The 72,089-nt window shown below is 39.6% G+C and overlaps 1 protein-coding gene across 6 annotated transcripts; it reads right to left on the reverse strand.

Annotated features, from left to right (window-relative positions):
• Positions 1-8,055: 8,055 nt before the first annotated feature.
• LOC143029155 (gem-associated protein 8-like) lies at positions 8,056-53,007 on the reverse strand. 6 transcript variants are annotated; one of them, XM_076191631.1, is made up of 5 exons: positions 51,604-51,772; positions 40,382-40,578; positions 24,863-25,018; positions 20,592-20,885; positions 8,056-8,495 (listed from the first exon to the last, which is right to left on the reverse strand). In XM_076191631.1, the coding sequence occupies exons 3-5, from the start codon at positions 25,016-25,018 to the stop codon at positions 8,331-8,333; spliced, it is 615 nt and encodes a 204-aa protein (XP_076047746.1). In that variant the 5' UTR covers positions 40,382-40,578; positions 51,604-51,772; the 3' UTR covers positions 8,056-8,330. The 6 variants fall into 6 exon arrangements, with proteins under 6 accessions (XP_076047746.1, XP_076047747.1, XP_076047744.1 ...); XM_076191632.1 differs by having other exon boundaries at positions 40,370-40,578; XM_076191629.1 differs by lacking the exons at positions 40,382-40,578; positions 51,604-51,772 and adding exons at positions 37,640-37,709; positions 38,383-38,411.
• Positions 53,008-72,089: the final 19,082 nt, after the last annotated feature.

Genomic DNA, 72,089 nt, shown 5'->3' on the forward strand with positions numbered 1-72,089 from the left:
TCGGAACCCAAAACCGGCGAAGATTCGGGTTCGGATTCGGAACCCAGAAAAAGGCTCGCGCGCCCACCTCTGTCCAAAACTAGTATCACTAGAATAAAATGTAAATTATTTGTGAAAGTGCCAATTCCTCAAGATGCCCTGTCAGCATTTTTACCATACGAAAACAGGGAGCACCAGGGAGCTGGCAGTCATTAGGTGGAATGCAGACCGGGAAGGTCTGCTGTTGTAATCGAGGGTTAATAGACTTTATTATGAGATACTCTTTGATTTCACTCACCTTAAGAAGAGACAGATTCGAGGAAGTACATAACACATTTCCAAAGAGGGACTGATATTTGTGCTGCAGCTATGCGCGCTTGTGTAAGAGTTACTGAAATGGGATTTTGAGTAATGCTATTGATATGGCAACTGGGCGCGTCTGCTACTAGATTCGCTTTACCCCGAACAAAATGAAAGGTGGGCATGAACAAGCAAGTTTTCCTGGTAGATTCTTTCCTTTGAAGAGGTGTAAGATTGGTTGATGGTCCGTGTATGTGTGTACGTCGTAACCAAGGGTGATCTCTTTAAAGTGTTTCAGGGCGTATATTACAGCTAATGCTTCTATGTCTATAACTGAGTCATTTTGTTCGTGTTTGTTGAGTGTACGGCTAGCATAGGCAATTGACCTGAGTTTTGAGTCGTGTTGTTACATGAGGACTGGGCCAAGTCCGATGTAGGGTGCATCTGTGTATATTTTGAAAGGAAGCTTGAGGTTTGGGAAGGTAAGGACAGGTGCCGTGGTTAAGGCTCTATTTAAGTCATTAGGGACCTTCTCATCGGTGGGGGGGGGGGTGATTTTGGGTCCAGAACTCGAATTTGGGATTTTTATGAAAATGAGTCAATAATCTTACTATGTTGCCAGACGTAAAAGATTTCACCTCTACAAGCATTATAAATGGTGAAAAAACACCCTTTTTCACATGTAGGTATGGGTAAAAAATCTCCTACACGTATGCCTATGCATACATTGATGTCTATAATGTGAAGAATATTATATTTCTTGTTTATGTGGATCACACATGTGCACGACAACATCTGATAATAAGATGCCATCAAACACTGTTACCATGTGTCACTAGAAAAAAATCCTCAGAAAACAAAAGTAGAAAGTACAATGAATACAATTATTTTTACGTAACTGACTTACAGTATATATAATTTTTTAGGTAAACCAGTTCATCTGAAAGAAAAACAAAGACTTAGATCAAGCCATAGAAGCTCAAAAAAGAAGAGAAAAATATATGAAATAACAAAAGATCCTGGATACGAAGTTGGGGCTTTCTAAAGATTCAGTTTAAAACCCGGCGACAAAGAATGAGTTCGTCACTCATGATACCCCCCCCCCACACACACACACCTTTGAGGGGCTAATATTGCTCAAAAATGCAAGGGGACTAGGAGCCATAAAAGAATCTATCAGGAAATCACAGAAGTAATAACTGAAAATGACTTTCAAGTTGCTATTTTAAAGAAAATGTCTTTGCAAACTTTAACTCCAGTTTTGGATAAATTCTGCTTAAATCTATCTGTGCATTTTTTTGATAAAGTTGAAATTTTAATTTTATCAAATATTTTATTTAGGTTATAGTGATTTTTTTCCGATTTTTCACCTTTGTTTTTACTTGGTCTAAATGTAAAGTTATTTACATTTTTTGGGAATTTGGCACAGACAATTCAAAAGAGTATAACTTGAGAAATAAATTCATGTCTGGTTTTTTAAATTTGATTGAAAAATATGAGCCTTATATTTTCCAAATCGGCCAATTTTCCGGCCCTCGGAAAATATACTTATAAAAAAAAAACGAATGAACCAAATATTATGAAAATTGGTGTGTAATCGTTTCTAATAGTCTTCTATAACTGGTAAAAGATTGATAGAGGTAGCAGCAAAAATAGAAAAAAATTGGTCTCAAATGAGAAGGTCCCCTTAAAGGCTTTTTCTTGGTCAGGTGTCCAAATGAAGGTGGTGTTCTTCTTAAGTAGCGAAGTTAATGGTGTTGCTATACCAGTGTAACCTTGAATGTATCACCTGTAAAATCATGATAGACCAAGGAATGAACATATATGGTCAACAGAAGTAGGGCGTGGAAAATCAATGACTACCTCGACCTTGTCCTGTGAGGTTAAAATTTCTTGTGATTTAATTAAGGACATGCCCAAAAAGCGTATTACTTTCTGAAGGAACACTTCTTAATCTTGAGTTTGAGGCCTGTTTTTGCTAGTCGTGAGAAGACATTGTTAAGAGTTAGTGTTCGCTAACCAACTTCGAAACGATGATCATATCATTGAGGTATATAAACACAAAATTACCTATGAGCACCATTGCTGCATCTAGCTTCGTGCCACCGCCGATAATACTCCATCCACCCCTCCGCATTCATCGCCTAGTACTACACGAGAGCGGCTTTCGCTGTCCACTCTAAAGTCGGAGTACACACATATTCATCCATTTTCTGTTCCTATTCTTCTTTTAATTTTCATGCATATATCTCCATTCATTTTTGCAAAAAAAAATATATATTTTTCACCAGCTCTAATCCCACCATAAGAATATATTTACACCTCCCTCTGTTTACGGCAGTGAATCTTTACACCGAATCTTTCCCACTGCATCCTCAGCTCAAGAACCAAACTATTACATTATCCCTGATAAGTAGATACGATTTCTGTTCTAAATATAACCTAGGAGGCAATTGCTCTCTGTGTGTTTTTTATTTTGTTTCGTGAAGTTGTCCTAACCTTTTTCTGACACGACATACGGACCTTGTACACGGAGCCGCTCGGCTCTGAATTGCAAAAATCCGGAAATCCACCCTCCTTCTACTAACAGCTCCCCGGATAATTCACCTGCCACACAAAACACCATGACAACACAGAATCTTATCACCGTAGTCAAAGTGCATTACCCAGATATAACGAGAAGAACGTTCATGTACACTTTTTCCTCTCCAAGGTTGAATCAGAAATATCACAGACGACAAAGACAAATCATCCATTCTAACATCCAGAATGATAAAAAATAACACATGAGCTGGTGATGTAATTCAGTCTGATCTTTTCATAGAGCACTTTAAAAGATCCTTTGCATCATTTGAGCCACTTGGATCACTTTCCCCCTACACTCATTGGGTATAACATACAATCATGGTCCACACCACACCAAAGAGAAAGCTGAAATTGCTTCAACATTTAAAAGCAGATTGCGAGCCTAAAAAATTCTGACTAGGTCTCAGACGACAAAGTTTCATTAGCACACGTAGTCTCACTCATGGCGTACTTTCAACTATCTCAATAACACCCAAACACACTTCAGAAAGCTGCTACTATCCTATTCACGACAGGTATCACATTAGGCGAATTCTCGGGCAAATTCTCGGATACCGAAATAACTATCACCCAGATCCTCAGTACCCATTGCACCCAACCGCACAATAGCCCGAGTCACAGTCCACACCACATAACACGAAGTCAAGACATATAACTAGCACTCGCCATCGCTCACGCCAACGCTCTCCATCAAGAACACAACTGGTTTGTACATACTGTCACAAACCAGGACACCTTGCAAACACATGTTACCACAGACAACCTTCACAACCAAACCGACACTGCGATTATCACGGAACATGTTTCCACACGAGTGATCGTTGCCGTGTGCTGTTAGCACGGAGGCAACACAGACCAAACTCCCCAGATCACTCTCCCGCAAGACATTCACGTAACACATCTCCTTTATGACTACCGAACACCAAGATTCAGTGCACACCAAGACTAGTCACTCCATACCTGGAAGTTCCCTTATCAACCCTATCTGTATGTACCCTGGATATTCCAGACGTGTCTTTCCCTTCCTTAAAATTCAATGCAACTTCTAGTAACACCAAAATGACAGTTTTTCTCAACACGAATTCCCCAGTCAACATAATGTCAATTCAGTTTCCATAAATTACGCACTGCAAGAAAACGTGTCACCATTTTGGAACCCCCGACGTCAACCTTTGCAATGCAGATGTACCATTTCCGATAGTCAGTATTTCCGAGACATTAGCTTCAAAGATCAGTGCCCATCCATTCCAGTTACCGCCTACGTAGCCGCCATTCACTTTCCTGCTGATATCCTCATAGGTTTTAAACTGATGAAGCAACATAGTTATTTACCCTGCTCAGAATGGTTTAATTAATGCAAAACATTTCCTCCCTGTATTGCTATCAGCAACTCCTCATAACGTAAATAACATTCACGTGGCCAAGCAGGCAAAGGGCAGACCATGACTCCTCATCAATTGTATGTACTCCCTTCAAATTCACTCAGATTCATCACACGAGGATCCACCAGCTACTAGTACAAATTATTCCACCACCTTCATACAACAGTTCCCATTGCTCAACCACTCCAAACCCTCCCTAGGACTCTACCTCTTCCACTTTACTAACAGCTACAGATATGCATTCCAAACATAACAGATGTACTACTTCCTCCCACATGTCCAAATCAGCTAAACTTAGAACTAAATGCCCATTTAATACCATTGGTTTATCGACTGGGGAAACTCTAACCCCTCACTGAGGAATTCAACATCAAATCCGCCCGTCTCAGAAGTGTTATCTACATTTAAATTCACTCACGCAGTGCTCATCAGCCCAAAGACACTGTCCCCCCGTATGTATATGAAGATACATCTACAAGTTTTCAAGCACAAGACACCAATGTACTCTGCCAGAAACTTGACGTGTCAATGGCATTTCCCTCCTTTCAGCCACCAGCTCAACGTCAAAGGTCGCACTTGCAATCTGATTGCAATGGCACTAACACACCCTTCCATCTCACAGTTGGCACAAACATTTGAGATTTTGAAGTATATCGTTCACACATCAAAGTCATGGGTGACCAATTTCCTACTTCTCAAGTTTGTACCACAACTTCCGTTCCCATAGCACAGGAACCCATTGATGCATCACATTTTAACCCCATAGACTTCCCTCATGCACAAGCCGACTTTATAACAAAATCAGGCAAACTATTGTCACTCCAGTTGAACCCCTCAGTTACTAATCTCATTCAACATCATATACCTCTTCGTAAGAACTCAAAACCACATTACATTGCCACACAGTAAATATATGATTGTAGATAACTTTATCCAAGGCATGGTTGCTCAAGACATCATTGAAGTATCAATCAGTGGATGGAATTCCTCCCTCTTTGTTGTCCCGAAATGCAATGGTTCCTTTCGTCCAGTAGTAGACTTCAGGGAATTAGATAAGCTAACTATACCAGATAGGCACCCCATCCCTGTATTACAAGTCCCCTTACATTCTCTCAGTAAAAACAACATAGTGTTTGTGACCTTGGGCCTTATGTCGGAATATTTCCAGATTCCTCTTGCTCCAGTGTCTAGACCCCTGACAGCCTTCAGCACCCTCACAGTCCACTGTCACTTCAAACAACTAGCCAGCTCCTTCAGTTTTCACATGACTTAGACACACAGTCCTTGCAGATCTCATAGGTCAATGTTAATGTATTGATACCTCGATATGATCACTGCTTCAAAATTGGTTAGAAATACTAACACATTCTTCTCATGACTAGCAAAAGCAGGCCACAAACTGAAACTTAAAAAGTGTTCCTTTCTTCAAAAAGAAATACACTTCTTAGGGCATGTCCTTAAATCACAAGGAATTTTAACCTCACAGGACAAGGTTGAAGTAGTCATTGATTTTCCACAACCTACCTCTGTTGACCACATATGTTCATTCCTTGGCCTATCAGGATTTTACAGGTGATACATTCAAGGTTACACTGGTATAGCAGCACCATTAAATTTGCTACTTAAGGACACCCCCTTCATTTGGACACCTGATCAAGAGAAAGCCTTTGACTTAAAGAGTGCCTTAACCATGGTACCTGTCCTTGCTTTCCCAAACCACAAACTTCCTTTCAAAATACACACAGAATCCTACATCGGACTTGGTGCGATCCTCATGCAACAACATGACTTAACACTCAGGTCAATTGCCTATGCTAGCCACACACTCAACAAATACAAACAAAATTACTCACATAGTAGCATTAGCTATAATATACACCCTCAAACACTTCAGAGATCATCCTTGGTTACAACATACACTTCTACATGGACCATCAACCAATCTTACACCTCTTCAAAGGAAAGAATCTATCAGGAAAACTTGCTCACTGGTTCCTCATAATACAGGAGTTCATGCCCACCTTTCATTTTGTTCAGGGAAAAGCAAACCTAGTAGCAGACACTCTCAATTGCCATATTAAGACCATTACTCAAAATCCCATTTCAGTATCTCTTACGCAAGCACACATAGCTGCAGTGCAAAGATCAGACCCTCTTTGGAAACATGTTATATACTTCCTTGAATCTGCATACACAACTTCCCTCCCAATCTCAACAATTACATGTTAGTTGATGACATACTCTATAACAAAACAACACTAACAAACATAAATCCAAGCAGTCAGTGTTTCACTTCTTACACAACTCCCCCATTGTCACACACTCTAGCAAGGAGAAATGTGTTACACAAGCCAGATTGTACTACTTCTAGTTAACCATGAAGAAGGATATACATTCCCACATTGATACTTGTCATTTTTGTGTGTCACACAAAGGTCATATCAGCAGTCATGTTCCCATCTTCACTTATTCTACCCCTTGCAAACCATTCAACACAGTAGCTATTGACCTCTTAAAGTTAACACTTACACCTAGCGGAAACCAATACCTCTTTGTGTCAACCATTTTTCCTGATTCTGTACTTTCTTCCCTACCAGACAAGACAGCACAACACATGGCAAAGACCCTTATTAACAAACTTATATGCCCCTTCACTATACCCAAAACTCTGATTTCTGACACAATGGGACCGAGTTCAACAATGAGATTCTTTCAGATATTTGTAAATCCTTTCAGATCACAAAATGTAATACTACTGCTTGCCACCCTAGTTCAAATGGCTTAATTGAATGCCAGAACCTAAAGATTTTCAATGTTCTTCAACACTTTGTTTCTGATCTCAACCCTTCTTGGGATGAACATGTCTCCATGATTCAAGCTTGCATTAACAATGCCATAGACAGATCAATATTGGAATCACCTCAGTTTGTTCTCTTAGGCTCTGACAAAAGGCTCCCATATGACATCTTGTTTAAGAATTACCTCCCATTTACAATTTCAATGATTATGTTAAGGTCAAACTAGCAAATTCCAATAGTATTTTCAAAAGAATCCATAATACTCCTAATCTGGCTAAGGACAATAAGGCCTATCTGTATAACAAATAAGCCAGAGATTTTTCATTTGAACTTGGGAGACATTGTTTACACCCTGAACCACACCCCCACCTCAAAGCTCTCCCTTAAATTCACTGGACCTTTTCATATCATTGGACAGGAATCAAATAATAAAGTCAAAGCACTCAGGTTGCACGATCTACATAGACCATATTGCACAAAGACCATATCAAAAGAGTTCAACATGGCCTCACTATAATGTTCCATCATCAGTTAGTACTACCCCTACTACAGAGGACCCTCACCAACCCTCTCAGTTTCTCCCATCTACTCCTCTCCCCTGTTACAACCTTTGCAGTTGAGCCACCCCTTCATAAGACTGCATTTTGCCTAAGTGAATGGAATTAATATCTACTTCCACATGTTCTTAAGCTGAAGACAAATTCATTTTAGACCATAGTATTTTCCTACAATGAAATTGCTCAAATCCATGTACATTTATATATCAAATTCTTCTTCTTATTATTATTATTTTTTTTTTTTGAGCATTAACTTCACTATGGTCAGCGAATGGTAGCCATGCCAAGCATCTGTTGCAAGAAATGCCAGTATGCTTTTGTACTTGCCCTTGAGAATTATTCTATACTAGTATGCATATGTGCACACATTAGCTACTCGACGTCAGATCCTGGAAGTAGTTTGGTGTGGGTCACCATGATTATGTGTCAGGATAGAGTAAATAAAAGTCAAGGTTAAGTGGTATTTTGTATTATTAAGTAAATTACGAGCAACCAATGCAAGCAGTTTACTCCCTGAAAAATCCTAAAACCAAAAGTGTCTGGTTACAAGGGTTTTGGATAAAAAATGTCTGATGTGCACAAAAGACTGTGAAAGATAGAGAGTGGTGGGAGATTGTTAAAGGAAGAATGATATGGTCCAAAGGGATGCCCTTCTCGTCTACTTCATAAATTATTCACAGCTTCAGAGTCCTATTCATTTTGGAGGCTTGAAGTGATACTTTCCTCGGTCAGAACATGATATTAATTGGTATGTTGGGCCACAATGCTGGGGTTTCATTCACTGATATTCTTTCAAAAGAAAGCTGCATTGCTGTTTCCATTGCATGGATCTGTGGTGAAGCTACACCATAGATTTTTCCCATTTCCTCTCTCCTAACAATGTCTGGATGTACCTGAAGAACCAAGGCAAGAAAATTAGAATAAAATAGATGAGCATGACTACATATTAACAAATAAAAGGAACTGGAAGGATTTCAAGCAATCTCATTATAAATGCCACAATAAGAATCTAAGTTCTTCAACTTTGCTACTTTAGAGAGAAGAGGGAGGGTGTAAGGATTCAGGTACAATAGTTCCGAAACTAGGTGCGGACCACACTGCCTGCTTTAGAGCTTTCAGTTCATGTTTGATACTCTTGGGAGAAGTAAGGAAAACACAACTTGCACTGGAAGTTTATAATTTTGCCCTTCCAGAAAAAATTATAATGATGACAAATAAATAAATAATGATAAATAATAAATAATGATAAATAAATCAATAAACAATCCTTCCTCACCAATACCTTAACCCCACACAGCAACCTACAACACATACAGAACACACAACATCTTACAACATAACATTGATGACATCAACACAAAAAACATGAACTCAAACACTTCCTCAAACAACACAGCATACATATTGCCATCATACAAGATACATAACTACAACACTCCCCCCCCCCCAAAAAAAAAAAAAAAAAAAATCATAATTTCACCACCCCCAGACAGGACTGGACCAACAACAATGGTGGTGGACTCCTCACCCTGATCCACCAGCCCATTTGCTTCATGGACATAAGTGCCACTACCAAAACCCTCCTTACTACAGACAACACCACAGAAATCTAATCAATACAAATCCAAACAAGTAACAAATCCACCATGACAATAGTTAACATGTATATCCTTCCCCCCAATCATCCCCCACAATTCCAAACTCCTTTAAGCCTAACCCTAACCAAACTGCCATCTTCCCTAATCTTATCCTGGATGGTGACTTCAACACCCCAACATGGTAAGAAGGTTTGATCTACAAACACAACTCATTGATAATCTTGAACAACACTCATAATCATACACACATTCCCATAAAGCCCTCTATACCCCCTCCTCTCCTAACATCATCTTCTGTTCCCCCTGCCCCTAACAACTTCATAGAAAGTGGCTGGAGCCCTGATATCCATCTGATCACCTGCCAATTATTTTCACCAAAACATGATGCACCCCAGTTAGCCATAGACACACACACCAATTACAAGAGAGCAAACTAGGAAGCTTTCACTGAAGAGACAGAAAAACAATTTGAGACACAAAAGGTACACTAATCATAGACATCGATGCTGCTGTGCATGCTTTCAATACAGTCATACAAAACACATACAAGAAGTCGCCAGAGGCAACAGAAAATCACACAATATGTTTTCATGGGACTGGCAGGGTATGTATCCAGTCCAGTTCTTGGGTAAATAGTTTAGCATAAAATGGAAAGTAACAAAGAACTAAGAATTAACAAATCAACCAAGAGGACTGGATGAATCCAGAATTGAGTCCTTGTGAGGAGTGATATGGAAAAAATAAAAAATAAAAACATGTCTAAATGATACTCCAAAGACAACTAACAGGTACATCAGGGAAATAATGGAGCAAACCGTGGACACTGATTGAGATTTTAGGATTAGCAGAGCAATAAGGAATAGATAAATTAACAACTTAGCAGATGAATTGATTCATTTAAAATTAGACTATAAAGCTTTGCAACTAGAGGTATCCAACCTACGCACAACTAATGAGATGATACTAAGAGAATTAAAGAGCTAAAAAGTGAACTGTGATAGAAAGAGAAAATGAAAGAAAAAAGAGGTTAGAAATACAAATGAAGAACTGAAGAGGTCAAAAATCAATTGCAAGTAGTAACTGAAATGATGGAAGAATCAATCAAAGAGACTGATCTGAACGAAATAAAAAAATCAGTGGAAAAGGGAATGTGAAAATAAAAAACTCTCATTCAAAGAAATAGTACAGCAGCAGGTAGAAGAGAATGCAAAAGAAACAGTGATCAAGGTGATCAAAGAAAAGGAAAACTGGGTGAGAGGCACAGTGGACAAAAAGAAGTGCATTGTGGTTTACGGTATCAATGAAAAACACAATGTACACAAATACCAAAGAGAAAAGGAAGGGAAAGAAATTGCGAAGGAGATACTAAAAGCAGTTCAAGATGAAGGACAGAAACTGGATACAGAAATCGATGACATACACAGGATGGGTACATACTCAAAAGAAAAAAAAAAAAAAAACACATACATACATACATACATATACCAAGGCTTTTCCCCCCTTACAAGCGAGGTAGCCAAAAAGGAAAAGGCATAAAATCATTCCCACCCATTCCATCCCTGAATACACTCCACACCCCTCCACCCTCCCTCTCACCTTGGCACCTCCTGGATGACGGGTCATCCCTGCACCTTGTCCACTGCCCTGGGTCAGAAGCAGTGTCGCAAGACACAGCACATCCACAGCAAGGCCACTTCATTAAATCAGTGACCCCCCCTCTCCATCCCCCCCATGCATAAAGGAGATGGGGAGAAATCCCTTTGGGCTGCGTCAAAATTTGCTCACACATACTACCTTACCCCCCATCCCCCCGCCCATTCCACCTCATGCATCACAACATCATCCATATACAACCATTCTCCATTCACCCGTCTTCTGTCTTCTCCTGTCCTTCCTCAACAGACATTCCCCTCTTCCCCAGAGCCCCCTTCACCCATCCATTCACCTGATCCTAGGACATCCCTTCATGTTCACTCCCCCCACATCTGCCTTCCATACCTCTTTTACTAGTCCTTTTTAATTCATTCTTTCCATTTGTCCAAACCGTCCCAATACTCTTTCATCAACCCTATCTCCCAACCCCCTTTCCACCCCTGTTCTCCTCCTCACCTCCTCATTCTCACTCTATCCCACCTAGTAACCCCTCTCATACTTCACACCAATGAAAATCAAACTAAGAATGCAAATGATAGCAGAAGAAATACTATCAAAAGCAGCAAAACTGGCAAACAGTAAATACAAAAATATGTGGATAAAAAAGGAAATGAATGAAGAGGAAATAGAGAAAGAGCACTGAGAAGTGAAGCCAAAGAAAAAAAAAATGAGAAAAGAATGGAGACGGAAAAAAAACAAGTTTTTTTGGAGAACGCTGGATCTGAAACTGAGAAAATGGTACATCAGGAAAATGGAAACTTAAACAAAACAAAAAATAAAAGAAAAATTAAAAGTGGCATATACAAATATGGACGGTATGATTTCAGAATTAAATTAATTAAATGACTATTTGTCAGAGAAACCTGACATAATGGGAATTGTGGAGACAAAACTGAAAGGTCCTGTACAATCAAGTATGGTGGGACAAGGTTTATACAACCTTTGGTCAAAAAATAGGATGGACAAACAGGGTGGAGGAGTCGTGCTATTGACTAGAAAGGACCTAAATGTAATAAAGGCAACATAAGAAAAAGACAATTTGGAATTAATCACAATTAAAGTTAAAAATAGAAGTATGAAAAGTAGAAAGTTGATAGTTGTATATGTGCCACCAAAAACTAAGACAAGGACTGATAGCGAACACTCAAAATGATGAGGAAGCTACAAAGAATGAATTAACCAAGACACTGAAATATGGAGAAAATATAGTAATTATGGGTGACTTTAATGCAAAGGAAATAAATTGGGAAGAATTGACAATAGGAGGTGGAGAGGAACTGTGGGGCAATGTCCTACTGGATATAACCATCAATTACACATTGACTCAATGGGTTAAATGAAATAGTAGATTTAGACAAAACGAAGAACTATCGAGACTAGATTTGATATTCACCTCTGAACCTGAAATTGTGGAAGAAATAAACTATAAAACACCAATTGGAAAGAGTGACCACATACTAACAGAGATCAAGCTTAAGGAACAAAATGTTGTAAGAAGGAACGAGAAACATAGAAGGAAGATTAATGTACAACAAAACTGACTTTGTAAAGCTTAGATTTTTTCAAAATGCCTGTCGGGAAAAATTTGCAAATGATGAAACAAAGACAGAAGAGAAATGGAGCATTTTTAAAGAAATATATAAGGAGGGAACAAACATGTGCCTAAACAGAAACAGAAAAGGGAGTACATAGAGTGCTGGTATAATAAAAAGTGTAGCGATGCTAAAGATAGAAGAGACAAAGCTTGGAAAAGATGGAAAAGAGAAAAAACTAAAAACTAAATGGCAAACATACATCAAAATGAGAAATGAATACATAGACATACAAAGAGGAAAAAAGAAACTATGAAAAAGATATAATAGCAACATGCAAAGATCAACCTAAACTATTTTACAGATATGTAAATGACAAACTAAAAGACAAACATGAAATAATGAAACTGCGTGAAGGAAATCAAGAATACACAGATGTAGAAATGGCATAAGTAATGACCAGACACTCTAAGTTTGTATTTACAATTGAAAGCTCACAATTGTGGGATGATAGTCACCAAAAAGGATCCCATAAAATGAAAGAAATATGGTGACACAGAGGGAAATAAGGGACCAAATAAAGAAACTCGATGTCAGAAATCACATGGGCCAGATGGAATAGCAAACTGGATATTAAAAGAATGTATGAATGAACTCACAGATAAAATACACAAGATAATTGACTTCTAACTCAAAGAAGGAAAAGTACCACAAGACTGGAAAAATGCTAATATTGTACCAATATATAAGGGAGGAAATAAAGAAAATTCAACAAATTATAGACTGGTATCCCTTACAAGCACAATTGCAAAAATAAGCAAAAGACTTACCAAAAATAAATGGACTAAACACTTGGAAGAGAACAACATACTAAATAGCAACCAATTTGGATTTAGAAGTGGAAGATCATGTACTACAAACTTAATATGCTTTTACTCAAGATTAGATATGATACAAGAAAGAGGTGGCTGGGCAGACTGTGCCTTCCTGGACCTACAAAAGGCTTTTGACAAAGTACCACACAAAAAGCTACTAAGAAAAATTAAAACAATAGGTGGAATACAAGGAAAATTACTGGAATGGATGAAAGACTTCTTGGAAGAAAAATGAGAGTGATACTTTGAGAAAAGAACTCAAACTGGGTAAACATGATAAGTGGAGTCTCCCAAGGCTGTGTTGGCTCCAATAATGTTTGCTGTTTATATAAACGACATGGATGAAGGAATTGAATGTTATATAAACTTCTTTGCAGATGATGCAAAACTTTTGAAGAGAGTGAGTAACAAAGAAGATTGCAAATCTTTTCAGGAAGACCTGGACAAAGTCTGGAATTGGAGTAAGAAGAATAAAGTGAATTTCAACATTAAAAAATGTAGTACAATGGAATTTGGAAAAAGTAAAAATAGAATATCCGGTCAATACAAAATTGGAACAAAGGAAGTTACAAAAGTAAATTCAGAAAGAGACCTAGGAGTAATTATCTCAAATGACATGACACTAGACAAACATGTAAACAAAACAGTTGGAGAAACCTACAATTTAATAATATCAATGAAAGTGGCCTTTCACTACATGGACGAGGAAATGGTAAAGAGAATACTAGTTACACTGATAAGACAAAAATTGGAATATGCAGCATCACTATGGACACCCAGTACAATAAAAAACATAAAGAAACTAGAAAGAATTCAAAGAGCATTAACAAAGATGGCACCAACACTTAGCAAATTGACATATGAACAAAGATTGGACAAACTAAACTTATTAACTCTGGAGCAAAGACGAGAAAGATGCAATTTGATAACCATCTATAGAATTATGAAAGGGATGGAAATCCTTGATAGGGATGATCTACTTAAAAATTTATGCTGAAAGGTACAAAGACAGGTCACCATGAGCATAGCTCCCTTCCTGTATAATACAACTATATAAATACAACTAGGTAAATATGATCTCTTAGTCTTACCTGCTCTCATCTTAACTGCCTTCACCTCATCTTTCGTTATTTCTCTATTTTCCTCGCTCATCACTGTCCTTTTCTTAGCGCTTCCCTTTGTAACTACTTTTCCCTCCCTATCTTCCTTCACACTTAGCAACTCCCTAAAATACTCTATCCACCTTCCTCTTACTGCCTTCTCTTCCATTATCATTTCTCCATCTGCACATTTAACATTTTCTTCTCTACTTGATTTGCCTCCTCTTCCTCTCTTAATTTCCTAAAAAACATATTTTTATTACTTTCAAAATTTTCTGTCACACTCTTACCCCATTTCGTATCTGCTCTCTTCTTTGCCTCCTTTATCTTATGCTTTACTTCTCTTTTCTTTGTACCTCTCATATGACTCTCTTGTCCTATTTTGTAACCAACCTGTAAAAGCTCACTTCTTCTCTTCAACCTTCTTTGCTTCATCATCCCACCACTCACTACCCTTCCTACTATTTCCTCCCATCCTTCTTGTTCCACACACCATCTTTGCACACCTTTTTGACTCCCTCCTTGAACTATCCCCATTCTTCCTCCACTCCTAGTTCTACTCTATCCTTCACTTCCTTCTATTCCTCTCCCAGCTGCTTCTTGTACTCCCCCATTTCTTTTTCATTTAAGCATTTCACTTCAAGCACCTCCCTATTTTTTGTCCTTTTCCTCTTTCGCCATCTATCCTCCATTTTCAAATTACCTTCCACCAAAAAATAATCTGATATTTCCCCACTCTCTCCCCTTAGAACATGTACCTCCTTAACTCTTCCTACTATACCCCTGGTTACCACTGTATAGTCATTAATGCTCTAACTACCACCCTTCCATCCACCAATTTCTACCATGCGTACTTATGCTTGAGTTTCTTCCTAAAGACTGTATTTGCTATCATTATCTCTCTAGACACATCTCCATCAACTCTCCACTATGATTACTTCCTGGAACTCCACACTTTCCAACCATTCCATCTATTGGTTCATTTCCAACCCTAGAATTAAGGTCTCCCAATACCACTACATTTCTCCCTAAATACTCTATGCACTCATTTAAATCTATCCAAAATGCTTCCCTTCCCTCTACACTCTTCTCACTACCAGGGCCACATGCATTTACAAAAACCCACATCTCCCTTTTTAGTTTCACCTTCATCCACATTAACCTTGAAGAAACCTCCTTCCACTCCACTACATGCTTACCTATCTTTTCACTTACTAGTATGGCCACCCATTCTCTCCCTTGTCCTCTCTTCACTCCCGAGATCCTCCAAACTACACTACCAAACTCAAACTAACCCCTCCCTTTCAATTTAGTTTCACTCAATGGCAACACATCCATCTTTCTTTTCACATACTGCCTAACTCTTCCCTTTTACTCTCATCTGTACCACATCCACACACATTAAAAGACCCAAACCTTAGGGTACTGGTTGGAAAACTCCTCCTAGACCCTCTTATGCCTTTACTTTTTTTAGGAATGTCCCCTTTGGGACTACAGGGAGATGGACGCTTACTCCTATTCCTGTCCCATTTTTGTTGCCTCATATGACTCAAGTGGAAAGACTTGGTGGAAGTATTCTTTTCCCCCACCACAGGGTTAGGCAAAGAAAGGAAATGATATTCAGAGAAATGGTACAGGACAGTAACAAGAAAGGGGGACAGCATAATGGAGGGACAGTCACAGTATAATAAAGTATCATCATTTCTCTATGAACAGAGATTTCCTCTACCACAGACAAAATGTGTGGCTCTGGTCCATAGGGGTGCTCCATATGGATCAGAAAGTACCAGCTGCATGCTACTTAGCAGCTACCCCCCAATAACATGAAGCCGATACCCCAGAGTAAGACAATAAATGATACAGCAGTGAATCTATATTTTATAATACGAGTAGTATGATGCAAATTACATATGGCAGCCGATGCTACATGCGATAATTTAAGTCATACTGAATGATACACCAACACCCAACACCTCAGAAATACAAATCTCTTCTTATACAGACAATATAACAATTACATTCATGCACCATAATGCAGACTAAGCTGTAGAAATACTACAACCATACCTCTATACACTCAATACCTGGTTCACTACAAATAGACTCAAAATAGCCCCAACCAAATCTACAGCCACACTTCTCACCAATTGGACAGTGGAGCATAAATACATACCATGCCTCTATATCGGTGGTTCTTAACCTGGGGCACCTGTACCCCAAAGGGGTACGAAATCTTAATCCTGGAGGTACGAGATATGATAGCCAGTGGTACTGTATATTTACCATGAGAAAGCATAATGTGCATTCATTGTATCCTACTAACTGACATTTCTAATTTGAAATAAAAAAGTACCTTTCTTCAGTAATTGAATATATCTAATCATAATACTGATGACCCACTTTCGGAGAAGAATAAGCGAAAGTATAAAGATCTGTATATTTCGGTCACTAACTGTGATCCTCTTCAGCAGATATGAATTACAGAGTAGAGAACAATGTGTATTTATACAAAAGTAGTGAGGTAAGCGGGAAGGGATGGGGGCTCAGGTCACGTGTCCAGCGTTGCGTGGACCTTGGTGGCTTTTGTCCACCGCTAATGTAGATGGTAACATTTTATCTATTGCAAATGATGAAATACAATCAGGTGACCATTGACCATAAGAAATGTTATAATTTGAAGAAAAAAAATTATCAAAGAGGATTCTACCATTTTTCTTCTGAAACTACATTTGGATTTGTAAATTATTTCAGCATCGTCCCAATTTATCCGATGGTTTTTGTTGGCGACATGCTGAAATACCGCAGAATTTTCCTGCCCATATTTTATAGAGTTCTTGTGTTCCTTGACCCTGGTGGTGAGGTCTCTACCCGTTTGTCCCCAATATACATCCTTGCAATCTAAACAAGGTAACTTATAAACTCCACGAGTTGTATTACTCTTGGATCTATGATGTATATTGACAACTTTACTGAACAAGTTGTTGGGATAATTGAAGATAAAATTTACTTTTTCCTTTGGTAACAAATGAGATAAGTCATTAATTGATTTATTATAAGGTAATTTTATGCATCTATTATCCCACTTGTGATTCATGGCAGAATGGGTCATCAGTAATATTTTACAAATGTGCTACGACATTACTTTGTTGTGATATCTAATCATTTTTCAGCAGGGTCTGTATCACCAATCCTTTTCATATGTTTGCATTGTATTTATATTGAATGGGGGTACAAGAATTTTTTTTTGGATAATCAAGGGATATAGGCACTGAAAAAGGTTAATAACCACTGTTCTGTATCAACAACACTCTCATACCACACATACATACACCCAAGATTCCATAACTTATGATACATCCATGTCATTCAAATAACACATCACAAACATAAGGAATAAATGCACATCTAGACTTACCATACTGTACTTAAAACAATTACAGCAACAACATTTGGACAAAACAAAGAAATTAATACTACAGTATACAAACAATGCATACTCTCATTGATGAATCATGCGAGCCCCATATGGACCCCTAATCTCACTAAGACACACCACAACACCCTTCAGACCATATATTACAAAGCCCTAAAAACAATGACCAGCTGTACAAATACAACACCTGCAAACCATTTACACCATGAAACAAGTCCTCAAAGTCAAGGATCATCTTGACATGAGAGGAACACAAACACTTGCCACAGCCTCCACAAACACAGCACACCCACTACACTACATAGCTACACCATGAAGCAAAAGTCCTCAAAGTCATGGATCATCTTGACATGAGAGGCACACAAACACTTGCCACAGCCTCCACAAACACAGCACACCCACTACACTACATAGCAGAACACTCACACATGCCAACAAACATCAAAACAACACCTACATACCTACATCACACACAAATACTCTTTTCTCTTCCTACACAAAAACCAGACACCAGCCTACAGAAGCATATCCATAACCATATCATTCACTACTCTATCAACAAACAACAATATGTTGGTGCATGCCAGACCCCTGATATCCATCCCTCTGAATCCTCTCTCCCCTGAAAGTACAGAGTATCTGGCCATGCTGCAATACAACCACCATCCAGCCCTTCTAAGCTATCATAAGAGGTTGGATGACAGCACTGCATACAACTGTCCAGGATGTAACACTTCAGCCCATACTAAACAATGGATTATGAAAGACTGTACACAATCATGTATGCCAACAACACAATATACACTATAACACTTTTTTGGGAAAACCATGTTTCAGCAATGGCATTCCTCAGAGTGACTGCTCAGCTAGACAGTCTAAGGAACAACAATATCAACAACAATCTTTTTCTCCAGGTCTCTCTTGCAAAGAACCACAGTTTTCAGGTAAATAACAAAAGCCACCAGATTGGCCCATAAGTTACTTAAGGAAGAAATGTGTTGTTACTTGGGTAGGGCTAGGACAGGGCAGTGTAGGTCAAAGTGTTCCATGTCTTCTGTGTGATGGTTGTATCAGGGGCAATTTGTTTCTATGACCAAACATATTCTGTGTTGGTACTGTTTTAGGGCTGGATGGTGACCTGAACACCATCTTATTAGTGTGGTAGTTGCTTCTAGGACTTAGGAAAGAACTTTCTTTAGGGCTAATGCATGGATGCATGTCCACCACACCAAGACCCCATATTTCTTGTGCTAATGTATAATAGGCAAGTATTGTATACTGGACTTTGATAAGCCTCATTATACCTCCTAACATGTAGTCCAACACAGATACAACTGGAGAAAAATTCACGAAGATTTTTGATATCCAATGAGCTGAAGATGCAAACTACAGGTACTCCTCGTTTAACGACGACAATTGGGACCAGCGCACCGTCGTTAACCGAATTGGTCGTTAAGCGAAAGTGTATACATATACGTACATGTACTGTATGTACAATGTCCAGCAATACATGTATCTTTATTTTCATGTATTTTCCCTCTTTTATACAGTACATTAAAGCTTTATTTACTGTTTATTTACGGTGGTTAGGTTCCTAAAATTACCGTATATGACCAAATCCGCGTATGCTGACATTCCATATTGAATACCGGGGTATTTTTTTAGTTTCGACCATGGACGCAATATAGCAATAGAAAATTGATTATTAATTTTGTAAATTAAAATGTATCAACGTAATATGCAATTTTGTGGGCGGAAATGAAAGTAAAAAATACCTTGCTACAAGAAAATATGCTAATGAACGAAGTCGGTAGCATAGGCTCAGGACGCCATCTTGTCGTCTGCTAACGTCTCTCACGACGACGAGCCGGATGACATTTAATTTGCAGGTAATGATTTATCAAACACAGGTTAGGTTAGTTTAGTTTAGGTTAGACGAATTAATTTATCATCCTTTCATTTCTTCGACATCGGCATCTATCATAACAAACATGGTGTACCATTCGTCCGACATGACTTCGTTACTTACGAAATCTGTTTTAGCATTTTTTTTTTCATTTCCGCTCACAAAATTGCATATTACGTTGATACATTATAATTTACAAAATTAATAATTAATTTTCTATTGTTATATTGCGCCCATGGTCGAAACTAAAATTTTACCACTACCAGTATACACTGTACCCCAGGTAGTTTTTGCAGCTTGCAGGATGGTAATGTAGACCTAAGCTTCAGAACACTTTACCTCACAGCTAATATCCACCATACAAGTTCATTTATAACATCATACAAATTTGCCTCAGCCAACTTAATTATCATACACGACGTCGTAACTTCGGAGATTTACGTTAAACGACGTCATAAAGCCCGTCGTTACTCCAAGTTGTCATTAACCGAGTAGGTCGTTAAACGAGGAGTACCTGTACATTAAAATTAGGAAATTAACAGGAAATACAATGTGCAAAAATCAAGCTATCCAAAAAAAAGGTAGCAAATGCTCAGTGTGACAGTAAAATAAACTAAATTGTGAAAAATACATTCAAAATCAAGGGGAGCAGTTACCTTGTGGTACTGAGAGCATGATATTAGTAAACACCTGTCCAATTCGCTCTCAAATCCAATGAGGTGCTTATTACTTTTTGTCAGAACAGTTAACAATCTATGATATAATCAAACACTATGGGAGCTGTGAGTCTTCTACAAGAAAGACCTAAAAAACAATGGACTGATTGGCTGACTGACTGCAAACACCCTAAAACTGATTGAATTTCTCACAATGACAGTCAAATAATTTTTACCTTGTCTACTTTTGAACCAGATGATGGTTTAACCTCAAAAACACTGTTTCCCATCTGTTGAGCTTTATATTCTTTCCACTCTTCACGATGCTCTTGTCCTTTTGCAATAAAGGCTAAAAAGTCATCATCAATATCTTCATCATCTTCAATCACCATGGAACTGCAAATCTGAGCTTGCAAGGACTCAGAATCACTCATCTGTTCTTTAGCCTTCTTCCTTTTCTTTTTCCTTCTCCTCTTCTGATGGATTCGATTTCTGAGTCTGCTACGAGGTCTCTTCGGCCATGGTGAAATCTAACAAAGATAAATGACAAAAAAATTATAATAAAAGGCTGAAGGGACAAAACTTTACGAGGCTATCTATCTATATACAAAGGGCTTCTCCCCCTCTCCCCCTTATTAGGGAGGTAGCCAAGCCAAAGGTACACACCCACTCCCACCCATCCACCATTTCTGTTTCCCTCACATCTCAGCTTCTTGTGGATGAAATGTCATCCCTGTCTACTGCCCACTGCCAGTTGACTTACATGGCAACCCCCCAAACCTCTCCATTATGCAAAAAATAGAGAAGATGAGGAGACATCCCTTTGGGCTGCATCAAAATATCCACACAAAACCACTCCCACTCCTCCCTATTCCCCCCTCACTCCCTTCCTTGCTTGACAGACATATAAAAGATAGAAGATGGGGAGAAAATCCTTTTGGGCTGTGTCAAAATATATATCATCTATACACAGCCATTCTCCACTCACTTCTATCCCCTGCCTTCTCCATTTCTTGCTCAAAGCCCCTTTCACCCCATCCATCCATACATCTCCTTCTTGATCATCCCCTCAAGTTCACTCCATCCACCTGCCTTCCACACCTCTTTTGCTAATCTTTTTTCACTTTACAATGCTAACATGCTAACACATGGTACTATAACATTCCACATGATATGTCTATGTAAGGGATGAGGTTGAGAGCATTATGTATTACTGTACATAAAAAATATTAATGAATAGGCAAAGTATAGGAATTCATGATATGTAAGGAAGAGTAATGAAGTTAACAAACTTAAGACATTAATGATTTCATTTACTTAAATAGGAAAAGTAACAACAAAGTCAGTTTATTAACAGGTCAGTACTGAGTTCATCCCCAACAGTACAACAGTTTTCAGACACAAAATGGTCATGATGAACAACTACTTGGGACTAAAGCATGAATCTAATAATGATCTCCATATTCAATATTCATGGATATGGCACACAATACAGATGACCAATAATGGTTAAAGTTAAATATGTATGCTGGAGAAGTTACAATTGTATTAACCCTATCAACCCAGAGCCACATTTAATATATACCGTATTTTCCGGCGTATAGTGCACGACTTTTTTCCGTTGGAAGGGCCTAAAAATGGGGGGTGCGCGTTGTCCGGCGGTGCGCATTATCTACGGCCTACGATAAAAAATTCTGCAGCTGTGTGTGTAATTTTTTTCACAACAACGTGACGATGTTGGCCGTCACAAAGACGGGACGGCACACTTCTCCGTGACGTTCCGTGAGAACAAGAACAGCCATGGTGACATGAAAGAATACGCCAGCATGGGCTATATAAATATTTGGTATAGGTAGGTATCTATCGAATCTTATTTTTCATGTTTAAATAGGCCTAAACACCATGAAACATGATCAATATTCATGATATTTGCCCATGTTCACAGCATCCTAGTTTGAATTTTTATGTTGGCTTTGTTGCTTCTCTTTAGGTATTGTTGCGGCCGTTCATAAACTCGTGTCAAACACCTGACTACAACACCCTCTTTCGGGAGTTATATTAACTAAACGTCACCTCGATGAGAGACTGTCCTATTTCACCACTGTTATTGCAGGTTCAAAGCTAAAACGAAAGTCTGTAGTTTGTTTCAGTATTAAAATAAAAAATGGTAAAGACGAATTATTTCCTCAGGATATAAAATGAACATTTTCTATTAAAATCCCGAAATTTTTCTGTATATTACTTTCAATAAACTTTTTTTAGATCATATTTCCTACAAACTATTTAAGCTACAAAGTAATAAGGGACCAACGCACAACATGAGTCATATACCGGTACATGTGGTTCCGACTTTTTCTTAGTTGTGTCCTGAATGATGTCTAAACTGATACTTAATTTAGTGACAAATCAACAGATTTCCTAGCGGTGGCTCTAGCCAATGAAAAATACTTCTCCATGTAACCTTGTTCACATGATACTAAGTAATTAATCGCCGTTATTTCATTGGTTTATTTTTACTAACATTGATTATCTAGTCTATGCAAATATTTGGGATCCGTAAAACAGCACTGATACCAACATCATGAACGTTGGCCGTTTTAGCTCACCCGGAATATACTAGATCAGGGCTGAGATTGACAGTTCTATTGCCAATCTAGCCTACACTAAACACCCTCTTGCGAGAGTTTGTTAAACTAAACGTCACTTCAGTAAAGACACTTATGAACCGAACCACAGTTTGTTGCTGCATGGCGGTAAAAACTTGTACACGGTGATAAAAACTTGTAAGATGAATTATTCCCTCAGGATAGTAAATTACAATTTTTCTGTAAAAATCCAAAAATTTTCATGTACATTTTGTATTCAATAAACTTTTCATGGCTCAAATTTCCCACAAAACAATGGACCAACGCAAGCAGGAGTCACATACATGCAGTTCATGAGCTTTAGCCACCAGTGACTTTTCCTGGCATGCGCGTTATACGTCGGTGCGCGCTATCTGTGTACTGAGATAACGAAGTGCATGGGTGCGCATTATAACCCGATGCGCATTTTAAGCCGGAAAATACAGTATATACCTTTTTTTAGGTAAATTCCATACAATACTATCTGAAGGAAAGACATCAAAATGAAAGATTGGAATCAATCCCTCTGTTTCAGTGACATTCTCTAAACTAAATTATCAGGCATTACCCAGAATAAAATCAGTAAAATTCATTATCAAAGGAAAGGGATTAACCAACATATTCTTCACATTTAATAAGCTGAATATATTACTCGGACATGGCACCATAGAGCTCTGGAGTTCTCATTCAAGGAGGGTAATAGGTGTCAATCACTAGTCCAGCATGTATTTACCTAGTTGTACCTAGTTCTACCTACCAATGACCCAGCCACCTTCATACTTCTGCCTAGCATCCTCACCTTTACCTCCTTTACCACTCCATCCATATATTCACTTAACAACCAGGGCAACCTTACAATCCTGACACAATAAGACCCAACTGAATAAAATTGTAATTGGTACCACTGCTGTGAAATATCTAATTCCTTAATAATTAATTGTTACACTAAGTTTCCCTCACAAGAAATCCACAGCCTTGAACACCAGATAAAGGAAGTTGACTGCTGAGGTGGTCATCCATGAGCAACAGATTAAAGTAAATAAATGAAAAATAAATAAATAAAGGGACTACACCCTTCCATGCCTGACACAAGTTGCCCATCAGTTGTTCAGACCATGCTCACCTGGGTCACAGAACGAATTATGTATTAATCGAAATAACTTTTACAGATAATGAATAGCTTAATTCTATTAATATGCATGGTGAATGCCATGGACTGGAATCCAGTACGTCTGGGAGCCCTGGTACAGCATCAAGAAAACCTGATAATGGTAAACCATATCCTTAGTATTGTTTTAGATTATAAAATTATAGCAATAATAAAAGATAATGTTGACTTCATGACAGTAAATTTAAATTTATTAAACAAGAATATCTCCAATAAAAATGTTGTTCAAAGGAAACTTGAAAGATAAGGGAGATAGAAAATAAACTTGATCTCATAGATTCAAATTTCAAAAGAAATGGTAGACAAAAGAGAAGTTTGGTGGTTATAGCTTTAGGAGCTCTTGCTGGATTAGGAATATCCAATTTTGCCTTCCTTGCTGACTTAAGATTTTTATGAATAGATTGAATGAGAAAGTAGCAAAAATTGATAATATACAAACAAACATGAGAGGACGTCCTAGGATCAGGTGGATGGATGGGGTGAAGGGGGCTTTGGGGAAGAGGGGAATGTCTGTTGAGGAAGGACCAGAGAGGACAGAAGACAGAGGTGAATGGAGAATGGTTGTATATGGATGATGTTGTGATGCATGAGGTGGAATGGGCAGGGGGATGGGGGGTGAGGTAGTATGTGTGAGCAAATCTTGACGCAGCCCGAAGGAATCAAGAGTAACTACTTACTTTTACAGGTAGTGGTGGAATAAAGAGTAACTACTTACTTTTACAGGTAGTGGTGGAATAAACATGTTGGTGCTTTTTGGATCTTTGACCATGGGCATCATAGCACGGTAATATGCCCAAAATCTTTGGTACTTTGGATGTTCATACCATTGCCTGACTTTAGAATGTGTGGTCTCTTTCCCATTCACCTCCATCTGTGAAAAATTACAATTTGCATAAAAAAAATGCAACCATAATAATAAATAGGGGCACATAAAAAAATTTCACCCCAGAATGCCCACATGAAGAATTGTCACCCCATGAGATCCCACCTGAAGAACTGTCACCCCATACGCCAAATATCAACAATGGAATAAAGATTAGGTTAGGTTACAACTATCACGAAGAGTAGGATAAACTTTTACTTTCATGCATCCAAGGATTTTTTCTTTAAGAGATCTAGTTTTACTTAAAGAAATATCTTCAATAAAAGAGTGCCTGAAATAATAATGACATTAATAACAATATCAATAACTGCCTCAGAGGGAGGAATTGGTGAGGAACAGTGTGGTTTTAGGACAGGTAGGAGTTGTGTAGATCAGATTTTTGTGGTAAGACAGATTTGTGAGAAAGCTATAGGAAAAGGTAAGGTTGTTTGTTGGGATTTTATAGATTTGGAAAAGGCTTATGACAGGGTAAACAGGAAGGCATTGTTGGAGGTACTGCAGATATATGGGAGAGGAGGAAAGTTGTTAAGAATAGTCAAGAGTTTTTACGAGAGTAGTAGAGCTTGTGTTAGGATTAGAAATGGAGAGTGAATGGTTTGAGATAAAGGTGAGACTTCGTCAGGGATGTGTTATGTCACCCTGGCTGTTCAATCTATAGGTGGATGGGGTGGTGCGAGAGGTGAATGGAAGGGTAGTGGGTCAGGGGTTGGAGATGGTTAAAGAAAATGGAGAAAAGTGGGAAATAAGCCAGCTGTTGTTTGCTGATGACACTGCACTTATAGCAGCATCAGAGGAGGGATTGAGAAAATTAGTAACAGAGTTTGAGGTGTGTAAAAGAAGGAAGCTGAAGATAAATGTGGGCAAAATTAAGGTGATGAGATGTACAAGGGGAGAGAGTGACAGCAGGCTGGAAGTGAGCATTAAGGGAGAGAGACTGGAAGAAGTGGATAGTTTTAGATACTTGGGTGTGAATGTGACAGGAAAGGGAGGAGTGGGGGGTGGAGGTAGAATGTAGATTGAGAGATGTGAGTAAATGCCTTGGTGAATTAAAAACTGTAATGAGAAATAGACATCTGGGAATGGATGCTAAGAGGAGGTTATATGAAGGAGTGATTGTGCCAACAGCAATGTACGGGGCAGAAACATGGAACATAAGAGAGGAAGAAAGGAGTTTGAAGGTGTTCAAGATGAAATGTCTGAGAAGTATGATAGGGGTTACTAAGCTAGATCGAGTGAGAAATGAGGAGGTGAGGAGGAGAACAGGGGTGGAAAGGGAGTTGGGAGATAGGGTTGATGAAAGAGTATTAGGATGGTTTGGACACATGGAAAGAATGAGTGAAGAAAGATTAGTAAAAGAGGTGTGGAAGGCAGAGGTGGAAGGAGTGAATATGAGGGGGGCCGAATTCATGAAGCGGCCTTGCTGTGGATGTGCTGGGTCTTGCGACACTGCTTCTGACCCAGGGCAGTGGACAGGATGCAGGGATGACCCGTCATCCAGGAGGTGCCGAGATAGGAGGGAGGCAGGAAGGTGGAGGGGAGTGGAATGTGTAGGAGATGGAATGGGTGAGAGTGGTTTCTATGCCCTTTTTCTTTTTTGGCTACCCCCCGTGTAAGGGGGAAGAAAGCCTTTGGTATATGTATGTAGTTCTGGTGTGGAATAGAATGGCAGAGTCTAGGTTATTTTCATAAATTTCCTCTTTTTTTTTCCGATTTCCATCGCTTCTAGTGCAACAAGGAGAGTTTACTTGCCAGTTCGGCTTTATGTCTGTCAGTATCGCTTATTCTGACTTAGTTTTTTTTTTTTTATCATTTTGAGACCTAGGTTTAAGTTTGCCTTTTGCAAGTAAAATCTAAGTTGCCTGGCCCAGTAATTTCCTTGTCTTTCAAATAGGTCTTGAAAAATGAGTTTGACTAGCTTGTTCCCCCTATCTCAAATGATGTGAAAAAAGGCCAGGAAGAAAATGACCAACTGTTGCTGGATTTATTGCAAGAGGTAACTGAAATGAAGGCTACACTCAAGATTATGATGGGAGACTTTAATTTGCCACAAGTAAATTGTGAAGAAAAAAAAAAAATGCACTACCAAACCTGGAATGAATTATTTTGGAACAAAATTTCTGGAGAAGGTGTATGATTACTTTTCCACCCAATATGTGGAGAAAATTACTAGAATAATTGGTGAAAGTGGGGGTAATACACTAGATTTATTTTTCACTAATGAAAAATAAATTGTTGAAGAGGTTACAATTGGAAATCCACTGGGGAGAAGTGATCATGCTGTGATACAAGTTAATTGCATTTTGGAGGAGATTGTGGCACATGAAAGAAAAACTACAAATCTGTATGAAAAAGCAGTAATGAGTTGCTGAGTACAGAACTTAACATTGGGTGAAATCCCGATACGAGGCTACCAATATTGAGATGTGGGTAAAATTCAAATCAAAAATGTATGTTGCAATAGACAAGAGTGTACCCAAAAGAAAGATGAGAAATTTAAATCAATCCAGGAAAAGGAAGAATAACAATCTACCAATAAGAAATTTTGGTCAAGAAAAGGAAACAGGTTGTGGATAAAAATGAAATCCTTGAAAAGTAATCTGAATGAATCTACTAGAAACAAGTACCTGGAGACTGAGAAGAAGTATAAACTGAATAATCAAATTAGAAAAGAAACCCAAAATATTGTGAAGCTAAAAGAAAGGAAGATTGTAAAAAATGTGAGGGATAATCTTGAAATGTTTTGGAAATATGTACAAACTAAAACAAAAAGTAAACCAAGGATTCCTGACTTAAACAAGGGCACTGCTGAAGTTGGAAAAACTGAAAGTGATCTGGAAAAATTTAAGTTTTAGCAGAGCAATTTTTGAGGGTCTTTGTTATGAAGCCTGAAGATGAGGTACCACACTGTGTGAAGAATGTACCAACACTGAATCACCTGGAAATTAATAAGGAAAAAATTAAAAAGATCATTAAAAATCTAAAGAGACATAAATCCCCAAGACCTGATGGAATCCACTCTAGGACTATAAAAGAAGCTATGTCTGACTGTCTGCACAATGAAATCCATTGAGAGGCTGCAAAAAATAGGTGTGGCAAGATCTAGGTAAGGCAATGCGGACCTTGGTGAGAGAAATGGGTGTCAGAGCGGAGACTATGAAGAAAGCACTGAACGAGGATCTTCAATATTCCTCATACAAGAGGTGCAAGGGCAAACTACTCACCACCCAGGCCCAAGAGAACCACCTTACAAAAGCCAAGAAATTCTTTAACAAGGTCAAACACCCAGTTGAGCTGGGGATGCTCTGGTTCTTCTAAGACATGAAGAACTTCTGCCAGGACCAGTTGCACAACACACAGAACAACAGGTGGCTAGCCTACAGTCCACACGAAGTCCCACACTTCATGGAGACCAAGTTCCCTCAAATTGTATTTACCTAGTTGTATCTTATGGGAAGGGGAGCTATGCTCATGTTGTCCTGTCTCTGTATCTCATCATGTCTAATTTGTCCTTAAATTCATGTACTGTTTTTGCACACACTATTGTTTCATCAAGTGTGTTTCATACATCCACCACTCTGTGAGGAAAGTTGTTCTTTTGCAGATCTCTTCTATAACTGTCCTTTTTGAGCTTCCTTCCATGTCCTCTTGTTTCTCTTATCCCAATTTAGTAAGTCTTCTCTATCCAGGACTTCTATATCTTTCATAATTCTATACTATTCAACAAATCACCTCTTTCTTTTCTTTGTTCCAGAATCGATAATTCTAGTTTTCACAACCGATCTTCATATGACAATTTTGATAGTGTTGGGGTCATCTTTGTAGTTCCTCTCTAGATTTTCTTTATCTTCCTTATATTCTTTTTTGTACTGGGTGACCATAGTGTCACTGCATACTCCAATTTTAGCCTTATCAATGATTAATATTTTCTTTACCATGTCTTCATCCAAGTACGTAAATGCCACTTTTATTGATCTTAGCAAGTTATAGGTTTTGCCGACAATTTTGTTTATCCATTTGTCAGGGGACATATCCTTTGTGATGATTATTTCTGTCTTTTTTTTAGATTCCATTTACATTAATTCCTTTGCACCAATTTTATATTGTCCTAATATCCTTTTTTTTATTTTTTCCAAATTCCATTATGCTACATTTCTTAGTGTTGAAGTCCACTACCCACTTCTGACTCCATTCCCAAACCCTGCTGATCTTTCTGCAGCAAGTCACAGTCTGTTTCAGTACTCTCTTTAACAGTTTTGCATCATCTGCAAAGAAGCTCATGTAACACTCCACACCCTCATCCATGTCATTCACATAAATAGCAAACATTATTGGAACCAATATTGATCTTTGTGGAACTACACTAATCACCTCTTCCCAAGTAGAACTTTTCTCTCTGAGCACCACCCTCATTTTTCTTCAATGCAAAAAGTCCTCCATCAATTTCAGTAGTTTACCTTGTATTCCTCCTATGGTTTCCAGTTTTCTTAATAGTTTTTAGTGAGGGACTTCATCAAAAACTTTTTGTAGATCTAGGTAGGCACAACTGGCCCATCCATCCCTTTCCTGTATTATATCCAATAGTAAAAGAGTAGAAACAGATCAAATTTGTAGTACATGATCTTCCCTGTCTAAAACTGAATTGTCTCGGATTTAGTATATTGTTCTCCAGATGTTTTATCCATCTACTTTTTATCAAATTTTCACAAATTTTGGCTACTGTGCTTGTAAGGGAGATCAGTCTGTAATGTGTTGGGTCTTCCTTATTTCCTCCTTTATAAATTGGTACTATATCAACATTTTTTCAGTCTTCTGGTATTATTCCTTCCTTGAGTGAGCAACTTATGTTGTATTTTGTCTATTAGTTCTTCTTTACATTCTTTCAGCATCCAGTTTGCTATTCCATCTGGGCCGTGTGATTTTTTGACATCAAGTTTCATTATTTGGCCCATTATTCCATGATACTGTTATTTCCCTCATTTGGGGGCCGGGCAGTGGGATTTACTTCTCTTCCTTCATCCCAAGGTTTTACATTTTTTCTAGTGAAAACTTACTCTAAGTGCTTACTCATGCCTTCAGCCATTTCTGTGTCCTCTGTGTATTCCATATTTCCTTGGCATAGTTTCACTATTTCCAGTTTGTTTTTTAGTTTACCATTTACATATCTATAGAATAGTTTTGGTTAATCCTTACATTGTTTGTACAAAAAACGCATTTTACTTGGCTAATAAACGTACAGTACATACACATACCAAAGGCTTTTTCCCCCTTACAAGGGGGGGGTAGCCAAAAAGAAAAAGGCATAGAAATCACTCCCACCCATTCCATCTCCTACACATTCCACTCCCCTCCACCATCCTCCCTCCCTCCTATCTTGGCACCTCCTGGATGACGGGCCATCCCTGCATCCTGTCCACTGCCCAGGGTCAGAAGCAGTGTTGCAAGACACAGCACATCCACAGCAAGGCCACTTCAAAAATTCGGCGACCCCCCTCTCCGTCCCCTCATACAGAAAAGGAGAAGACGGGGAGAAATCCCTTTGGGCTGCGTCAATTTTTTTTCATACATACTTCCTCACCCCCCATCCCCCACCCACTCCCCCTCATGCATCACAGCATCATCCATACACAACCCTTCTCCATTCACCCCTATCTTCTGTCCTCTCCCGTCTTTCCTCCACAGACATTCCTCTCTTTTGTAAAGCCCCTTTCACCCCATCCATCCATCTCATCCTAGGGACGCCCCTTCATATTCACTCCTTCCACCTCCACCTTCCACACTTTTACTAATCTTTCTTCACTCATTCTTTCCATGTGTCCAAACCATCCTAATACTCTTTCATCAACCCTATCTCCCAGCTCCCTTTCCACCCCTGTTCTCCTCCTCATGTCCTCATTTCTCACTCTATCTAACCTAGTAACCCCTATCATACTTCTCAGACATTTCATCTCAAACACCTTCAAACTCCTTCTCTCTTCCTCTCTCATGTTCCATGTTTTTGCCCCGTACATTGCTGTGGGAACAATCACTACTTCATATAACCTCCTCTTAGCATCCATTCCCAGATGTCTATTTCTCATTACACATTTTAATCCACCAAGGCATTTATTCGCTCCTCTCAATCTACATTCTACCTCCACCCCCACTCCTCCCTTTCCTGTCACATTCACACCCAAGTATCTAAAACTATCCACTTCCTCCACTTTCTCACCCTTAATGCTCACTTCCAGCCTACTGTCACTCTCTCCCCTTGTACATCTCATTCCCTTAGTTTTGCCCACATTTATCTTCAGCTTCCTTCTTTCACACACCTTCTCAAACTGTCACTAACTTCCTCAATCCCTCCTCTGATCCTGCGACAAGCGCAGTGTCATCAGCAAACAACAGCTGCCTCACCTCCTACTTTTCTCCATTTTCTTTAATCATCTCCAACCCCTGATCCACTACCCTTCCATTTACCTCTCACACCACTCCATCCATGTAAAGATTGAACAACCAGGGCAACATAACACATCCTTGACGAAGTCCCACCTTTACCTCAAACCATTCACTCTCTCCATTTCTAATCCTAACGCAAGCTCTACTACTCTCATAAAAACTCTTGACTGCTCTTAACAGCTTTTCTCCTATCCCATATATCTGCAAGACCTCCCACAGTGCCTTCCTGTCTACCCTGTTGTAAGGCTTTTCCAGATCCATAAAAGTCCAAAAAACATCCTTACCTTTTCCTATAGCTTTCTCACATATCTGCCTTACCACAAAAATCTGATCTACACATCCCCTACCTGTCCTAAAACCACTGTTCCTCACCAATTATTCCCTCTGTTCCTCTCATAATCCTCTCAATCAAGACCCTCCCATAAGCCTTCCCAACTACACTCAACAAGCTGATCCCTCTGTAACTACTACACTCACACTTGTCCCCCTTTCCTTTGTAAAGTGGAACTATACAGGCACTCCTCCAGTCCTCCGGCACTCTACCCTCTCTTAAACAGACTTTAAATAACCTCACCAGCCAGTCCACCATAACTGTACCTCCTTTCTTCAGACATTCTGCATGGCATCCATCCAACCCAGGTGCTTTACCTGCTCTCATCATCTTAACGGCTGCTTTCACTTCATCCTTCCCTATTTCTCCTCCATTTTCCTCACTCATCACTCATTTTCTTAGTGCTTCCTACTGGAACTACCTTTCCCTCCCTATCCTCTTTCACATTTAGCAACTCCCTAAAATACTCTGCCCACCTTCCTCTCACTGCCTTCTCTTCCATTATCATCTCTCCATCTGCACCTTTTACCTTTTCTTCCCTACTTGATTTGCCTCCTCTTCCTCTTTTAATTTCCTTCCAAAACATCTTTTTTATTACTTTCAAATTTTTCTTTCATACTCTTTCCCCATTTCACATCTGTTCTCTTCTTTGCTTCCTTTATCTTATGCTTAACTTCCTTTCTCTTTACTTTGTACCTCTCATACGATTCCCTCATCCTAAATTGTAGCCACTCTATGAATGCCTGCTTCTTCTCTTCTACACCCTTCTTTGCTTCCTCATCCCACCACTCACTACCCTTCCTTCTATTTCCTCCCGCCCTCCTTGTTCCACACACCATCTTTGCACACCTTATGACTCCCTCCTTGAACCATCCCCATTCCTCCTCCACTCCTAGTTCTACTCTATCCTTTACTCTCTCCCACTCTTCTCTCAACTTCTTATACTCATTCTCCTTTTTTTCCTCATTTAAGCAGTTCACTCTAATTACCACCCTACCTACTGCCCTTTTCCTGTTTCTCCACCTACTCTCCACTCTCAATTTATGTTCCACCAGGAAATGATCCGATATTCCCCCACTCTCTCCCCTTAGAACATGTACATCCTTAACCTCTTCAGTACGGGCCAAAATCTTGCGGGCAGCATTAGCTGCCAGACGTACGATGTGTCATATTAATACTCGCATAATAAAATATAGTCACCGCTTATATTGATCGTTCTCTCTTTCACCCGTGAATTTTGATAACCATAGAAAATGTGATGAAGACAGTTTAGAGAGTATGTCATTACGCAGGGGCAACTACAATAAATATAATCAAGACGCCGATATGGCAGCCTCGCGTATCCACTTGCTCCTCATGCCGCCTACGTATGAGGCACCGTATGGAAGGGGTTAACCCTTCCTACCATACTCCTGGTCAACACTATATAGTCCATTAACACTATCTGGCACCCTTCCATCCACCACCCTCTCCCATGTGTACTTATGCTTGGCTTTCTTCTTAAACACTGTATTTGCTATCATCAACTCTCAAGACACATCTCCACTACGATTTTTACCTGGAACTCCATACTTCCCAATCACTCCGTCAATTGGTTCATTTCCTACCCTAGCATTTAGGTCTCCCAATACAACTACATTGACATTTCTCCCTAATCCCTCTATGCACTCATTTATATCTACTCAAAAAGCCTCCCTTTCCTCTACACTCTTTTCACTACCAGGCCCATACGCACTTACAAAAACCCACATCTCCTTTCCCAGCTTCACCTTCATCCACATCAACCTTGATGACACCTCCTTCCACTCCACTACCCGCTTACTTATCTCTTCACTTACTAGTACAGCCACCCCTTCTCTCCCTCGTCCCCTCTTCACTCCTGAGTACCTCCGAGCTACACTCTCAAACTCACAGTTGCCCTTTCCTTTCATCTTAGTTTCACTCAAAGCCAGTACATCCATCTTTCTTCTCACAAACATACTGCCTATCTCTTCCCTTTTACTCTCATCTGTACCACATCCATGCACATTAAAAGACCCAAACCTTAGGGTACTGGTTGGAAAGCTCCCAGACCCCCTTATGCCTTTACTTTCTTTTTTAGGAATATCCCCTTTTGGGGCTACAGGTAGGACTTCTAATCCCATACCCCGTCCCTTTTTTGTCGCCTTTTATGACTCAAGTGGAAATACTTGGTGGCAGTATTCTTTTGCCCCCACCACAGGCTACATACTGTAAAATACTAATAATATCTAATTCTAAACCTTCTAATGTATTTATGAAAGAGAAAAACAATTGTACATTGTACTACTTACATAGTTCTACCACTCATCACTCACACCACAACAGTCACTCACTACCCTCACTGTCCAATTGTTCTGGCACATCCACATCCACCTGCACATCCACATCCTCTTCTGTCATGTCTTTTTGCACTGGTGCTTTTTTAAAGAATTGCAACATGGTGGTCTGGTGCTGTTTCTTTTGAAATTCTCTGTGCATGTGTGTGTAGCAGAACACTGCATCCATGACTTTTCTTCTAACTGTGCTGCTACGTTCCACATTGGGGTCCATATTTTCAAATTTGTCAATAGAGTCCTTAAGTTGTGCCTGCACTTCACCAAATCCCTTGGCCACAGGGTCACTGGTGCTTGCAGAAGACGATAAAGGACGTTTTGGGGCCATGATGATAGGCTGGTAGTACAGTATAATAGTATGCTGATATGAGGAGGTCTGTTCTCGTTGCTAGTAGCAGAGTAAGCCAGTAAACATTGAATGAGGAGTGGGAAGGCCCGCCACTTGTCGGCCGGCCGCGGAACTCTCTGGCAGACAGTTTGAAAATGCGGTTGGGCCAAATCACGTCTCAGCAAATAAATAGCGTAAATCAAATTAATTCTAATATTTTTTAGGTCGCGTCATAACAAATTCGCACACATCAAAGATGCGTAAATCAAGAGTTACCTGTATATATCACTCTTATAGCTATTGGTAAATTATAAATGTTTATCTTAAAACGCTTGTTTATGTTTATGTGATAGTATCTGTATTATCATTGGAACGCTGTCACCTTGATGAGTGTTGCCATTAGGCCCTTTTATAAAAGGATCAAATTAAAAAAATATATAAATAAAAATAAACGAATAAGTAAAATCCACAAACACGAAAAATGTGACTATGGTACTTTAGAATTACCATAAGTGATTTATGAAACCAAACAAGAACTACAATAAATAATGAAAACAGTAATATCAACAACAAAAATGATGAACCATGTGTTGAGTGTATCAAGGTATGGCTGGATTATTTCTGCAGCTTTGTCTGTGTTACGATGTGTGCATGTGATTGTTATGTCATCTGCGTAGGAAGAGATTTGTATTTCTGAGGTGTCTGGTGTGGGTAAGTCATGCCACCACCCGGCACTTCTAAGCTACCAGAAGAGGCTGGATGACCGCATTGTGAACAGCTGCCCAGGATGTAACACTTCACCCCATACCATACAACACATAATGGAAGACTGCATTATACTCAATCATGCACGCAAACAACACAACATACACTCTATAAAGGATTTGTGGAAAAACCCAGTTTCGGCTGTGGCTTTCCTTGGGACGGGACTGCTTGGACAGTCTAGGGAACGACAACAACAACAACAACAACAACAAAAATGATAATCATAACACTATTGATAACTAAAATTATAATAATAATAACAATAACAATAATAATAATAATAGTAATAGTAATAATAGTACATACATACATATACCAAGGCTTTTTCCCCCTTACAAGGGAGGTAGCCAAAAAGGGAAAGGCATAAAATCATTTCCACCCATTCCATCCCTGAATACATTCCACACCCCTCCACCCTCCCTATTATCTGAGCACCTCCTGATAATAATAATTATAATAATAAATAATAATGATAATAATGATAATAACAACTGTAATAATAATAATATCACTAGCATTAATAACAATAACAACATCAATAATAATAGTAAACCGACATGTTAATTCATGAATTAACAGTTTGGGGGTCCGTAGAAAATCTTAAAACTTTACTAGGGGGTCGATGAGCTTAAAAGTTTGGGAACCCCTGGTCTAGAGGAAAATTATACATATACCATTTTTTTTTTTCCTTTACAAGGGAGGTAGCCAGAGTCAAAAGACATAATTCTACTCCCAGCCACCACCCCTCCCTCCTTCTCATCTTTGCTTATCCTGGATGATGGGTCATCTCTGCATCTCGCCCATCACACTGATTCAGAAGCAATGCAGCAAGACACAGCACATCCACAGCCAGGCTGCTTCATTTAACCCTTTGGATACCATGACACCTACATAGGCATCATGAGATGTGAGTATATGAGGATGCCAGCATTGGCTTCCTGATTGTATTTATTTGCTGGAGGCTCAGGACAGCTTCTTTGAATGAGCTGTATTTGGCAAAAGATCCTCTAAGAGATGCACTTTGAATTTTGAGAATACATCAATTTTTGGCCAAGATATGACGTTTTTCTTTCCTTTCTGAAAAAGTGTCAAATTTATCCCAAACACCCTGGATAAGTCATGTCAAATAATATATTTTGCTTTTTTATTTCCAGGCAGAGTTGCATTCATACAAGCACCCAATAATGATGCATAGTGTTACTTGATTGTGATGACGAGATCCTCTGTCATCTCCACAAGTCAGAGATGAAAGTACGTTTCCCCCTGCACCTACAGCTATTCCATCTCCACTACCTACTGAGAAAAATCATTTGCCTAGGACGTCTGAAGTTCCAGCTGGGACACATAAAAGGAAGAGAGTACCTGACCCAAAGAAATCCTCTATACTTGATAACACACTGTCAATCTTGAAATCATGTGTAATAAACCAGTAAAAACAGACATACCATAAGCATGTGACATAATGGTCCAAAACGCTTTCAGGATGCATCCTAAAAGTCAGAATGTAGAACCAGTGAGTCTTACAATATTTTTTGGGAAGGTGCAAGAGGAAGTAAATGAAAATAAAGAACAGAGTGTGCCTTAAGTTTATTTTACCTAGTTCTATTCCTTGAATCTTTCAAACAGTATATGCATTATGTCTGAAAACATTAGCATCCTGGCAAGCACTTTTTCCCTCATTGTTGAAGTAGGTGCAGAACATATCACAAATGGCTCTAGTTTCTTGTGCAGGCCTTTGGCCTGGAGCTTGAAACTCTTCTCAACCATTGACTACATTGTTATGCCATGCTCGGTAACTATTCTTCCATTATCAATATCTTCCCAATCAATCATTTTCGGTGGAACGTCATTCCATCCTGAATTTTGCCGCAAATAGTTATGTAGTACTAGAGCTGCACATTGTTGCCCAAAAGCATCTTCAGACACCCTTCTGGCACTGAGTGCCTGTATTTATATACAAGTCTGTCATATGGCAAATAATTTCCCTTCAATGGCTTCATCATCCATGTTTTCAAGGGAAACGCATCATCTGCTACAATAACGTATGGAGCCAGTCTCTCTGTGTAAGGGATATGCTAAGGATGGGAAATTTTCAGTTCATTGCTGAGCTTTGTTTAGAGCACATTTCTCCCAAACTCCCATCACTGGCTCTCCCATTGGTTCCTACATCACAATACAAAAAATCATATATTCTGCAGTGACCCTTGTAATCAATGAAATCTTATTTGCTGTGACTTGGTTTTGCAATTAAATTCCTTTTTCCATCAAGGACACCAATACACGATGGACAGTCCTGCAGTCTAAAATAAATCTCCTGCCACTTTCTTCTATACTTCTTGCGTATTAGGGATGCTCAGGTAGCTTGGCTGAAGGGCTGTATAGATGGCAGAACTTACACTTGGGATGACAAAGGAGATCACACTGGCTGACATAAAACTAATGGCTGAGGGGACTATTGTGATTCTCCTGGGGGAGAGAAAAATAAATTGTAAACAAATGCAGATATATCAAGGATGACATTATCTAACCTAGCCCAACCCAATCCTTTAGAGCTCTAGAAAGGCTGGATTCTAACCCTTTGAGGTTAGTTTTATCTATATTATCACACTACCAAACATATCCATTTAAGAATGTAATATTATTCCTTAAACTATCTAGCTGACCAGTTCTGGTTAATGGGTCCAACCCAATACTTAGATGCTCCTGTAGCCAAAAGACCAATAGTCAGAAAATTGGCAAGATATACTGAAGCCAAAAAAAAATTTGCCATGAAAAAAATTTCAGTCTCAGCCTTAGGATTTTTTTTTTTTTTAGTTGAGAATGTTGAAATTTCAAAGAGTATGGTCTCTTGACTTCACTGAACCATTTTCTATATATGAATATAAAGTATGAAATAAAATCTAACCTAGCCTAACCTAATCCCTCATCCTTTCCCCTCCCAACAAAAAATTCTGACTACTGGGCCAGTTCATAATATGTTTATATAAAGTTCCTTCAAAAATTACATTAAATTATCATTCAAAAACATGAGCAATCCTAAATTCCATTTCTCACAAAAGGTTATCAAAGAATGGACTAGCACTTATATAACAGATTTTCATCTAAAAAAAAAAATAAAAAAAAACTCGCCTGTAGCTACCTCATGCAGCTCATATTGGTGTCTTGTTTAGCTATGGCAGGTTTTATAAGCTCCAGCACCTCTAAAAATTTGTTTCTGTCCAACAGCATCCAATTTCTACTTATCTTGGTCTTCAAGTCCCAGTTCTTGAACAAGATAGTTATACTGGCTTCCCTCTTCACATCTTGTCAGCCACGGTCAAGTCCATACTTTCCTTTGTTTTTTTTCACCACCTGCAGACTACTTGTGTTCTGCCATTGCAATAACAACTTGGGCCTTAGCCATTAGTGCCTTCTGCTGTCTTGTGTATAGAGGTAGACACATCGAAGAGAGTGTGCGTTTTGTCTATGAGCTGATCACAAAAACAATGGGACCCCATTTGTAAACATACAAAGTTGCTTATGGAATGGACCCTAGTTCACACAAGCAACATTGCAGCACCAAATTCCCGTTTTCAGCACTTTGTAAACAAGCTCCATGTTCCCAAGGTATCGTGAAGATGGTCATTTTGTTCCCAACACAGGACCCCACAGGAAATTTTTGTGGCCTTCTCACATCAAAATCTTATTATATATAATGTCTGATGAGTTGGTGTGGCCTAAATGTGTGGTAAAATCCCTGTGCAAGTTGGCAGAACAGAGTAGATACTCATGGGACCTGAGAAATATTGACTACTCCTAACACAAGCTTGTGCAAAGCTGTCCACCGAAATAGCCCTGGAAATCAAGATTGAGTGCCCAATAATGAGCAATTTGACTGGAGGTAAGGCTTTTTTCACACTGTTTCTTTAATGTATGATAGAATAAATGTAGGACCTGTGCAGCCACCTAAATATAATGGTAAACCAGTAAAAGTAGACATGTATGCAGCCAAGTAATTAATCAATTGTAGGTGAAAATAAAGACAAAACTGCAGTTCTGACTTGCATTTTCCTTTGTATAGTATTTCAGGATAAGACAAACCTAATTAGAAAAATTGGGCTGCTAATAATACCCACTCATTTTAGATGAGAGGGTATAAGTAGTAGTTATTTCTTTTTTTCTAGTCAAGTTTCTTATCTTGACATACTATACAAAGGAAAATGCAAGTCAGAACTAGTTTTGTCTGTATTATGATGCAATTTACCTACAATCAATCAACTACTTGGTTGCATACATGTATTTTTATTGGCTTACCATGAGGAGCTAAGATAAGAGGGAGGAAAGGGTGGATTTTGCTACCTCCCTGGTTGGTAAAAGCCCTTGGTATGTAGATAGAATTATACCAAACTAAGTTATGTAGCATAGCTGTTAAGTTTTCAGTAAATCGCAATTAAAAATATTTTCTCTTGAATTCTCAATCACTAATTTGTTCACAACTTTACTTTTGCTAGATAAACCTAACCTAATCTAGGCAAACCAAACCTTCAGAATAAAAAAAACTTAGTGATTTTCATCCTTCTTCCTACAGTACTATAACCTTTCCCAAAGCGAGATAATCATAAATATAATTCAACCCATGCTTAACTTAAACTAACAGTTTAGCTTAACTATATTTCCAAAAAGGTACTTCTGTCTCTACCCAGAATATACTTACAAAAAAAATAATAAATAAATAAAATTAGACATGATGCATTTTACCAAAATTTAACAAGCAGACATTTATACAAAGAAACAATGTTCTCAATAAAGCTAAAAACTCGTTACACATCAACTTCATGCCAAATTTAAGAAACTAAAGTCATACTTCATCAGAGCACAAAAAGATACAATCAGCACCAAGTAGTTCAGTAGGTAAGATATCTGCAAAATTGGAATTCTATATCTGCCTTGTATTCCTGTCTGTAAGTGGTGAGGAGCTCTTATCAGAGATTAGTTGGTCAGGACCAACACACCATGAGGTAATTTGTAGTGTTCTTGTAGTTTTTGATCAGGGGTGGCAAGAGTACTATCACAAATATTTTATCTAAATTATATATTGCCATAATAATAATTCCGGTATCATAAGTTGCAATTATGTAATGGCCCACCTGTTCACTCACTTTTAGTGTGATTAACCAGTATGGACATCATAGTATAACTTGGTATGACTGCAATACTTAAATCTGGGCAACATAATGCATCATGATGCAAGCAGGTTCAGTACATCATTATGTCATCTTGGCAACAACACCCAGAAGCAGAGAACTACTCTCTTAGTGAGGTCTTGTATGTAGAGCCAGAAGTTTCCTAAGTATATCTGGAAAGATGTGTGGAAGAATTTTGAATGGACCAGTACAAAAGATCACAGAATGTAGTTAGCAAAGAGCACGGAGGTTTTAAAAATTGTAAAGGGATGAGTTGATCAGATTTTTTTTCTGTGAATGAAAAACTATAATATAGTGTAATCACTAATATGGCACCTTCCTTTTACAGGATTACAACTTGGTTCAACTAACATAAAAAGATCATCACTACTTCTAAGTGATACAGTTGATCCAGGTTGATGATCTTCCAGTATTTGCCTTAAGTAATCTGGTTTTCCATATCTAGTTGTCTGGTATACCATAACACAAATCTTAAATACAATTCTGGCTTTATTAGGAAACCAATGAAGCTCTATCAGTACAGATGTAATTCTGTCATGTCTTGCCATGCCTTTTATTAATCTAGCAGCCCTGTTCTTGATATACTGTAATTTCCTTAGCTGGTAGTTCAGCAAACCATCTACTATAATAAAGTAGTAGCCTCTGTCTGTTTGTTTGTTCACAAACTCCTAGGGTTTTGGAGACAGACCCCCCCATAACCATATATATTCTGATACCCTATCACTCCAGGTACTTGGATAACTATATTTCATTAAAAGAGGTTAGGGTTAAGGGTCAAAGTAAGGTGGGGTATGGTGTGGTAACACGCCACTACTGTAGTGTCCCCTTAACTCACATAGCATTTTTGTGACATAAGAATTACTATCATTAAACAAACCATTGTACGTGTCCATAATATTATTTATATTTGTGAAATTAATGTTGCCACAAAATATGATAGCCTTTGTAAGGAGAAAGCATATATATGTAAAATGATTTTATAATTTTAACCAAATATTAAAATATTGGTTATTTTTATCTTATTTTATTTTATTGTGGGCATACAGTAGGAGTGTCTGTCTGTCTGTCAACTCCTAGGGTTTTGGAGACAGACCCCCATAACCATACATATTCTGATACCCTATCACTCCAGGTAAATGATTAACTATATTTCATTTGAAAAAAAGAAATTATTTTGGTTAGGGTTAAGGGTTAAAGTTAGGTGGAGTATGGTGTGGTAATATGCCACTACTGTAGTGTCTCCTTAACACATATAGCATTATTGTGACATTTTTGTGAAATTAATGTTGCCACAAACTATGATAGCTTTTGTAAGGAGAAAGCATGTAAATGTAAAATGATTGTATAATTTTACCAAATGTTGAAATATTGGTTATTTCTATTTGATTTTATTGCGGGCAGAAATACAATTAACGAGTCCAAAGATATTTAAAGTTTGTTCCCATTCTTCTCTTATGGCTGAGTACCTTCCACCATGTAGTGTTAACAATCCACTTCAATGGTTAGGTTAAAGATTATTCACATACTCCTTGATTTTTGCAGATAGACCCCTATAACCACATATATTCTGAAACCTTATAACCCTAAGTACTTGGATAACTATCTTTCATTTGTCTGTTTGTTCACAAATTCCTCCTCGGGTTTTGGAGATAGACCCCCATAACCATATATAGTCTGATACCCTATCACTCCAGGTGCTTGGATAACTATATTTCATTAAAAAATATATATATATTTTGTTTAGGGTTAAAGGGTTAAAGTTAGGTGGGGGTATGGTTAGGTTAGGGATTATTCACGAACTCCTAGGTTTTTGCAGATAGACCCCTAAATCCATATACACTCTGAACCTTATAACAGAAGGTACATGGATAAATATCTTTCATTTGTCTGTCTGTTTGTTCACAAACTCCTAGGGTTTTGGAGATAGGCCCCATAACCATATATATTCTGATACCCTATCACTCCAGATACTTGGATAACTATTTAAAAAAAAATTGGTTAGGGTTAATGATTGAAGTTACGTGATGTATGGTTAGGTTAGGGATCATTCACGAACTCGCAGCAATGTGCAGGTAATTTGGCTAGTAGTATAATGAATTACAGTAGTCTAGTCTACTAATAACATGATTATGTATATGTTTTCTCAATGTAGACTCATCAGTATATTTCTTTACAAATGCAATATTTCTCAGATAACCTGCCATTCTTTCAATTTTGTCTATTTGTTCTTTCATGGACAGGTTTCTATCTATCAACACTCCTAAATCCTTCACTAATTTACTTACATCAATCTCATTTCCTCTGATATTTAGACTTTGAATATCCTCCAACCTACTTAGATCTCTTTTTTTCAACAACCAGACACTCGGTTTTATTCTCATTCAATTTTAACTTACACTAGCTTGTGGTACCCCCTTCATAGATTCTGGGTTCCAGACAAGTAATTTCCTATCTGTACACAATAGGTTCTCCTTTCAATGTAGTTCTTCATAAGCTCCAGTGCCTCATCTTCAACAAATATTTTTCAGACCTTCCACTAACAAACTATGTACCACAGTACATTCACCCTAATTTGCATCCTATGACGAAAATATGGTTTTTATACACATTAAATGCTAAATTATAAACAATAAACTGTTTTTTAATTCATCTTCATCTATATGTCACATAGATTCAAATAAATTGTTCTATTTGGTCATGTTTGCTTGATGTCATCACTTTCCATCTTTCCCATTGCATCCACAGTGTTCTGGTTGTCGTGGTGGACAGCCATTTGAACATGTTTGTACTTGACAAGAATAAAATATGACCCAATGATGGACATTTGGGCCATGGACCAGAAACTGAAAATAGAAATAAGATTTGACAAATAGTTTTATCTATCTTGTTTGCAAAATGAATTGTGCCTATACATATAACATACATGATATTATACAGTTAAATGAATAGTTTTTATGGTAGTTTGTTATATACAGTCTAGAGGGTGCAGTGTGAAAATATTTCCTATGCATATCTGTGATTTTAAGGACAACTGCTTTGGATTTGTGCTATATGATACTGTTGTATCCCTGTATTGTTTTAATCATTAGTAATTATTTGTAATTGACATGAATAAAATACGATCGTGTGAAAACATTTCCAATGCATATCTGTGAACTTGTAACGTAATTTTGTAACTGACAGATTTATTATGTGATCATGTGAAATTAATCAGTACAGTATTTACATGAAATATATGAAAGATTGGGTACCTGAAATAAATTGTCTTTTTATTTCAACATGTTCGACGGAGTGTCCATCACCACAACCATAATGCTGTGGATGCAATGGGAAACATAGAAAGCGATGACATCAAGCAAACATAACCAAATAGTGCAATTTATTTGAATGTGTCACAGATCCCCGTCTGGGGTATTGGCTGCATGTTACTGTGGTAAAGTAGCATGCAGTTGATACTTTAGGGTCTATATCGGGCATCCCCTACAGACCTGTGATAGAGGAGGATTCTGTTCATAGAGAAATGATGACACTATTATACTGCAACTGTCCCTCTGTTATGTTGCCCCTGACTGTCCTGTACCACTTCTCTGAATATTCATTTCCTTTTTTTTTTTTTTTTTTTGCCTACCCTGTGGTGAGGGATAGAATGCTGCAACTAAGTATTCCCACTTGAATCATAAGAGGCAAGAAAAACGGAATGGGGCTTAAGACTAGGCATCCTTCTCCATGTAGCCCCACAGGGGCCATTCCTAAAAATGTAAATGCATAAGAGGGTCTAGGAGTTTTCCAAACAGTACCCTAAGGTTTGGGTCTTTTAATGTTCATGAATGTGGTACAGATGAGAGTAAAAGGGAAGGGATAGGCAGTATGTTTGTGAGAAGAAAGATGGATGTGTTGGCTTTGAGTGAAACTAAGTTGAGAAGGAGGGGCGAGTGCGAGTTTGGGAGTGTAGTTGGGAGGTTCTCAGGAGTGAAGAGGGGACAAGGGAGAGAAGGGGTGGCTATACTAGTAAGTGAAGAGATAGGTAAATGTGTAGTGGAGTGGAAGGAGGTTTCTTCAAGGTTAATGTGGATGAAGGTGAAACTGGGAAAGGGGATGTGGGTTTTTGTAAGTGCATATGGGCCTGGTAATGAGAAGAGTGTAGAGGAAAGGGAGGCTTTTTGGATAGATTTAAATGAGTGTATAGAGGGATTAGGGAGAGATGTCAATGTATTTTGGGAGACCTTAACCACTTCCATACGGTGACGCCTACGTAGGCGTCATGAGGAGCAAGTGGGTACGAGACGATGCCGACGGCGGCGTCTTGATTATATTTATTGTAGTCGGACCTACGTAACCTCCATTCTCTCTAAACTGGCTTCATCATATTTTCTATGGTTATCAAAATTCACGGGTGAAAGAGAACGAACGATTGTGCACTGACTTTATTTTTTATAATGCGATTATTATGACGCAACATCGCACGTCGGGCAGCTAATGCTGCCAGACGTGCGATGTGCCCCGGAGTGAAGAGGTTAATGCTAGGGTAGGAAATGAACCAATAGAGTGGTTGGTAAGTGTGGAGTTCCAGGAAAGAATCATAGTGGAGAGTTGATGATGGAGATATGTCTAGAGTTGATGATAGCAAATACAGTGTTTAGGAAGAAAATCAAGCATAAGAATACATGGGCGAGGGTGGTGGATGGAAGGGTGGTAGATAGAGCATTAATGGACTAAGTGGTAGATAGAAGTACATTGGGAAGAGTTAAGGATGTACATGTTCTAAGGGGAGAGAAAGTGGGGAGAGATATAAGATCATTTTTTGGTGGAAGGCAAGTTGAGGGTGGAGGATAGATGGAGAAAGAGGAAAAGGACAAAAGGTAGGGAGGTGCTTGAAGTGAAATGCTTAAATGAGAAAGAAAAGAAGAAGGAGTATAAGAAGAAGCTGAGAGAGGAGTGGGAGGGAGTGAAGGATAGAGTAGAACTAGGAGTAGAGGAGGAATGGGGATGGTTCAAGGAGGGAGTCACAAGGTGTGCAAAGATGGTGTGTGGAACAAGGACAGGAGGAAATAGAAGGAAGGGTAGTGAGTGGTGGGATGAGGAAGTGAAGAAGGTTGTAGAAGAGAAGGGTTACAAAATAGGATGAGGGAATATGAAAGGTACAAAGAAAAGAGAAGAGAAGGAAAGCATAAGATAAAGGAGGCAAAGAGGAGAGCAGATGTGAAACGGGGGAAGAGTATGACAGAAAATTTTGAAAGTAATAAAAAGATGTTTTGGAAAGCAATTAAAAGAGGAAGAGGAGGGGAATCAAGTAGAGAAGAAAAGGTAAAAGGTGCAGATGGAGAGATGATAATGGAAGAGAAGCCAGTAAGAGGAAGATGGGCAGAGTATTTTAGGGAGTTGCTAAATGTGAAGGACGATAGGGAGGGAAAGGTAGTTGCGGTGGGAAGTGCCAAGAAAATGACTGATGAGTCAGGAAAATGGAGGAGAAATAAGGAAGGATGAAGTGAAGACAGTTGTTAAGATGATGAGAGCAGGTGAGCCACCTGTGATGGATGGATGTCATGCAGAATGTCTGAAAAAAGGAGGTACAGTGATGGTGGACTGGCTGGTGAGGTTATTTAATGTTTGTTTAAGAGGAGGTAGAGTACTGGAGGAGTGCCTATATAGTTCCACTTTACAAGGGAAAAGGGGGCAAGTGTGAGTGTAGTAGTTTCAGAGGGATTAGCTTGTTAACCCCTTCTATACGGTGCCGCACACATAGGCGTCATGAGGAGCAAGTGGATTCGCGACGCTGCCATATCGACGTCTTGATTATATTTATTGTAGTCACCCCTGTGTTTTTACATTCTCCCAAATGTGCCCCGAATCCCATTCTCTGTGGTTTTCAAAATTCGCGGGTGAAAGAGAGAACGATCGATATAAGCGGCGACTATATTTTACGATGCGAATATTATTTCGTTACGTCGTACGGCTGGCATTGGCTGCTGCCCGCGAGATTTAAGTCCCGTATTGAAGTGGTTAAGTGTAGTTCGGAAGGTTTATGGGAGGGTCTTGATTGAGAGGATTAAAAGAGGAACAGGAGTAATTGGTGAGTAACAGTGTGGGTTTAGGACAGGTAGAGGTTGTGTAGATGAGATTTTTGTGGCAAGACATATGCGAGAAAGCTATAGAAAAAGGTAAGGATGTTTTTGGGCTTTTATGAATTTGGAAAAGGCTTATGACAGGGTAGACAGGAAGGCACTGTGGGAGGTTTTGCAGATATACGGGATAGGAGGAAAGCTTTTAGGAGCTGTCAAGAGTTTTTACGAGAGTAGTAGAGCATGTGTCTGGATTAGAAATGGAGAGCAAGTGGTTTGAGGTAAAGGTGGGACTTCGTCAGGGATGTGTTATGTCACCATGGCTGTTCAATCTTTACATGGATGGGGTGGTGCGAGAGGTAAATGCAAGGGTAGTGGGTCAGGGATTGGAGATGGTTAAAGAAAATGGAGAAAAGTGGGAGGTGAGCAAGCTGTTGTTTGCAGGTGACACTGCTTGTGGCAGGATCAGAGGAGGGATTAACCCCTTCCATACGGTGCCGCACACGTAGGCGTCATGGGGAGCGAGTGTATTCGCGAGGCTGCCATATCGGCGTCTTGATTATATTTATTGTAGTCGCCCCTGTGTTTTTACATTCTCTCAAATGTGCCCTGAATCCCATTCTCTGTGGTATTCAAAATTCGCGGGTGAAAGAGAACGATCGATATAAGCGGTGACTATATTTTATGATGCAAGTATTATTACGACACGTCGTACGGCTGGCATTGGCTGCTGCCACTGAGATCTAAGTCCATGACGACTACGTGTGCGGCACCGTATTGAAGGGGTTAAGGAAGTTAGTGACAGAGTTTGGGAAAGTGTGTGAAAGAAGGAAGTTGATGATAAATGTGGGTAAAAGCAAGGTGATGAGATGTACAAGGGGTGAAAGTAGCAGCAGACTGGAAGTATGAAGGGAGAGCGACTGGAGGCAGTGGATAGTTTTAGATACTTAGGTATGAATGTGATAGGAAAGGGAGGAGTGGAGATGGAGGTAGAATGTAAATTGAGAGAAGCAAGTAAATGCCTTAGTGGATAAGTGTAATGAGAAATAGACATTTGGGAATGTATGCTAAAGGGAGATTATATGAAGGGGTGATTGTGCCAACAGCACTGTATGGGGTAGAAACATGGAACATAAGAAAGGAAGAGAGAAGGAGTTTGAATGTGTTTGAGATGAGGTGTCTGAGAAATATGACAGTTGTTACTAGGATGGACAGAGTGAGAAATGAGGAGGAGAGGAGGAGAATGGGAGTGGAAAGGGAGTTGGGAGATAGGTTGGACGAAAGAGTATTAGGATGGTTTGGACACATGGAAAGAATGAGTGAAGAAAGATTAGTAAAAGAGGTGTGGACGGCAGATGTAGGAGTGAACATGAGGAGGTGACTTAGGATGAGATGGATGGATAGGGTAAAAGGGGCTTTGGGGAGGAGGGGAATGTCTGTTGAGGAAGGATAGGAGAGGACAGAAAACAGGGTGAATGGAGAATGGTTGTATATGGATGATGTTGTGATCCATGAGGTGGAATGGGTGGGGGTCGGGGGAGAGGGAGTATGCGTGAGAAAAATTTGACACAGCACGTCAGCATAAGGGGACGGAGAGGGGGGGTTGCTGATTCAATGAAACGGCCTTGCTGTGGATGTGCTGTGTCTTGCGACACTGCTTTTGACTCAGGGCAGTGGACAAGATGCAGAGATGTCCTGTTATCCACGAGGTGCCAAGATAAGAGGGAGGGAGGAGGGTGGAGGCAAGTGAAGAGTGAAAGGGATAGATTGGGTGGGAGTAGAGATGCAGCTAAAAAAACTGCTGTTTTTTTTTAAAGAATTTTTTTTTCTACCTGACTTTTTGCTCACTATCCCTTAACTTTAACCTACAATCATACATAACATAATTGGATCACAAGCCCTCTGCTGAATAAATAAATGAAAATAATTGATTCAATAATAGGGTTATAACATAACTTATAGGTATAAGATTTAGTTTTGGTTAGTTTGTCACTGCACTCAACACCACTCACAGCTTGAAGCTGGTTGTTAGTTTACCATCGACCACTACATGAACAGATTTCTGTGTTCTCTCTCCTCTGCAACGTATATTAATCGTATTGTCAAATGAGTGATAGATATCATTAGTAAGTCAAGAAAAATGTGTCGTCTGCTACACCATTTTGAGTATTTCGCTGTTTGTCACATTTAAGGTAATTACTATTTAGCAAAAAAAAAAAAAAAAAAAAAAAAAAAACATGTAAATGAACAGACACGAAAATGTAATAAAAAGAATACTGGGCGAGTTGCTATACTTGTCCGAAACCTTTTTAAAACTGTGCCAAAACTAAGTGGGGCAACTGTACATTGTAAAATAAATAAAACACATCAAAACATGAAACCACAGCAAATAGAAGTGCCCTAACACCATAGAAAACCTTAAGTGAGGGGTATACTGATTTATTTGATATTCTAACATATAAAAATTATTGTAATATGGTTATTTTCCTTGCTGAGTTATTTTAAAACAAAATATATAAAAACACGAAAATATCCATGTTTAAAAAAAAAAAAACACGATTTTTTCTGAGTTGCATCTCAAGGATTTATGTATGATTGTAGGTTAAAGTTAAGTGATAACAAGCAAAAAGTCAGGTAGAAAGTAAGCTCTGAGCCTCGATGGGTGGCGGGGAGTACAACAGTTTCCCCTCATTACTATGTTAACCCCTTTTCCATTGTCCAAGTGGCGGATCTGTGTTTAGGCAACGTCCACGGTCATTATGGGAAATTGGAGTGTTTAATCTTTGAAGAGTATGCTAAGATAAAAGATAAATTTTGTAAGGCAGCCAGCCAATAGCCATACTGGCCCATATACAGTATCTATACTTGTTGCAGGCTTGCAGGATCTGACAGCGACTAAAACGGTCAATTACTTGTTTATTTTTATACTCTGTCTAACAAATTTGGACAAGATTAAAAAATATTAAAAAAAAATAAAAAAAAATAAATAAATAAAAACTTATAAAAAACAAGTTTATATAAAAAAAAAATGCGATTAAATTTTTTTTTTTGCGTCTATAGGTGGGAGTGGTTTTTATGCCTTTGTTTTTTTTTTACTACCTCCCTTGTAAGGGGGAAAAAAAGCCTTTGGTATATGTATGTCACAGATATGGATGAAAATTGATTAAAAAAACAGTTTGTTTATAATTTAGCATTTAATGTGCATAAAACCCCCACAGTATCTAAAGCAGCACTCAAGTCCAAAAGGATCAGAACACCACACTTTCTATCATCCATCAAAAAAATCAAATCATTCATCACAGAACATAGCACAGTTTCAGTTGAATATAACTGTCTACAAGCTGATTCTTCATCAGGCAAAACTTGTTTTAATTGTAAAAATTCTTCAAGTTGATTTAGAATTACATATTCTATCATCTTTGATAAGAAAGATGAATTTGACACTGGTCTACACAAGCTTAAAAGTTGACTATTTAGAGCTCCCTTGAGAATAGTTTTAATAAAAGCAACTTTTCACTTGACTATGCATAAGTTGATTATTTCGAGATGAATCTTCAAAATATTGCTAATCTTCAAGCTATTAAAATCAGATATTGGATAAGGATCACCCTCACTGTGAGTCTCAACTTCACTTTTCACAATTTTTCCTTAATCTTACCAGTATCAACACAATGAAATAGAGATAATTTGGTATTATTTTAGTTGTGCACACCTATGCAATATAGCATTAGAAAATTAAATATTAATTTTTTAAATTATAATACATGAATGTAATATGCTATTTTCTTGGCAAAAATAAAAAACAAAAAACCTTGCTACAAGCAAATCTACTAAAGAACAAAGCTGCTAGGATTTGGTCCAGACGCCATGCCAGTCCAGTCACTATCAGACGATAGCTTTCACATTGTGGACCAGATGTTCTCCAACTCCAAGTGATGTCAATAAGCACTATTACAAAGACAATAGGGCTTCCTTGGACTTTATGGGAGAATTGGTACCAAAATGGTACCAAATTACTAAATATAGGTTAGGTTACATAAGTTTGTTGGGTTTGGTCGGTTGGATTAGGTTAGAATAAACTAATATATCATCCTTTCATTTCTTCGACCTTGGCATCTATCAGAAACATGGTACATCATTCAGCCGCTGAGACTTCATTCGTTAATGAATAGTTTTTAGCAACTTTTTTTTATTGATTTCTGCCAAGGAAATCACATATTACATTGATCCAAATACAATTTTTAGAATAATTAATTTTCTCTTGCTATATTACATAGGTGTGCACAACTAAAAATTTACCAATAATTTTACTTCATCACAGGCCCGAGCACCACTCCTAGATTTCAAACTTTTGATAACCCCAGAACCACTCTATATCTTCTCTTTTTTTTCTCTCAGATAATTCCTTATCACCAAAACCATAATATACATTATCCTTGGCAGAAATAAATAATAGAAACAGTTGCTAAAATAAAAATCTATTAATAAATAAACGTTTGTTTTGGTAGAGGCAGAGGTTGAGAAAATTTGTAAAAGGTGTTTAAAGTTTCATGTATCTGGTTTTTAGTTATTGAATAATTCTTCACCACAAAATTTGTAACAATTTTTAGATAAGCATTTTTTTTCATAATCCCTTTGACTTTGGCTTCAACTGAGGAAAAAGTAAAGTGTGTCCTTTGGTTGGCTGAACTGAAATTTACTATTGCTGTACAAAGAAAGTTTAGAACTGAATACAATAAAGAACCAATAAACAGGCAATAGTTATAGTGTTCCTATAAGGTGGTTCTTTATAATTATATTAATAATAATAATCATTATCATTATAATGTATTCAATTCTAAACTTTCTTTGTACAGCAATAGTAGATTTCAGTTCACCCAACCTAGGGACACACTTTACTTTTTCCTCAGTTGAAGCCAAAGTCAAAGGGATTCTGAAAATGTATATTTTTTTACTTATCTAAAAAATTGTTACAAGTAACAAGTTCAAAACTTTTACTTTAACTTGCACGGCCGTCGATATTATTTTAACGTGTTTGGGTCTCCTTTACCCTTGTAACACCAATATTTTTTTCTTTACACCTCTTTTCATCAATATTCATCACGCCTGACTACTTACCACAGCACATTGCAGTGAAGCAAGTCTAGTATCAGCACAATTTACGATGCACACCACACATTCCTTTTTGTTTGTAAACAAACTAGAACTGACGAATTCAGGGTTGCCGCGTTTTCTACACTGCTGTGTAGAATGGAAGTGTTGCCATACCGGGGCATACATTTTTCTCGGGTGTGTGCATACTTTCATAGCAAGATATACTTGTCAAACTTTGACAAAATGTTGGTTCTAGTTTTATTCTTGAATGTATATAAGGCCCACATGCCCTAACATATTCAGTAAGATATAATTTTTTTCTTATATTATTATCGCTAAAAGAAAGCTGAAACTTTAGCGTTGAATTTTTTTTTCTACACCGTAAAAACGTATCTTTTGGGGTACAATATTTTATAAGACAAGTAACACAATTACCAACAAAAGTCATATTTTGATGTACCATTTATTTGATAACTAGTTCTATGGTTTTTAAACAAAAAAATTAGTTTTTAAAATGTTTTGAACAGCCCGCTGATATATAGAAAAAAATTCCTCGTGTCCTTGTGCAGTTGCCTCATGCCGCTATTTTTCAACGCTTTGGTAAAAAATTCTACGGAACGGCAGCCCTCCTGACGATACATCCGTTTTTTATGAAAACGACATTAAGTGAAACTACAGTTTTCAATTACAGTCGTATACAGTAGTGTCACATACTTTCACTTCCCTTTGCTATATTTTTTTTTTTCCCCAGGTCCCAAGTGCCTGTTTTCTCGTTTTCAGTTTTACTTTTTTCGTACTAGGGACACTTATGATATCAACGATGCCTTTCTCCGTTTCTCGTTTAGCTAAATCATTCAAATATATTCCAGTGTGATGGCATCCATACAAAAGTTATTGATTTTAATGGATTCCATGTCCTTAGTTAACTTTACACTTAAAACAAGGCTGTTATTACTAAGAATTGTTTAAGCATTGGCCACATATATTAATACAACAAGGCAAACAAATTGGCTATTAAACTATACAACGAAAATATAATCTACACATTCACGTAAATAGAAAAGCCTATAAACGAGGGAATAAATAAAGCACCCGTGAATAAAGATACCAGAAGTCATACATGCGTAGACACAAACAACGTAAACTAGTCAAGCAATGATATAATCAATGAAGTCACTGTAGACACACACACGGAAATCAGTCACAGGCACTTTTTTTTTTACGAGACACTGTATTTGACGTCGATTCACCAACGAACACGAAGTATAACATCACATTTATTTACGCAGTTTGACTGTTCCAGTCTGTACGCAGGTAGCGTAACTATTGTCAATGGTGGGCAAAGGATGTAGGAAGTTAACTGGCTTGAGGTTATGTCTCCAACAGTCTAATAACACGGTCCGGCTAAGCTGTAAGAGCAATCTGACGGTCCCAATGCATTTTGGGTACGACATCGCCTTTTCTCCACCTCCTCCTCCTTCTTGCCTGCCTGCTTATCTACTTCTGTTGATCGTAAACCACCCGAACGATGTAGTTTATGAGAAACAGTTTACACGTGTTGGTAACAATATGAAGACTAGCCTCTGTTGGACATTAGTTTTAAACTTTCGTATATTGTATGTAATTCTGCAGTGGTGCAGGAGTTTACACCTATTATTTTGTAATATTGCTCTTCATTACTTACTCAATATTCATAGGATTCCTTAATCACAATACCGTGTGTTGAAAAGTCCCCCACATGTACTTCGACGCGGTATTTTGGCTTATAGCATCGCCGCCACAGAAATGGGATGAACCAGGAATGGATATAGTGTGTAGAAATAGCTGGCCTTCGGCCTTATATTACTTGTGTGTAGGTTAAGTCTATAGTACGCCTGTACTACATGCATTTGTATCCTCTTGAAAGCACAACATAAGCCCTGCCGAGCCATGTTTCGGTCAGGATGGGTCGTGTGCTACTTTAACGTACGCATGAGGCCTATATAAAGATACCAGGTTTTGGTGTCCGCCCCAGTTCCTTTCTGTACTTGTAACCAGCAGTGCCCGACCCGAGGCTCGCGGTCACTTTTGTGGTTTAGGGCAGGGCCCCGAGCCCTACCCGCCGATCCAGCTTAGGTCGACACTCGTGCTAACCAGAATAAAGCCACCAAACTCACTCGAGTCTCCTTCACTAACCTCGGCACCTAAGCACAAGTAACATTCCCGTAATGTTACAACCGCATTCAGATTTTTCACTGATAACAGAACCATCTCAGAAAATATGTATTACATTGCTGTAGTGTTGAGGTATGAAGGGCAACCAAGGAAGGAAATCAATGCAGTGGCCTTTATCTTTCTCTTTATTTACTGAATCAGGCGAGAATGTGGTGAGCCTTAGGTCTGGAGCTGGAGGTTCTCAATCCGGCGTTAGGAGAGAGAGAAGGTCTTGGAGATTGTTGATCCTTGATCCGATGGTAGGAGAGAGGTCTTGGAGCTAGTAGAGTTGTTGCTGTTGCTGGTGAAGAGGCTGCTCTTGCGAATTGTTAGGTAAGACCACCCGCTCGCGCGGGATCGGTTTTGTGGGAGGTGAAGAATGTCTGTAAGAAAATGAAGAGATAGTAGTGTATAAAAGAGGGCTTTTGCCACCGGGCGATTAAGGATAATTATTTCGTGGTGTCGTGGTTTTGGAGGTATGGGCAGGAGACTTGGGGTTGGAGACTGGGATTAATGTGTAACCGTCTGGTTACGTAGGAATATCTATTCTTCTTATCCTCATCCAACAAAGTTAGAAAACGAGTAGGAGGTTTAGTCTTAGGGAAAGATAGAGAAATTGAAAATAATTTTAATGGTAGGTAAACTGAAATGAGAAGATGTAGTAGGAGAGAAAGTTGGAAATGAAAATAATTTCAGTAGAAGAAAAAGTTTATGTAGTTGTGTTAGTTTTGTTTGCGATATGGTTGCGTGTTTATTCTACACGTAGAGGAATGATGCCTCCAACGTGTATACTTATAGCCTGACAATTAATGGGCTATATACATTGTTGTTATTATTATTATTATTATTATTATTATTATTATTATTATTATTATTATTATTATTATTATTATTATTATTATTATTATTATTATTATTATTATTATTATTATTATCATTATTATTATTATTGTTGTTGTTGTTGTTGTTGTTGTTGTTGTTGTTGTTGTTGTTGTTGGATTATCATCATTACTATCATTATTATTGTTGTTATCACCAGTCAAAGTTGGTGAAGGGATACATTATTGATAAGTGCGGCTATACACGACTTATCGTGTACACCGCACGTGGGAGGGGCCCAGCTGACAGATAGTCTGTACGGTATGGTCTAGGTGCAACGTGTTGTATTAGGTGTTTGTGTCTGTCGTGCAATTTTTCTAGGTGTCTCGTGTGAAGTTTGTGTTGGTTGAGTGGACGGATGTTGGAAACTCGGTGTAGGGAATCAGCGGCTCTGAAGCTCGGTTGCGTGAATAAGCTGGTTCTGGCAGGTCATTCGTATGTAGATTGTACAGAGTGGGAGCAAGGACTGACCATTGCGGTACTCCAGCCCTCAGCACAAAAGGTTGGGACAGACAGTCCCGCCACTTTATTCTTATTGTCCTGTCGTCCAGGTAATTGCAGAGCAACCTTGTGAACGGCAGGGCAAAGTCGAAATTGTGGTGCAATTTTTACTTAAGGCCTTCATGCCAGACAGTATCGAATGCCCTCTCCACATCCTTACAAACCAAAATGGCTTTACCAGGGCGACCGTCTAGCGGTCTTTGAACCCATTGAATGATCATGGAAATGGCGTCGTCTGCACCGCGCCCCGGCCGAAAACCAAACTGGCAGTCCCTCAGCACATTCTCCGTCTCCAGGTACACGGTCAGGAGGCGGCAGAGGACGTGCTCAAATACCTTACCAAAGTACTCCAGAAGGGAGATCAGCCGGTATGAAAGGGGGGAGGAGGCGGGTTTCTGGGGTTTGGGTATGAGAATGGTGTGGGAGGCCTTGAAAAGTCGTGGGAAGTACCCAGAGGCTCGTGAGCTATTGTATAGTGTCATCATGTGTGAGATTATGTTGTCTGGCATACGTTTTAGTAGGTGTGCATCGATGCCTGAAGGACCGGGGGATTTGAATTTTAAAATCGAGATAACCCCCTTTACCTCCTAAAAGACGATGGGGCAGATAAAGGGATCATCTTCATCTAACTGAGAGAGATCAACAGTCTCGTCGGGAATGAGGTCACTACATCTATTCATGAAAGAGTTAACATTGTGCAAGGTGCTATAACAATGTGGTCCTTTCACAGGATGGAGTTTAAAGACCTCACTCCATGCTGACGCCAGAAGGTCAGCTTAGTGTTAGGGGGAGTGTGCAGAGTGGTTCAGATATATGATGACCTTGGGTGGAGGCGCAGAGCACTCCTCCAGCTGACGGTTGACGGTCCTCCAGAACTTGGAAGGGTCCGTCGCATAGGCGCCGGAGAGCGAGGCCATCAGTTGCTCCTCCTCACGATGTGAATCGATGTAGAGGGACTTCCTCAGGCTCCTCTGTAGCCAGTGCATGTATTGTAGGATAGAGTCACGGGCCTCTAGGGGTGTTTGTAATAGGTCTGTAAATCTGCTCTGTAGTGCAATGCGTAGTCTGTTGGTGCGCATAGAAGCAGTGAACGTGGCAACCGCGCGGTGATTTGTTCTAGGAATGTGCTTTTTTTTTTTTTTGCCGCTTTTTGACAAACATGTAGAATTGAATATTTTAAGACTTTTCTTATATGGCATTTTTAACCGCAAATGCATAATAACGATATGTTTGAGGTGAATGAAACGCCGTAGTACTTCAGCATACACTTTTCTTATATACTTGCATGAAGGTATATATCGGCAGCGCTCAGCTACCTAAATTGTCGTGCATCCTACATCTTCCGAGACAAACCATGATAATTGTCATGGGTTAACTAATACTATAATACAGTGTACATGGAACAGCATGAACATAACATGAATTTTTTACAATATGGCTGTGACATGGGTACGCGACCCCGGTATAATAAACTCCAGAGAGTAGTGGTCACATCATTGATGAGTAAAGTCTTTTAACCATGTGGGTGGCTGTGATTGCTTGTGTGGGCGACTTGGGCGTTGGCCCTGTGGGGCGGGCGAGGGTGTGCTGTGTGACGTCGGTGGTGATGGAGATAGTCCCTCGGGTGTCCTGATCATTGTTCACATGTGGCGACGATTCCCTCTGGATACTCGACCACTGCCGTCCAGCCTGACGGTATACATAAGAACATAAGAATAAAGGAGACTGCAAGAGACCATAAGGCCTACACTAGGCAGCTCAGTATCCATCACCACCTGTCATCCCCATCCATAAAGTTGTCTAATCGTTTTTTAAAACAACTGATAGTTTCAGCGCTTACTACATGGTTACTAAGTTTATTCCATTCATCGACCACCCTACTAGTAAACCAATTCTTGCATATTTCCTTCTTAAATCATAAATTTGTCCAGGTTATACCCATTACTGCGAGTCCTGCCCTATTGTTTTATTATGATGACCTTGTTTGTATCACCCTTGTTATAGCCTTTGATCCACTTGAACACTTCTATTAGATCACCCCGCATTCTGCGTCTTTCCAGAGAGTGTAAGTTAAGGTGCCTAGCCTCTCTTCGTACGGCAAATTTCCGAGTCCATGTATCATTTTGGTTATTCTTCTCTGTACTGATTTTAGTGAATTTATGTCTATTCTGTAGAATGGAGACCAAAACTGTACCGCACAGTCAAGGATGGGTCTAACTACCGCTAGATAGAGTTTATAATTACCTCTGCACTTCTATTCGTTACCGTCCTAGCAATGAAGCCTAATGCTATGTTAGCTTTATTTCTAGCGCTAATGCACTGCTTCCTGGTATTAAGGTCCGGACTCACTAGAACTCCCAAGTCCCTCTCGCACTCAGATTTTTCCAAAAACGTGTTATCTAAGTTGTATCTATTTTCGGGGTTGTGTAGCCCCACGTTGAACACGCTTCACTTAGAGATATTGAAGTTCATTTGCCATTTCACCGACCATGTTAACAATTTATTAAGATCATCCTGCAGAATCTGGGCTTCGTCTCCTGACCTAATTAGATGTCCTATTTTAGTGTCGTCCGCAAACTTACTAACATCACTATTTATCCCATCGTCTAAGTCGTTTATGTACATAATGAATAACAAAACCGAGCCCTGTGGGATCCCGCTAGTAACAATGCCCCACCTAGATTTAATTCCATTAAGGATGACCCGCTGTTTTCTGTTACTAATTCAAGCTCAAATCTATTCTAACACTTTTCCTCCTATGCCATGGGCTTTGATTTTATTTAGTAGTCTCTGGTGTGGCACCTTGTCGAACGCTTTGCTAAAGTCAAGGTAAATAACATCGTAATTTTCATTGTTATCTGACGCCTTATATACTTTAGTATAAAAGGATAGAAGATTAGTCACACATGACTCACCCCTGGAGAAAACATGCTGTGAATCACGAATCAAATTATGCCCTTCGATGTGTTCTCTGAGTCTATTTACTATTACTGATTCAAGCATTTTTCCTATAACCGATGTCAAAATGATTGGCCTGTAGTTGCATATAGACGATCTATCTCCCTTCTTAAAAACAGGAACAACGTTTGCCTACCTCCAAGCAATAGGAACAAAACCAGTATCTACAGATTTATTAAATATTTCATTTAACTGGTCGCAGATTTCAAATTTACACTCCTTAAGCATTCTTGGAAAAATTTCGTCTGGACCCGGAGATTTTGTAGCTTTAAGTCTGTCAATCTGCTTGGCTACTTCTTCTTTACTAATGCTGATATTAGATAGACTACTTTCTTCATCCCCTCTGAAAATCGGATCGCAGTCAGGTAGCCTACTTTTATCTAACCTCTCATTAGTAAGTAAACACCGATAGAAAATAATTGTTAAACTCCTCACTCACTTTTTCCTCAGATTCTATCATGACATTTTCATCGTTTTTAATTGGTCCTATTCTTTCTTTGTTTTTTGTTCTATAGAGGTGAAAGAAACCCTTTGGGTTGGATTTTGCTTGACTGACAACCTTGATTTCATAATTACGTTTCGCTGTACGTGTATTCCTTTTAACCAGGTTTGCCATTTCGTTATATCTTGATCTAAGGTGTGATTCCCCGTTTTTCATTTTTACGTAAAGTCCTCTTTTCATTCCGATCTCATGTTTCAATCTGTCCGTCATCCATTCGGAAGTATTACTATTTTTCCGTATTGACTTTAGGGGGATGAATGTGTTTTGTGCATTAATAATTAGATCAGTTAGATTGCTATACATTTCTTTTAAATCGCTGACCTGACTGTTGGGCCCTCGCCCCCAAATGACCTGACCTAAGGTATGCATATTACCCTCCGTGACCCAGACCTCACTCCCAGCCCCGTTTCGAGAACCAAGAATGTTCGAAACGTCCGTATGACATTTCGTATTCAATTTCAAATAGGTTTTTATATTGTCAATGTTTGCTTTCCTTAAGTCTGGTACTTGAACGTTATTCGTACAATTTAATTTTTCCCAAATAACATTAAATCTTATTTCTTGATGATCGCTAGAGCCTAGACTATCTCCCACTATTACGCTGCTAATTTGGTGCTCATTATTTGTTAAAATTAAGTCCAGGGTATTTTGTCCTCTCGTAGGATCGGTAATCACTTGTTTTAGGAAATTATCCTGCACCACATCTAGGAATTTCTTCGCTTCATGATCTCCTATTAAAGTTTCCCAGTCAATGTTTCTATAATTAAAATCTCCCATGATCACAACGTTTTTGTACTGGGACGCTCTGTGAATTTCATGAATCAGGGAATCAGTCTGCTCAATGCTGAGGTTAGGAGGTCTATACAAGACGCCAATAATAGCTTTCTTATTCTTGCCTATAATCTCTACCCGAATAGATTCCGTACAGTTCTCTTCCTTAATCGAATTGTTGATAATACAGTTTATTGTATTTTTAACGAAAAGTGCTACACCTCCCTCATTCCTGCCAACCCTATCCTTGTGAAAAAAAAACTTATATCCTTCTATTTCGATTTCCGGAAGGAAATGTTTGTCAGCCATGTTGATCCAGGATTCAGTAATAGCTATAATATCGAAATTTTCTACGCATGCTTTACCTCTCAGCAAATCAATTTTGTTAATTATGCTCCTGGTATTTGTATAGTAAACTTTAAGTATATCTTCCCTCCACCTGCTTTGGATTCTTTACACAGTTCCTCTCTAAGTTGCTTCTATTGCCTAAACTATATTCCGATACTCCCTCCCCCCTACTCCCACGTAATCTACCCGAAAATACCCTGTAGGATGCTTACTTCTCGCTTAAGGGATTCAGCAATTAGCCGAAATCCAGTTGTCGACAAATGCCCATCCATTGGCCTTACAATGTTTTGCCCAGCCTGCAATTCATTGCAATAGCCCTGGAATGCCACATGCCTCCAACTCTACGCCTCGGAAGGATTCCACATACAACAGGAACATCTCCCCTATTTCTAATCTTGTCTAGCGCATCCCGGTACCGCGCAAACAATTCCTCACTCCCTAACTTACCTATATCATTTCCTTCGGCACTTAAGCAAACTACTGGGTCCTTACCTTCCCCTACTAGACACTCTTCAATCCTATCTCTAACAGTGGAGAAATGGCAGAGTATACAGTATTGCCGGTGTGGTAGTGCCTCGACAACAGTTCCAGTCGTGTCCAAGACGTTTGAAGCCTGCTTCTGCACTCACACACGTACACTGGGGAGGAGGGGTGGCAGGATTCTTACTGGGCCGCTGTTGACCAGGATTTCGCCGTTGTCGACCATCTGTTTCTCCCATTGGCGAAACGCCCTGCCCCAGTGTTGGGTGACTTGGAGGTGTTGGCCGGCGGTGGACACCCCGTACAGTAATTCCCTCCCCCCCCCCTACCTAGCTGCGCGGGCGACTTGTCGATTCCCCGAATTGGTGTGTTGAGGTACTAGAGTAGGGCCATTGAGCCTGTATCTGTGTCGAGGCTGCCTCTGCCGTCAGTGTTGACCATGATGAGACGCTTCGCGACCTTGACCGCGGCCTCTGCCTTGCCATTGGATTGGGGATAATGGGCGGATGAAAGTCTTACCAAGACGACCCATTTCTTGAAGAACTCTGCCATTTCTCCACTGGCCAGATTCATTCCGCCGTCCATTGATATTTCCTGTGGGGCTCCTCAATGAGTAAAGTACCTCTGCAATTGCGTCTTGATTCGGTGGGATGAGGTACCATTGGGAAATTGGGCCAGTTTCAGCCAGCCTGTCAGCCTGTCTGCGTATACCATGTAGGTGTGGCCCTGTTGCTGGAACACGTCTGCCACTGTACATTGGAACGGGTATTCATGGGAGAGGGGTTACGATGTGTGTTTCAGTCGGTAAGGACGGATCGTGGGCCTCGCACTCTTCACAAGGCCATCTGTGATGCTGGAGGTCGCCCTCTATCCCTAGCCAGTAGACCGCCTGCCTGGCCCTGCGGAGCATGGAGTCGACGTACTGGTGGCCCGTGTTCAGATTAGCTGCTATTCGTTGGCTGAGAGCTTCTGTGATGACGAAGCGGATGCATCCCTGGTCGAACTTGTATATCACGACGTCTGTTGAGACGGCCAGCCTCTCCCTAACCCCATATAGGGGCGAAGGCAAGCCACTTTTTGTGATTTATTAGGGTGCCAGTCGCCAGTGGTAACCTTTGCTAGTAGCACCTGGTAGACTGGGTCTGCGGCAGCGGCCTCTCTGACGCACTCTTTGTCCGCCATGAATCCTTCTTGCGTGATTGCAGCCAAGACTTCGGCAGTTACTGTTGCAGCTAGGTCCTTGTCGAGGTCGATGTCGGTTCTGCTGGGCTCAGCCATTAGGGCGAGGTAGCGTGACAAGCAATCCGCAGCGGAATTACATTTTCAGGGTAGGTACTTCACTTGGAACTTGAAGTGTAGGGTCTTCTCCTTGAGCCTAAGGAGGCGGGGGTTTGTTATGTACGCCAGGGCCCGATCTCCCAGTGGCTTAGTCAGGGGGCGGTGGTCTGTGACGACGATGAGGTTGGGGCACCCGAGGAGGAACAGCCACGCTTTCTGCTGGCCCCACGCAAAAGCGAAGGCCTCCCCCTCCACCGCAGCGTAGCCCGACTCGGCGGGATTGAGATGGCGGCTGCGAGCCGCCAGCCCCCTTTACAGCAGAAGGGCGTGTCGGCGGATGAGCATCCGCAGTATTGCTGAAGGAGAACAAATCCGATGCCCTCCTTGCTCCAGTCGGTGATGACGGTCGTGAGACCGTCCCTGACGAGTTGGCAGATGATGTCCTGGGCCTGGTGAAACTTGGTACGGAGTTGCTCGTCCTAGTAGACGTACTTGCCAAATGGCTTCTTCAGGAGCTCCCGGAATGCGTTCATGACGGGAACTGTGACAAGGAATGGTGCCAGCTGGTTTACGAATCCGTACCAAGCTGTGATGTCGGTGATGGTGGGCTGGAGGCGGCACAGGGAAGTTTCTAATGGCTGCCAGTCGATCTTCCGTGGGTTTGTACTCCTCTAGCCGAGCCTGAACCCTACGAAGTCCACCTCTCTCCTGGCGAATTGGAATTTCTCCGGTTTTAGTGTGATGCCCTTAGCCGCGCAGGTTTCCAGGAAGTCGTAGACGTGCCAAAATGTGTCCTCGATGTTGTTGTCGTACAACAGGGTGTCATCCACGCATTTGTGCTTCCTTACTATCCCTTGTATGGCGTCGTCGAACAGCATCGTGCATGCATCACCAGCAGAGCAGTGGCCCATTAGGGTGCGGCGATACCTGTACCTACCCCATGGCGTGATGAAAGTGGTGAGGTTGCGGCTGTCCGGGTGGAGCTATACCTAGTGGTATCCCCAGTGTGCATCCCCTACCAACTTGTAGGAGTGCTTGGAAATGTCGGATACTATGTCGATAGGTGAAGGGGTGTGGTGAGTCTCCCGTAGGCATGCTATGTTGAGCCGTTGAAAGTCGGCGGGGTTGACCAGACTTCTTGGCCACCACCACCATCCGGACGCACCATTCGGCGGGCAGTCCGGCCGGAACCGGCTCGATGACCCTGCACCTTACATCGTCGTCGAGTTGTGCTTTGACCTCTGCTTCCCAGTGTTTCGGCACCGATGCCGGCGTGTGACACGCGTAGGGGGTGGCTCCGTGGGCCAGGTGGATTTGATGTGGTGGCCCGTCCATCATCGGCAGCGGTACGCTTGAGGTGTTGAATGTGGACGCTGAAAAGTGCCGTAGTAGTCACACTTCGAGCCTGGCTGCATTCTCCTCGAGCAGGGGGAGAGACATTGTGGATGGTCTGGGCGGTGGCTGGGTGAGTGGGCCCGTCTCTGGTGTGGGCTGGGCATGTGTTCCTTTGGGGGAAACGTGTGGGAAGCTCACGGGTACCAGATGTAACCCCTTGCAGGCATCAAGAGATAGGAAGATATCTTTGGCTGATTGCACAAAACAGATGTCTTGCTCTTTGGTATGAGCCCCTAGGGCGATGCTGCACTTTGCGTTGGCCATGCACTTGAATGGGAGGTCAACCACGTCTCGCAGGTTAGCACATGCTTGTAGATTTGCAGGTAGCAACCCCACCCCTGATAGGAATGCTGGCCCTGCTACACAGACTTGGGCCCCTATGTCCGTTACCGCTCCCACAGTGATCGGCTGAGGTGTGGCCCCGTAGGTGACAATAACTGACACTGTGGGTTGGTGGGAAGGTAGGGCTGCGTTACACCTGATAGCCCCCGACACTTCGGCGATATCACTCTTGGGCTGGGCTCGTGGAGTGCTCCTGCAGCACTTTTTAAAGTGGCCGCGCTTCCGGCACCCATCACATTGTGTCGTTCTTGCGGGGTAAAGTGCACGTCCTGGTGCGTGACGTGTGCCGCAATTTACACAGGTGTGGGCCTGTGGGGGGTTGCCGGGAGGTCTGCCCGCGGCTGCTGCCATTCCGTCTTTGCAGGTCTGAACAATCGCCGCTCACGTCGCTGCCAGCCGCACGAGCTGGTTCCCGCCAGTACAGCTTAGCTGCATCTTTCTGCGCCGCTCCGAATGAACAGCACCTTGCTCTTAATGTCTCGACACACGTGATATCGTCACATTGTTGATAAACGTGGCGTCGGAGCGCCTCATCGCAAAGCCCCACAATCAATTTGGGCAATAGCATGTACTCTGCTAGGGAGTGGTTACACTGGGGGCATTTGAACTCGCAGTTTGTAACCTTTTGTGAGCATTTCGTGAAATGATCGCTAACACTCATAAGAACATAAGAATGAAGGAGACTGCAAGAGACCATAAGGCCTACACTAGGCAGCTACGTATCTATCACCACCTGTCATCCCCATCCATAAAGTTGTCTAATCGTTTTTTAAAACAACTGATAGTTTCAGCGCTTACTACATGGTTACTAAGTTTATTTCATTCATCGACCACCCTATTAGTAAACCAATTCTTGCATATTTCCTTCTTAAATCTAAATTTGTCCAGTTTATAACTATTACTGCGAGTCCTGCCCTGTTGTTTTAATATGATGACCTTGTTTGCATCACCCTTGTTAAAGCCTTTGATCCACTTGAACACCTCTATTAGATCACCCCGCACTCTGCGTCTTTCCAGAGAGTGTAAGTTAAGGTGCCTAAGCCTCTCTTCGTAAGGCAAATTTCTGAGTCCATGTATCATTTTGGTCATTCTTCTCTGTATTGATTCTAGTGAATTGATGTCCATTCTGTAGGACGGAGACCAAAACTGTACTGCATAGTCAAGGATGGGTCTAATTATCACGAGATAGAGTTTAATAATTACCTCTGCACTTCTATTCGTTACCGTCCTAGCAATGAAACCTAATGCTATGTTAGCTTTATTTCTAGCGCTAATGCACTGCTTCCTGGTATTAAGGTCCAGACTCACTAGAACTCCCAAGTCTCTCTCGCACTCAGATTTTTCTAAAAACGTGTTATCTAAGCTGTATCTAATTTCGGGGGGGTGTAGCCCTATGTTTAACATGCTACATTTAGAGATATTGAAATTCATTTGCCATTTCATCGACCATGTGTACAATTTGTTAAGATCATCCTGCAGAATCTGGGCTTCGTCTCCTGACCTAATTGGGTGTCCTGTTTTAGTGTTGTCCGCAAACTTACTAACATCACTTTTTATCCCATCGTCTAAGTCGTTTATGTACATAATGAACAACAAGGGACCCAAAACCGAGCCCTGTGGGACCCCACTAATAACACTGCCCCACCTAGATTTTACTCCATTTATGGTGACCCGCTGTTTTCTGTTACTAATCCATTGTAACACTTTTCCTCTTATGTCATGGGCTTTGATTTTATTTAGTAGTCTCTGGTGTGGCACCTTGTCGAACGCTTTGCTAAAGTCAAGGTAAATAACATTGTAATTATCATTGTTATCTGACGCCTTATACACTTTAGTGTAAAAAGATACATTAGTCACACATGACTTACCCCTGGAGAAATCATGCTGTGAATCACGAATTAAATTATGTCTTTTGATGTGTTCTCTGAGTCTATTTACTATTACTGATTCAAGCATTTTTCCTATAACCGATGTCAAAATGATTGGCCTGTAGTTGCAAATAGACGATCTATCTCCCTTCTTAAAAGCAGGAACAACGTTTGGCTGCCTCCAAGCAATAGGAACAAAACCAGTGTCTACAGATTTATTAAATATTTCAGTTAACTGGTCGCAGATTTCAGATTTACACTCCTAGCATTCTTGGAAAAATTTCGTCTGGACCCGGAGATTTTGTAGCTTTAAGTCTGTCAATCTGCTTGATTACTTCTTTACTAATGCTGATATTAGATAGACTACTTTCTTCATCCCCTCTGAAAATCGGATCGCAGTCAGGTACTTATCTAACCTCTCATTAGTAAACACCGATAGAAAATAATTGTTAAACTCCTCACTCACTTTTTCCTCAGATTCTATCATGACATTTTCATCGTTTTTAATCGGTCCTATTCTTTCTTTATTTTTTGTTCTATAGAGGTGAAAGAAACCCTTTGGGTTAGATCTTGCTTGACTGGCAACCTTAATTTTCATAATTACGTTTCGCTGTACGTGTATTCCTTTTAACCAGGTTTGCCATTTCGTTATATCTTGATCTAAGGTGTGATTCCCCGTTTTTCATTTTTACGCAAAGTCCTCTTTGCATTCCGATCTCATGTTTCAATCTGTCCATCATCCATTTGGGAGTATTACTGTTTTTCCTTATTGACTTCAGGGTGATAAATGTATTTTGTGCATCAATAATTACAAAGGATTACAAAGGCGTAGCATGCCGACAGGAGACCTTTTGGTCCATATCTAGGTTGGATGCGAAAAAATCATAATAATAATAATAAAGCAATAAATAAAAAATACAATAATGTAAATAACAAATAGAATATATAAATAAATGCATAGGTATAGTTAAATAATAAACAAACAGGTAAATAGTAAATGATAATGAATTGACATATAACTAATAATAAATGAATTTCAAACAGACAAATGATAACAAAACAAAAACAAATAATATAAAATAAATTATAATCATTACAGCATCTTGCTTAGGTGTTTATCTAAATGATTCTTAAAGCTTCGAATTGAACTACATTGCACTACCTGTGCAGGAAGTTTATTCCATTCATTAACTACACGGTTGGCAAAGTTGTTTCTACCTACTTCCAAATTGAATCTATTTCCGGACAGTTTGAGACCATTGTTTCTTGTCTGATTCTCATTCAATGTGAAAATTTTGTCACTTTTGATGTTATCAATTCCCTTTAGAATTTTAAAGACCTGTATCAAGTCACCTCTGAGTCTACGCTTTTTTTTTTTTTTTTTTTTTTTTAACAGATTCATATGTTCTAGTCGATTTTCGTATGGTTTATTTTTTATATTTGGAATCAGTTTTGTGGCTCGCCGTTGTACTTTTTTATCAGTCTGTCAATGTCACTTTTCAGACTATTGCTGTAATTTATCTAAATCTTCTTGAATATCTAATTGGTTTAAGTGATCATTTGCCATTCCGCACAGTTTTGTATCATCAGCAAATTTGGAAACAGTAGATTTAAGTCCATGGTCTATATCATTTATATATACTATGAATAGAAGTGGCCCAAGAACGGAACCTTGAGGAACTCCACTTGTAACATTTTTCTATCTAGAAGTTTTGCCATTTAAAACAACTCTCTGCTTTCGACCATTCAACCAATTACTAGTCCAACTTAATAGGCTACCACTTATTCCGTGTAAAGCTAATTTAGTAAGTAGTCTTTCGTGTGGGACGGTATCAAAAGCTTTTGCAAAGTCTAGATATATTAGATCTATATTGTTTCTTTTTTCATAATTCGAGATAACTGTGTTGTAGAATTTGAGTAAGTCACACAAGAACGTTTCCGTCTGAAACCATGCTGGCTATCATTTATCAAACGGTTACTTTCTAAATGATGTTCGATGGCATCTCTGATGATAATTTCCATTATTTTCCTACGATTGAAGTCAAACTTATAGGCCTATAGATCAGTTAGATTGCTATACATTTCATCCAAATTGCTGACCTGTCTGCTGAGCCCCCGCCCCCAAGTGACCTGACCCAAGGTATGCATATTACCCTCCGTAACCCGACCCCTGGTCAGGCACTGAGACCTGACACCCCCCCCCCCCCCGCTCCGGTCGACAATGTCCGAAACGTCCGTATAACATTTCATATTCAATTTCAAAAAGGTTTTTATATTGTCAAAGTTTGCTCTCCTGAAGTCTGGTACTTGGATGTTATTCATACTTTTTAATTCTTCCCAAATAATATTAAGTCTTATTTCCTGGTGATCGCTAGACCCTAGACTATCTCCCACTTTTACGTTACTCATTATTAGTTAAAAGTAAGTCCAGAGTATAACTCCCCTCGTAGGATCGGTAATCACTTGTTTTAGGAAATTATCCTGCACCATATCTAGGAATTTTTTCATTTCATGATCTCCTATTAAAGTTTCCCAGTCAATGTTACTATAATTAAAATCTCCCATGATCACGTTTTATACTGGGACGCTCTGTGAATTTCATGAATCAAGGGATCAGTCTGCTCAATGCTGAGATTAGGTCTATACAAGACGACAATAATAACTTTCTTATTCTTGTCTATAATCTCTACCCGAATAGATTCCGTACAGTCCTCTTCTTTAATCGAATTGTTGATAATACAGTTTATTGTATTTCTAACAAAAAATGCTACACCTTCCCCACTCCTGCGAACCCTATCCTTGTGAAAAAAACTTATATCCTTCTGTTTCGATTTCTGGAAGAACATAAGAACATAAGAACATAAGAAATAAAGGAGACTGCAAAAGACCATAAGGCCTACACTAGGCAGCTCCGTATCCATCACCACCTGTCGTCCCCATCCATAAAGTTGTCTAATCGTTTTTTAAAACAACTGATAGTTTCAGCGCTTACTACGTGGTTACTAAGTTTATTCCATTCATCGACCACCCTATTTGTAAACCAATTCTTGCATATTTCCTTCTTAAATCTAAATTTGTCCAGTTTATACCCATTACTGCGAGTCCTGCCCTGTTGTTTTCATATGATGACCTTGTTTGCATCACCCCGCACTCTGCGTCTTTCCAGAGTGTGTAAGTTTAGGTGCCTAAGCCTCTCTTCGTAAGGCAAATTTCCGAGTCCTTGTATCATTTTGGTCATTCTTCTCTGTACTGATTCTAGTGAATTTATGTCCATTTTGTAGGACGGAGACCAAAACTGTACCGCATAGTCAAGGATGGGTCTAACTATCGCTAGATAGAGTTTAATAATTACCTCTGCACTTCTATTTGTTACCGTCCTAGCAATGAAGCCTAATGCACTGTTTGCTTTATTTCTGGCGCTAATGCACTGCTTCCTGGTTTTAAGGTCCGGACTCACCAGAACTCCCAAGTCCCTCTCGCACTCAGATTTTTCTAAAAACGTGTCATCTAAGTTGTATCTATTTTCGGGGTTGTGTAGCCCTACGTTTAACACGCTACATTTAGAGATATTGAAGTTCATTTGCCATTTCACCGACCATGTTAACAGTTTATTAAGATCATCCTGCAGAATCTGGGCGTCTTCTCCTGACCTAATTAGGCGTCCTATTTTAGTGTCGTCCGCAAACTTACTAACATCACTATTTAACCCATCGTCTAAGTCGTTTATATACATAATGAACATAATGAACAATATTTATCAGCCATGTTAATCCAGGATTCAGTAATAGCTATAGTATCGAAATTCTCTACGCAAGCTTTACCTCGCAACAAATCAATTTTGTTAATTATGCTTCTATTTGTATAGTAAACTTTAACTATATCTTCTCTCCACCTGCTTTTGGTGATCCTTTTCAGTCCCTCTCTAAGTTGCTTTTATTGCCTAAACTATATTCCTATACTTCACCCCCTACACCCACGTAATCTACCCGAAAAAAAACCCTGTAGGATGCCTACTTCTCGCTTCAGGGATTCAGCAAGGAGCCAAGATCCTCTGGGCGACAAGTGCACCCCGTCCCTTGTATATAGTTGATTCTTACCGTAAAAGCGGTCCCAGCTGTCGACAAATGCCCATCCATTGGCCTTACAATGTTTTGCCAGCCTGCAATTCATTGCAATAGCCCTGGAATGCCACATGCCTCCAACTCTACGCCTCGGAAGGATTCCACATACAACAGGAACACCTCCCCTATTTCTAATCTTGTCTAGCGCATCCCAGTACCGCGCAAACAATTCCTCATTCCCTAACTTACCTATAGCATTACCCCCAGCACTTAAGCAAACTACTGGGTCCTTACCTTCCCCTACTAAACACTCTTCAATCCTATCTCTAACATCTATCCCCGCGCCGGAGAAACACACCTATGTCCTATGTTTCCTATCTTTATCACAGAAAGCCCTGTCTAAATACCTCACTTGACTGTCTCCTACAACCAAAATCTTACCTGTGGGCAGGGATCCAGCGTCTGCCCTTCCCTTCCTCTCTTGAATTTCATTTGTTTCTTCTTCCTGCAGATTCGCTTGTGCTTGAAACGAGTTCTTGCAATTGAAAGGGGTTGGTGAGGATTTTTTTTTTTTTTTTTTTTTTTTTTTACTATTCTGCTTCTTATATTTCACTGTTTTCCACCCAGGCTCATAGCTAGTTTTGTCTTCCGTATTTTGGGCCTTCGAGCGGAGAACTCGATTCTCATCTTTAAGGCACTTTACAGCATCCTCCAAGGCTTCAATTCTACTTAGAGATTGTACCTCATCAGCGCTGAACACGGTAACACCACTCGCCATATCACTAATTAAAGCAGCTACCCGGTTGACCTGACCTGAGTGACGACTAGAGATGCAAAAAGAAAAAAAAAAAAAAAACCGTGGTTATTATTATCATTATTATTTTTTTGCAAAACAAAAAAAAAATATGGATATTTTCGTTTATTATATATTTTGTTTTAAAATAACTCAGTAAGGAAAAGAACCATATTACAATAATTTTTTCTATGTTAGAATATCAAATCAGTATACCCCTCACAAATGAAAATAATTTATTTAATTATAGGGTTATAACATAACTTATAAGTATACGAGTTAGTTTTAGTTAGTTTGTCACTGCACTCAACACCACTCACAGCTTGAAGCTGGTTGTTAGTCTACCATCGACCACTACGTGAACGCTTTCCTGCATTCTCTCTCTCTCCTCTGCAACGTATATTAATCGTATTACTTGTCAAATAAGAGTGATAGATGTCATTAGTAAGTCAAGAAAAATGTGTCGTCTGCTACACCATTTTGAGTATTTCGCTGTTTGTCACCTTTTTTAAGGTAGTTACTATTTAGCAAAGAAAAATAAAAAAAATAAAGCATGTAAATAAACAGACATGAAAATGTGATAAAAAAGAACACAGGGCGAAACATTTTTAAAACTGTGCCAAAACTAAGTGGGGCAACTGTACATTGTAAAATAAATAAAACACACCAAAACATGAAACCACAGAAAATGGAAGTGCCCTAACACCATAGAAAACCTTAAGTGAGGGGTATACTGATTTATTTGATATTCTAACATAGAAATATTATTGTAATATGGTTCTTTTCCTTTCTGAGTTATTTTAAAACAAAATATATAAAAAACGGAAATATCCATGTTTTTTTGGTCAAGGTTTTTTTTTTTTTTTTTTGCAAAAAAACAAAAAACAAAAAACACTTTTTTGAGTTGCATCTCAAGTTATGTAAATTGTAGGTTAAAGTTAAGGGATGGCGAGCAAAAAGTCAGGTAGAAAGTAAGATCTGAGCCTCGATGGGTGGCGGGGAGTACAACAGTTTCACCCCATTACTATGTTAACCCCTTTTCCACTGTTCAAGTGGCAGATCTGTGTTTAGGCAATGTCCAGGGTTACTATGGGAAATTGGAGTGTTTAATCTTTGAAGAGTATGCTAAGATAAAAGGTAAATTTTGTAAGGTAGCCAGCCAATAGCCCTACTGGCCCATATACAGTATCTACACTTGTTGCAGGCTTGCAGCATCTGACAGTGACTAAAATGGTCAATTACTTGTTTATTTTTATACTGTCTAATGCCTCTTTGAATAAGATAGATGCACGTATGTGGAGGGATGAGTAACATACTTGCACCTGTTTTTATAGACTAAATATTTAATATCTGAACAAATTTGGATGAGATAAAAAAAAACTCATAAAAAAAGTTTCTTTTATATATATATATATAAAAAAAAGCGATTAAAAAAAGTTTTTTTGCATCACAAGTGACGACTACTGCTCAACTCTCACTGGGCTCCTGTGATGCATTAAAGAAGTCAGACCAGAGCACTGCCTGATTGCACTCATGTAACACTATTAGCTTAATTGCATCCAGAGCCATGACCGGGGTGAGGGCGTTCCATTCTTGTACCGTGTATTTTGCATCCAGCATGCGTTGAAAAGTTGGAGTGCAGTGTAGCCCCACATGGGACACTGCGTCATGCTGGTTGAATTTACAGCATTCGATGGGTCTCCTCCAGGTCCTGAATGACGCCAGTTCCATTTCCACCTCACTTTTCTCCAGAGCCGCGGAGGGTGGCACCCTGGTGGCTCATGAATCATGGATGCCAGCGAACACCAAAACCAAGGACAGAATGGTTTCCACTGATTGTCTGAGCCTGCAGGTGGTGGTGGCCCTGGGTGATTGGGAAGGAGTGTAGGTGGGGTGGCATGGCAAGAGCATCCTGGAGGTTGTAGGGCGTACACGCTATCCTGTGATCACTGCCCCATGTTAAGTAACATAAATTGCTGTAGTACTTTGGCATACAATATTCTTACATGCTTACATACAGGTGCATATCAGCAGCGCTCGGCTGCCTAAACTATCGTACATCCTATAGATATTAATTTTGTTAACCCCTTCACTACCGGCCAAAATCTCGTGGGTAGCATTAGCCAGATGTGCGACGTTGC

The sequence above is a fragment of the Oratosquilla oratoria genome, chromosome 10, assembly GCF_046742065.1.
Source record: "Oratosquilla oratoria isolate Oo_2021 chromosome 10, ASM4674206v1, whole genome shotgun sequence".
Classification (NCBI taxonomy): Eukaryota; Metazoa; Arthropoda; class Malacostraca; order Stomatopoda; family Squillidae; genus Oratosquilla; species Oratosquilla oratoria.

Excerpts from the sequence above, each read along its gene's own strand:
- LOC143029155 (XM_076191628.1), bottom strand. The coding sequence starts at position 51,792 with ATGAAAGTATGCACACACCCGAGAAAAATGTATGCCCCGGTATGGCAA. Across the intron at positions 25,019-51,603 it reads CTTCACTGCAATGTGCTGTG|ATGGAGGTGAATGGGAAAGA; the intron begins GTAAGTAGTCAG and ends AATTTTTCACAG. Across the intron at positions 8,496-20,591 it reads CTGGTTCAAAAGTAGACAAG|GTACATCCAGACATTGTTAG; the intron begins GTAAAAATTATT and ends TTGGTTCTTCAG.